The 72089-nt window shown below is 36.2% G+C and overlaps 1 protein-coding gene across 1 annotated transcript; it reads left to right on the top strand.

The window, feature by feature from the left end:
* Positions 1 to 35958: 35958 nt before the first annotated feature.
* On the top strand, positions 35959 to 71475 carry LOC145672839 (uncharacterized). Its single transcript, XM_081741989.1, has 3 exons — positions 35959 to 36500; positions 55194 to 55479; positions 71054 to 71475. The coding sequence occupies exons 1-2, from the start codon at positions 36071 to 36073 to the stop codon at positions 55454 to 55456; spliced, it is 693 nt and encodes a 230-aa protein (XP_081598115.1). The 5' UTR covers positions 35959 to 36070; the 3' UTR covers positions 55457 to 55479; positions 71054 to 71475.
* The last annotated feature ends 614 nt before the right edge of the window (positions 71476 to 72089 follow it).

The following is a 72089-nucleotide window of genomic DNA, read 5'->3' as shown; positions in this document are numbered from 1 at the left end:
GTCATTAATTATTCCCAGAAAATTTCTATGCATCAATTGTTTTCAAGAACGAAAACCACATGCAAATAGTTGAATTTGGCAATGAACGGAAAGTGTAATGACTTTGAAAAATCGTGTTCTCAGAACAAAATGAAAAGCGCTTCGCCCTATTTCTAATGCTGAAAATTCTATATTCCATTGTTTACAATAAGAATTCGCAGCCGAATGCTTTTCCAATATTAGGTCCATGTGCATTCCGTTTTTCGGTTATTTTCCGCAATGATATGTCCGATCGGGACATCCGACCCCTGACGACACTCAGCGTGCGTTCTTCAATCACAATGTCAAATTTGGTTCAGGCATCTCGGAGGAGTATCCTGACAAACGAATGCCTAAATCTAGTAAATAGGAGCTTTCGTCTCTTTGAAAAAATGTGTTTGCAATATAAAACGCAAAGGCTTCGCCCTATTCCTAATGCTGAAAATTCTATTTTCCATGGTTTAGAATGAGAATTCGAACTCCAAATGCTTCCCAATGTTAAGCATATGGGTATTCCGTTTTACGGTTATTATTTCTCAGTGGTATGTTGAATCGAAACATGCGACCCATTATGACATTCAGCGCACACTCTCCAATTACCATGCAATTACCATGTTAAATTTGGTTAACAACGGGTCATGCATCTTGGAGAAGTATCCGGACAAACGAACGCCTAAATCAAGTAAAAAGGAAATTCTTTCCAATAATTGACTCATGTATTCAACCAAATAACCATGTCATCAAAGGTACATTAGGTGAATAACCCACCATGTAATGAATACATGGAAATATGAATATTGATATTTTTTAATTCATAATACTGGATAAGAAGGATCACCCAAATTTACAGCTATGTATTCGAATCCTAGAGAGTATTCACCAAATTTTATTTTCTTTGAATTACGAAATTTAACGGTGGGTCAACGTACCCCTCCCAAAATTTAAGAGGAGTGTGTAAATGTATCTTTATCTTATGAAAGAGAATAAACCACTGTACTTACTCATATAACTATGTAAGGTAAAAAACTTCTTCATAAAGGATAAATAAGATCAAAAACCTGTCATATTTACATATGCTCTTTTTTACCCATAAATGGGAATAACAACCTTACAGAAGCAAATACATCGATCCTGTAACCCCAGAATAAAATTTTAATTTTTGTAATTTTAATTTTAGCGGAAGTGGTCCTATGCACCTCACCCAAGATTTAGGGGGTGGACCAAAGTGCTACTGCCAAAATCAACAGAATATTGACCCCTATGACGTTACGTTACGTAATCAGGTCACTTGTCCCTCATCCAATCAGCACCAAGTTCGATCAAATGGAAGTTTACCATGAAGGATTGACAATTACGAGTTATTTTCGTTATCAATTGAAACTTATACATTCTGCATAGAAAGCTGAATAAACGAGCTGTGCAGTTGGCCACGAATGTCGAAATGAAATGAAATCTTTAGTTTTACGTCCCACGGTTATGCCGGTTAGGCTAAAGGAGACGGTGATGATTAGAAACGAGTGAAATGGTAAAATGCAAAGAGTGGGAGGAAACGGAAGAACTCCGAGAAAACCCACGAGCACGGTGTTTGTCCACCACAAAGTACACACGGCGCGAGCTGGAATCGAAACAGCGACCCCAAGCACCGGAGGTGAACGCTCTACTACTGAGCCACCGCATCTATAATATATTTTAAACAATTGTCTTCATGAAATTATTTAATATTCAAAATATCTTTTTTTTTTCTTTTGAAATAATTCTGTACATTCTTAAGTAGAAACAAGAAGCTACGTGTTTCAGCGTGACCAAAAATTCCGCTTCGAAAGGGAGAAAAGGACAATGTATATTCTTATATGAAAGAACAAAAGTGACTGAATTCATTAACCCTAATGGCGTATTAACATATCTAGAAACAGGCCCGTAACCAGCCACAGAGATTTGACGGGACCATGAATATATTAGGGGGCCCAAGTCATTAAAAATTCTCTTACACATATTTAAATTGTGTTTTTCGTGTTGAGGTCTGGAGGAGGCCACGAAAAGTTTTGGGGGGCCAAGCCCCCCATAACCCCCTTTAGTTGCTGGCCTGTCTAGAAACGTGAGATTTGGACAGAAAACTGGTTTTATCACCTAAGTATGGAAAAAGAAAGGTATTTCTGTTCATTCTGTTACTTTTTTTTGTTTTGTTTTGAATGTAATGTAAATCTGGACAGAGCTGTAGCTAGAAAAATCTCGGCGCCCGGAGCAAAGAAGAATTCGGCGCCCCTACACTAATATACTAATCTTACCAAGCTTTCCCTTCCTTCTTCTTTTTCTTAATTTTGTTTACATATAAGAGCAACAGCTTATTATGCTACCCTGAATCTTTATCAAGCTGCTTAGACAGACCATTGCACCAGCAAAACGCGAATAAGATTTATTTCCAACAGACTTGCTTTGGTCTTTTTGCTAAACTTGAAAAAAACTACCTTTGGTTCTATACAAATCATTTTCGAGAACACTTATGGAAATTTATAACTATTCACAACATTTCATACTATTAAAAGAAATGAAATTTCTATACATTAGAAATTATAGTCCAGGAGCATTTGTAAGTCCGTGGGATTTTGAATGAAGGGATGTTGCGGGTAGGTGGAATATCTTCATTAGGAGGTACCTAATCATGTGGTACCAGGTGGCAAGCCGAAAACCGTGGCAGGGGACCGGGAGGGGGGAATCAAAATGGCCGCCAGTGATAGTTGTCTCTCTGGCTTTAAAAGTGCTATAACTTCTACAACTTTTATATTAAAACCTTGAAAGTAGTGCAAATATGTAAATAACACATCAAACATTCCATTTGAGAAAAATTTGGTGCAATAGCAACGCCATATTTTAAATATGGCGCCCTTAAATCCCAAAATTCGGTATTATTTATTTCTTTTCTTTATATTCAAACAGAAATAATTCGTGAACTGCCACAGATAGGCGAAATCACTTTGAAACAAATGTTGTGAGTCCGTGTAAGGGCTTTCCAACGAGGTATATACCATTTCTGTATCTTTAAAACTAACCTAGCTAGACTAGTTTATGTTACAGTATGTGTATACCTCATAGCTTTTAATATAGGGCTAGTAAAATTAGGCGAAACCTGCATTTGTAAGTTCGTGAGTTTTGTGTGAAGGATCTTTACGGGTTGAGGGGATACCTTCACTAGAAGGTACCTAATCATGTGATACCAGGTGGCAAGCCGAAAACCGTGACAGGGGAACAGGAGGGGGGAAACAATATGGCCGCCGGTGAAATTCGTCTCTCTCTGTGAAGTTTTATAATAGTTTTTATTTTCATTATTTCTTTGGCATTGAAAGATTTTTTCTTTGTTGCAGGCATGAACAGTATAGTAGAATCTAATAGGAAAATGGAAGAGCATGAGAAAAATATCAAATGTCATCTGCAAGTGCAGCTACCTCTTTCGGCGAAGAAAATAAAATTAAGTACAAACTATTCCATGTGTATTTTTTGTCAAGAGGAAACAAAGAAACCACTTGTGAAACCCTCCAATTATAATAAGGCGCTACAATGTATAAAATTGAGAGCAGAATGGATCGACAAAGAATACATTGAACTGAATTGACGTTTGGATGAAGTAACAAGTGAAGATCTAAGAAATGAAAATGCATCACGGCTTGCTGATTGCTATAAGAACTGCACTCACAAGAAGATGATGGAAAGAACTAGAAGATCGTTTGAAAAAGAGCAACAGGAAATCCCCATTACACATTATGAAGACTCGGAGGCTTCAAACTCATATATTACAAGATCACAAACACCAACTTATGAGAAAACAAAATGTTTCTTCTGTGACGAAGAAGGAAAACGAAGAAACCCGCTGTATGTCGTCGCCTACGATCGATGCGGTAGTCGTTAGCAAGAAGCAGTAAGTTTGTCAATGAAGTGTTCAAAATACGATTAAGTAACTGCATTGATCCTGTAGATGCTCATGCACAGGATATATCCTATCACAAGTCTTGCTGGAATACTCATGTTGTTAACGTGTTGCGAAAAAGCGAAGGCAAGAAGGATTTTGGTCTTAGCTGTGTGAGTGAAGAGGCTACCAAAAAACAATTTATTTATTCACTAAGCAAATTCCTTCATGAAAGTCGTGTTACGTCAATGGGTGAGGTAGAGAAACTTTATAATTCCATTGCTAAAAGCAATAATTTGAGTGACGATAAACTTCTGACTAGAAAACAGTTGAAAGTCTTGATAGAGGAAGAATTGGAAAATGTTGGTGTTGTGTTTTCCCATCCGAAGAGGAAGAACGAGCCTCAAAGAATTTCTTTAAAGATTACAAATGATATTGCTCTAGCTAACGCTGAGCAGGACTGTGATAATGTTGGAAGAAATATGAAGATTCTTTTTAAAGCAGCAGACGTTTTGAGAAAATATGCTTTCCAAAGTGAAAAGTGGTCGTTTACTGGGACTGTGGGTGAAAGTGATGTAAAGAAGTCTATTCCAGAGGAGATCTCTCATTTTTTCAAATGATGTTGCAAAGGAGAGAATAAAATCGGATGTGAAAACGCAGATTTTGCAATCAATGAAAGAAGTCAAAGACTATCACAAACGTTCATGTACGAAATATTGTCTCCTCGTCAAGCAGCATACACAAAAGAAAGCTCTAAAGGCACTGTACGCCACATTCATGATCTACCATTACAAGTGGCAGTTGGGCTCACTATGCACTCAGCAACACGAAGTAAATTTATTGTACAGTTTTTACATCACGCAGGTGTGTCTATCGAATATAACAAAATTCTTCGTATCGAGACTCAAATAGCAAATGAAATTATCAAGAGTATGGATTCCTCAGGTGGACATTATATACCATCAGAACTTGTTCCAAGAAGGTTTTTGTATTGCGCGGCAGATAATATTGACTTCCAAGAATACTTGCCATATGGTAAAGGGACTCTACATGGTACTGTTATGGTTATTTATCAAGAGAAACAGGAGGAAGATGTATCTTCTCAAATCAGTTTGTCAGGAAAACCTACGACTAGATCACTCGAGAAGATACCCGAATCAATGTCTGAAATGCTACCTTGCGTCATCTCAGGACCATTAAGACCGTCAAATCCCTCTCTGGTAAATTCAACAAAGTCTCCAGAAGGAAGTTCTGAGTTAATTCAAAGATACGAACGAGATGACATAGTCTGGATGATGGCAAGTTTGCAATTTCTCCGATCGCACGCTGATGATGATTTTGAAGATTCAGAAGAACAGTATAAGAAATCTTCTGGAAGAACTACAACAAACTCTGAATCTACTGTAGTGCCGACATGGTCGGCTTACAATTCGATTCTTAACAAGACCATGCCTAAAACGAGAGTTTGTCGACTACCTTTGATTGATAGCAGTCCGACCAATGCTTCAACTCAGCTTGCGTTTATGAAAAGACTTGAAGATGTTTCAACGTCAGTTATGGGTCCAAATCACAGGCCTACAGAAAAAAAAAATTTCTTGGTGCCTAAAATTTTAGAGCTGATTTTATCTATGTGTGGGGCGCTGAATCCAATAATGTAAGCAGTTTTTTTCTATCAGCTCTACTTTGGTAGATACAGGCTACTGTACCAGTAGTGTTATTTACGTTACAATGTATGTGGAAGAAATATTACAATCCAAAATAAATATGTAAATTATAAATGATGTAACCACTATTTCTGCATGCTTCTTGCAATAGTATACAAAATAAGCAAAAGAAATACAAATTTTCTCGTAATAACCAGTTTGAATATGATCTTATAAACTCTGCAACTCAAATAAATCCTACTGTGCTCTATAGAGATTTCTATTTGGAAGAACGGCGCTCTTTTCTCATTAGTGCTGCTATCTGTCGGTACTAAACGGAAACTAGTCATATAGTAGTTCCAGGAACGTCCACTAGATTGCATTGGTATTCTACTTGGCTAGTGGATCGTAGTTGTTGTCTTGCAGGTGGAGTGACATGTTGGAACATGTGAGTTTTGTTCTGAAATCATAACTTGTATCGCGTATACTAAGGCTTTATATTTAACATCCGTGTTAGTGGCCTGAACATAAAATGAGTTCAAGTCGAAGAAGTTGTGTTAACCATCCTGATGTGTTTTGCTACATATGTGGTGAGTATACATTTAAAGACAATAGAAAACATATCAGTGACTTTGTAAAAAAAGCATATCATGCATATTTTGGTGTACGCCTAGGGGACCAAGATAAAACGTGGGCTCCACATATTGTGTGTAAAATGTGTACTGAACACTTGCGACAGTGGACAACTGGAAAAAGAAAAAGTCTTAAGTTTGGTGTTCCAATGGTTTGGAGGGAACCCACAAACCATGTTGATGACTGTTATTTCTGCCTGGTAAATGTTACGGGTATGAATAGAAATAACCGGAACGAGTGGGCATATCCTGATCTGCCTTCAGCAAGACGTCCAGTTGTTCATTCCGATGAAATACCAATCCCAACGTTTCACCACTTGCCAGAGCTTTGTGAGACTGAAAACGAACGTAGTGAACATTCTTGTGACATGGATGATGGAAGTGACAGTGATTATGAGGGAATGTTAACAATTCCTCAACAGTTTAATCAAGATGAGCTAAATGATCTAGTTAGGGACCTTAATCTTTCAAAAGAATCGTCTGAATTACTTGCTTCCAGATTGAAGGAGAAAAACGTACTAGAACAAGGAACTAAAATCACATTCTACCGAACAAGGGAAAAGGAGTTTTTACCATTTTTCACTGAAGACACAAATCTCGTATTCTGTCACGATGTTAGAGGTCTCCTAGAACACATGGGTCTTCCAGAATACAATCCAGATGATTGGCGCCTGTTTATTGATAGCTCCAAGCGAAGTTTAAAATGCGTCCTTCTACACAATGGCAATAAATATGGCTCAATTCCAATCGCTCATTCAACACGACTGAAAGAAGAATATGAAGCAATTGCTTTGGTTATGGAAAAAATTAAATATCAGGACCATCAGTGGGTGATTTGTGTGGATTTAAAGATGGTGAACTTTCTTCTTGGATAGCAAAGTGGCTACACAAAATATCCTTGTTTTCTATGTCTGTGGGATAGCAGAGACAAAGCAAACCATTGGTCAAAAAAAGAGTGGCCGCAGAGAGACGACATGGTTGTTGGTAAGAAAAATATTATTAACATGCCTATTGTTGAGTGTGACAAAATCATTTTGCCACCTCTACATCTCAAGCTCGGTTTGATGAAGCAGTTTGTAAAGGCGCTAAATAAGGACGGGCCGTGCTTTGCTTACACGGGAAACAAGCTACCTCAGATCAGCACAGAAAAATTAAAAGCTGGAATATTTGATGGTCCCCAAATAAGACAACTCATGAAAGATCCGGCTTTCGTGGAGTCCATGAATGAGACTGAACGTAGAGCTTGGACCTCATTTGTAGAAGTTATCAAGAATTTCCTTGGCAATAATAAAGCTGATAACTATGTTGAGCTAGTGAACCAGATGCTTAATGCATTCCAAAAACTTGGATGTAATATGAGTATCAAAATTCATTACCTGCACAGCCATTTGGACCGTTTCCCAGACAACGTAGGCAGTCTGAGTGAAGAACAAGGTGAAAGATTTCACCAAGATATTAAAACAATGGAGGACCGCTACCAAGGAAGATGGGATGCCCATATGATGGCAGATTACTGCTGGAACCTAAAAAGAGACTGTGCAAAGAAACATTCAAGGATGTCACGAAAACGAAGCTTCCGAAGTGTTGAATAGATCGTTTTGAACAAATTATTTGATTTTTTATTCATAAAAACTATTATAAAATGTAGTTACAGAGTTATTATGTACTTGATGTTTGTGTTTATATGGTTTTCATTATTTTCAAAGTGTTCCAAATAACAGATTTAAATGTCATAGTTTTCTTTTCACTTACAGTAAAACAGCACCTATGCAATTTTCAACGTTGTAGCAGGTCAGTCTTGCAATTCCTATATCTCAAAAACTAAACCTGTTAGGGGAAAACTAACGCCATATTTGGATTCAGCGTCCCAATTCTACTTTAAATCAGCTAAGAAACACCCGGCACCAATTGTTACACCTGATGTTGGTTTGTATAGACCTACTTTGAAACTATCGATGGCGAAGAAAGAAGAATCGAAGAAATGGATCTTACGACCCGGCGAGCTTCATATACTAATGGCTATGCTACGAAGTATCGGTTCTTTTGTGGATGGAACTGGACTTGAGACATTTTTGAATGAACTTTACGATGAGAACGTACTTTCTAAAATTATTGCTGGAAAATATGCGGAGGGCTGTGGATGCTCACATAACATTAAGAACGGTTCTTTTCAAATTTTTCTCTGATATGTTTTTCGAAATGCATGTGGAAAGTAAAGCAGAGATTGAACAGGAAATTAATAACATCATAATAGGTTTGCAGCTTTCGAATAACGAATTAGTGAAGAAAAGTCTCGAAAATACGGCACAAGCATTGGCTTGTCTTCATATTCTTTCCAAGATGAGAGAATTTGCAGCTGCTAAGTGGCATGAAAGTCCGACATTCAAGGTTATGTGGAAGTACATGGAAATGATGAATCTTATGATTCTCTTCATACGATTTGTAAGAACTGGTCATTGGTTGCTTCATCTTAAGATACTAGAAAAAAATGTGAAGTATTTCTTCGCTCTTGACCTGACCAGCCCACTAGATTGTGGATAGGAAGAAGAAACCAGGAAATAATATTGTTCCTGTGATATGCACACCACCTTGCGCTTCAGAGACTGTATTGCAGTTGATTCGCTGCGGTTGCACAATAAGTAAATGTTCTTTGGCATGCAAATGTCGATCTCGGACCATGCGATGTACGGAACTGTGTCTTTGTGGAGGAGATGAAGATCAGTGTGTAAACCATGACTAACGATGGGAAGATTCAGAAGATGATAGTGATGAGACTCTCGATGACTAGTGAGAAATCATACGTGTTACATCGTAAGGGAGAAACCTTAGAAATAGTATATAAGGAATGCTCAGGTCAAAAACTATCGGTGTGACATCATAAGAGAGAAACCTTAAAAGTATAGTGTAAGGAATGCTCAGGTGAGAAACCATATGTGTGACATCGTAGGGGAGAAACCTTACAAATATGATGTAATGAATGCTCAGGTGTAAAAACATCAGTGTTACATCATAGGGTAGAAATCTTTAAAATATTGTGTAAGGAATGCTCAGGTGAGAAATCATAGGTGTGACATCTTAGGAGAGAAACCTTAGAAATACAGTGTAAGGAATGCTAAGGTGAGAAACCAAGTAGTAAAAACCCACTAACGAACTGAGTGTTTTTTATAGTGACCGATTGGATCAGATAGAAAGTGGGTTCTTTAAATAATAGACAAATGAAGTAAATCAAACCCCAAGGTTGATTTAAATGAAGTAAATTAATCTATATTATAACCAATAGTATATACTTATTAGTTACATAAAAATTCTCACAAGAAATTATATTTTCTGTAGGTGTAACTCTTTTACATCCAAAACTGTGTAATTCAAGAATATATTTCTAAACTAATTATATCACAGAGCCTCATATTAAAGATATTAAATATAGGCACGTAAAGCCTATGTTGCATTTCTTTTCAGTTTATGTTTGTGTTGTGCTTTCGCTATTAAAACCCACAAAGTCTGACACCTGCCATTACATTAACTAGTCATTTTGTGTTAGTTTTAAAGATACGACATGAATCTCTCATTTTAAAGCCACCGACCTGGCCTACAAGTTTATTTCATGTCGATTCCTGCTGCATGTGGCGCTTTACAAGTTGTTTACCTTTGAATATAAAGAAATGGATAAATAATAATAATCTAATTTTGATACTGAAGCACGCCATATTTAAAATATGGAGTAGCTATGGCACCAAATTGTTCTAAAATAAAATTTATAATGTATTATTTACATATTTGCACAATCACGAAATTTCAATATATAATTTGTAGAAGTTATAGCACCAGAGAGATGAATTTCACCGGCGGCCATATTGTTTCCTCCCTCCCGGTCCCCTGTCACGATTTTCGGCTTGCCACCTGGTATCACATGATTAGGTACCTTCTAGTGAAGGTATCCCCTCAACCCGTAAAGATCCTTCACACAAAACTCACGAACTTACAAATGCAGGTTTCGCCTAATTTTACTAGCCCTATATTAAAAGCTATGAGGTATACACATACTGTAACATAAACTAGTCTAGCTAGGTTAGTTTTAAAGATACAGAAATGGTATATACCTCGTTGGAAAGCCCTTACACGGACTCACAACATTTGTTTCAGAGTGATTTCGCTTATCTGTGGCAGTTCACGAATTATTTCTGTTTGAATATAAAGAAAAGAAATAAATAATACCGAATTTTGGGATTTAAGGGCGCCATATTTAAAATATGGCGTTGCTATTGCACCAAATTGTTCTCAAATGGAATGTTTGATGTGTTATTTACATATTTGCACAACTTTCAAGTTTTTAATATAAAAGTTGTAGAAGTTATAGCACTTTAAAGCCAGAGAGACAACTGTCACTGGCGGCCATTTTGTTCCCCCCCTCCCGGTCCCCTGCCACGGTTTTCGGCTTGCCACCTGGTACCACATGATTAGGTACCTCCTAATGAAGATATTCCACCTACCCGCAACATCCCTTCATTCAAAATCCCACGGACTAGGAAATATTGACATATGCTCCTGGACTATTATGTGTTTTTACAATGTTCGAAATGTGTGACAACATTACTTTCCAGTAATAATTGTGAACTTTTGTAATTTTATTCTGTATATAACATTTTAATTTCGATTCTTTTACGGTAAAAATTATTTTGTGAAACATAACGGAAATTCAGAAAGAGCCTTCTTTGCGAATTTCTCAATATTGATCGATAGAAGTGAAGAATATGTTCAATGTTTCTATTTAAAATCCAAAAACAAATTAGATTTATTTTTTCCAGATTAGCCAAAATTTCAGTCCATTCTGCTTATTATAATTACGAGCATCACTTTCAATATCAAGATTATTGTACTTCCTCCGATGCTTAGTTGATCAAAGCTCCTTACTAGAGAAGTTTGATCAAAAAAAAAAAAAAAAAAAAACTGGATTAGAATTAAATCTCAACTGTTTCTTAGGCGACAAATCATGGCTACAAGCTTCTTTATCAGTTGGAAATGGAGGTCTTGGCATACCTCGCGCCATAGATATTGCTATTTCGTCTTTTCTAGCTTTAGTCTATGGCTCTCGACAATTAATAGGATCTCTGCTCCAGTAGGAAGTCGATATAAACACGAGTGAAGATGTGCAGGACTGCATGGCAAAATGAACTGATTTAGTAAGATTAGAAAAACAGCACTCGAAAGAAGAAATATCCAGTCAGCATGGGATGAACCTATAATAAAGCATCATGTAGCTTCACTACTAAGCTCAACTGATAACCTAAAAGATAAATCCAGGCTTTCCTGTTGTCACATCCCCTGCAAACGGAGCATGGTTTCAAGCCTTACCTTCACCTTCCTTGGGCTTACATTTATCTAACGAAATTTTTCGAACGGCAACTGTTCTACGCTTAGGAGTAGATATTTTCGAGCCAGACCGTTGTTCCACATGTAACGACCATGTAGATAATAGAGGATTGCATGGCTTATCATGCGAAAACAGTGCTGGCAAGTTTTCACGACATACCAGTTGAGTTGAGTTTGAGTTTAACGGCCCTGTCAGCAGCGATGTTATATGGGACGCAAGTTATTGATTAATGTGCAATCCGAACGACATGAGCTCCCGCCGGGAATCGAACCTGGGTCTCCCATGCCAAAGGCGCGTACGCTAACAGCCTAGTCACGAAGACATACCAGTGTAAATGTCATTATTCTAAGATATCTCATTTCAGCAGGCGTTTCGTCAGTGAGAGAACCAAATGGATGCAACCGCAATGATGGAAAGAAGCCTGACGGAAAAAGCGAAGGCACTTGTTTGGGATTTCACCTGTGCAGATACCTATGCTAACTCAGATGTACCAGACACATCGACTCAAGCAGCTCGAAGAAAGGTCGAAAACAGAAATAAACATATAAATCTATTGAACAAATATTGGTTTGTTAGAATAGCAATTGAATCAAGTGGTTCATGGGGACAAGAAGGGTTAAATTTCATCAAAGAAGTTGGCCAACGTATATCGCTAAAATCGGGAGATACCCGAGCAAGAGCATCCTTCGTACAACGGATTAGAATAGCCATTCGACGAGAAAATGTGTCAGCTGTCTTGGGAACTTTGTCAACCGGAAAACAATTAGAAGATTTCTTCCTTTTGTAGGCGATTTATGTACTGAAATAATGTTATGCGAATTTATAATAAAATACTTTGTTTGTGTGCAGGAAATAATATTTCGCTACTACATAATATATGTTTGAAATTATAGTGATTCTGAGCATAGAGTTTCTTAATGAATGAAATTTCTGAATTTAAGATTACTTATTATTAATTAACATATTAAAAAATACTAACACACACACACAAACATATATATACAAGAAATGAAGCAGAAAGCGAGGACAGTGCGAAATAGCCAAATTCCTGATTTTTTTGCAATGGGTTCGGACAAATTGATGCAACGGTGAGACAAATGCTTGAATTTCAATGGGAATAGGCGGAGAGGCGAGAGGCGAGGAAGAACACACCTACACATGTATGTATAGTTGCAAATGTATTCAAAATAAATAATTTACAGCTTAGCGAAAGTTAAATATTGAATGACTCACGTAATTTTAATGTAAATTAAATCGTATGATATGTATTAAAATGGGACCTTTAATTTTCCGTCTCTTGCAATTGTGCTCTGTAGGCTAAAGAACACAAATAAATTAACAAACTAAGAATTATGAAAGAATTAGTGAAATGAAAATATTAGAAGAAACGAAAAAAAACTTACCGACGCGATGGTCTTCATCATAAATTCAAATAACGTGGGATCAAACCAAGGACCCTTCCATCAAATATGACAAGTCTGTTACTGAGCCACTGTGCTCTTTAGACGAGATCAGTAGGGATGCGCACGAGACAAGATTTGTGGCTGTCTCGTCTCGAAAATGTGCTGTAGAAGTGATGTCTCGACTCGAAAAATGTATATTTCTCTATTGGAAGAGCCGTGTCTCAACTCGAATTTTGTCAGAAAAATCCTGTCTCGACTCGTCTCGTGCGCATCCTTAGAGATCAGTTTCCATTATTGTATTGAACTGGCATTAACAATATGATCAATTAGTCTATATATTATAATGCTACGTTTATATGTATGTGGTCAAGAAAAGTTTATATACGAGGGACGTTTATATGTTTGTGACTAATTCTCTTGACAACCCTATCTCTTAACCTCTAGAAATATGCCGTTTTCACTGATCGATTGCAAATTTTGTGTAGATAGTTCAGTTCTAATTAAATATTTTTTCAAAAATGACCGTTATTTCTTTATTACATTTTTAGGGGTAGACTGGAAGTATAGTAAATCATCATATCCTACGAATTATACATCCCAGCAGCACTCATTTGTATACGGGGTTGGTATATCTCTCCAGCGTTTGTTTCATGGCCAAATGATAATGAAAACCGAAGGATAGCCATTTTCCCAGTGTAAGACGGATCTTTATCGTTTGAAATGTTTTGTCCAATGAACATCACATATCACTGACATTATAATTAATTATGTGTGTAATGTATTTGTTTATTACATATTGTGTGGAAGAAGGAAGAAAACACTGAACATATATAAGTTAGAAACTCCAACCGAAAGTAGGCTCAAATCTTCCAAACGGTGCGAGATACTGAAACAATCTCCCCTTTATGGTACCCCTTGGCAATTTTTATCAAGACGTCTTTTACTTGTGTCTGTAAAGAGACATGTACACTCATGTCCAAAATTATTGTCTCATGTCTATAAATATGTTGTTGTAGGAATATAATTTGATAACGAATTCATCCGGTATTTCTTATAATGTTAATATGTGTATAATCGGCAAAGACATGTATGTGGCAAATTTCATGTCAGAAGAGGAGTAAATAGGAGCGAAAATAAAAGTTTCTTTTCCATTTAGCAACATTTTGTTTTACTCATTCTAATTTTCGCATTCATAATTCTTTTCCTATGAAATTTACCACAAATATACATTTCCCGATTATACACATAGTATCAGTATTAAAAGTACCCTGCAAAATCATTATCAAATTATATTCTTAAAAGAAGACAGTTATGGATATGCGACAATAATTTTGGACATGAGTGTACAGACGTTATGAGAAATAACAAGGAGATTCATTGCTCATATATGAATGATGCGCTGTTTAGAGAGCACAGGTACAGCTAGTTTAAATTAAAGGACACTATTCTAACTTTTATAATTCCTTTCTAACACTTACGAGAATTCAATGATACATATTTACCTCAATTAGAAGTTTGCACACTTTCTCTCCAATTCAATCCTTTCCGATTTCTTTCGCCAGTACAAGCAATAAGAATCTTTGTGAAAATATGTGTGCTGAGATATAGTCTGTGAAGAAGGTCACACTCTACTTGGACAAGATTGCCACTTACATGACACTGACTGCGAGTGCAGCTGGTGGAACAAGAAAGTAACAATAATCACGCAAAAGCTTTAAAAATATAAATAAATAGAATATCTCGACATATCACAATGTTTCCAACGACATTTGAGGTTATTATAGGGCAAGAGCTTTCTAAAAATTGTTCTGTTTTTGTAGCTGCTGTATCAGACTATTTCGTTTTAACTTAAAAGTAAATAACCACTTAGAAGTATATTTTGAAAAGTTTTCTGTTATTATTTATCATTCTTATTAAAACAAAAATGACTTAACTAATTTATTTCTGCAACCCAGCGTTTCTTTTCTATATAGCTGAGAGCGTGTTTTATCAAGATGACATCGGGGAAAACTATAGCTATTACTGTTTAATATTTAATTATAAGTACTCCTTATTCAACACATTAATTTAAATACTGTTCTATTTTTTTAATGGTAAATCGTCAACCACATGAAGAGGAATAATTGGGAGATATTAATGATATGGTCATTAATTAGTTTTATTGCAATGATGACTTCACTGATTCTAATGATATCATCTTCAGTAGAACAGAAATCTAACTGTTAATATATTGTATAACTGTTAACATCAGTACTTTAACGATTATTTATAAAGAGTTCATTGCGATTTGGTGCTTCTAGTGGGAAAGCCATTAAAGTGAACGATAAAGCAGAAGTAACTGAGAAGAAACGTAAAATCTCATTTCATTAACTTATAAACGTTAATTGAAAGTTAATTGGGACTCAACAAGATATTAACAATTCAAATTAAAAGATGTAACATTGATTGACGTGCATACATTAATTTATTGTTCTAATAGCGCCGTAAAAGATGCAATCATCACTGGTGCTTTGTTTCCGTATCTTCCTAGGAGAGCACAACGAATCGAATAAAAAATTATGATTCTTTTACGCAAACGAACAATCATCCTCTTCGCACAACAGCCCTTTACCTCAGGGAAGAGGGTGGGACCGGAAGGAAGCCTTCATACATCATACATTAGATTACTCTCACATGTTTATGTATTTATTTATTTATTTATTTATTTATTTATTTTTTATTAAACACAACAGGTGTATATCCATTGACAGTGTTCAGCAGTATACATAAATGATTACATTACATAATACTTGTTCTACATGCTAAACTATGTACTCAAACTATTTTTATATGTACATCAAATATACAGGGTGTTATTGAACTATACCGACAAACTTTAAGAGGCGATTCCTCATATCAAAATAAGAGAAAAAGTTCATATGGAACTGTGGCGAAAAGTACATAGTTTCAGAGTTATGGCTGTCCAAAATCTCGAAAAAGCCAAATTTCAATAGTCTCTATTTCGAATTCGAGAGATTGTGGATGGTGGTCCTTATCAGGGTAAAGGAAGCCACGCATGCACTTTCCGCCATTTGGACACTATTATGTATTGTGCACGTTCTCCTACTAGGCGATATATTTAATGCATTAGTACGCTTGGGTGGTTCATGAAATATTTGTAGCCGTGAGCGCATTTTCCTGTTCGGAACATGAAGAGACATTTCTGACACTAATATTGGAGAATCAATGTCATTATGTATAAGTTTATGTAAAAAAAAAGGGGGGGGAATTAGTTCTTCTTGTTTCAGAAGAATGCATTGAATAGCTTGATACGAGTTCAAAATATTTTTCAAGTCGAAGATAGATCCCCGTATCTTTATATATTAAATAGCGAACAAATTTTGATTGAATTGTTTCTAATTGGTGTATATTTTTGCGCACTAGGATTTTCTATATGTTATAATTATAATTAGATTTTCTAGATGTTATAACTTTGTTCTATTTAACAAAACTTCATTTTATGCTCAGTTGGCAACACTGTATTACATATGCTGTTATTGAGCATGTCTGTGCGTACTATGTTTGCATACTATACTGTTGTGTAAATGTCATTTTGATTACTTTAATCATTTTGAAGTTCTTTCTGTGTCAGTGTATCTTTTTCATTGCTACGTTCACACTGCTACGTGCTAGATTCTTCTTTTTCCTTTGCATCTCTTGTGTTTCCGTGTCTCGGCCCGTAAAACTTTGGATTTCTCACCTTTCTTCACTTTTCTGTTGCGCATCGATTGCGCATTGTTTGATTGAGCAATGCTACTATCAATATAAAAATGAAATGAAAACGAAATCTTTGAGTTTTACGTCCCACGGTTATGCCGGTGAGGCTAAAGGAGACGGTGATGATGAGTAATGAAAGAAATGGTGGAATGAAGAGTGGGAGGAAACCGAAGAACCCCGAGGAAACCCACGCACACGGTATTTGTCCACCACAAAGTTCACTTGGCGGGGGCTGGGATCGAACCCGGGACCCCAAGCACCAGAGGTGAACGCTCTATCACTGAGCCACCGCGACCCCACTACCAATATAAGATGTTCTCTTGTCAGCATCATAACCTGGAGCTGAACTCCTTAATAAACGGCCTTGCTTTTGTACAACATGAATTTTTAGGCTTAGCAAAAAATTCGTTTTTCTTCAAAACTATGCATGAGGACTTACACTCAGCCGTCAGTATACGTCTAATCTTTGGATATTTTTTTCCTGTTAAGCACAAAGAACTTTCCATAACATTTTGTTCAAGATGGCATTAAACCCCGGACCCCTCGAATTCGAAGTACTTTAGTGGGATGAAGTGAACAATTAGCAAAGTTTAGTGTAATTTTAACAGTAGCGTTTGAAACTGAAAAATCATTACAATATGAATAGCCTACTGATTCTATCAAGGGTACATATAAAGTATGCATGCATGCAGAAAAGAACAACCATCTGGAATTTATGTCAAAAGAAAATGGAAGTACCGGATTAGCACAAATAATCTATAATGCAGCTCCCAGCAAAACTGTGGAATTTATAAAATCAAGTAAGTGGTAACGAAAAAAAATCCTTCTCTTCAGCAAATAAGGACAGAGAAAAAACTGGATTCATTTTCCTCCCCATAATTAAATCGATTTATTTCCTCGTAACCACGGCGCAAATCTGTCTCTAACATTGGGGGACGGGGTTAAGACCGTTCCCATAATGTATTTTTTAAGCGATGTTCAAAATATTTCTAAAGCAGAAAAGCGATGCTGCGGAGGATTAGGGGAGCAGAGTTGTCTTCAACATTGGGAGGCGGACAGATGTGGTACTTATTCTGGGGACTCAAATTACGGTAGATGATTCTGATTTCTGAGGTGAACCTGTTGTATATTATATACTGTATCAGGCGATTTAGATGAAGTAGTGGTCACTCTGACAAATCAGTACCATGAACACACTAAATCTCAATACATGCATATTTATAATTGATATGTTTCTACTAGATTCCAAGATTGGGGAGACATGTCCCTTTCATCAACGAGAGATTTGTGCCAGTGCTCGTATCGGAATAAGACATAAGAAATTCTTGAGTGTTGATGAAACAAATCAATTCACAAAATTAGATTGAGTTATCCAATCAGTTTTGGATATTAATACTCTCTTCTGAAGGAATGAATTATATTGTACTAGATGCTTGTTCTTCACAGATCGTCGAGCTCCTGCGTGGCTAAACGGTTAGCGTACGTGCCTTTGGAGTGGAAGACCCGGATTCGATTCCCGGCGGGAGCTCATGTGGTTTGGATTCCACGTTAATCAGTAGGTCCCGTCACATATGGCCTCGCTGCTGAAAGGGACGTTAAGCTCAAAATCAACTCAACTCTTTCGGAGATGGAATATACTGCATTTATTCAACAAACATTTTGACGTAGACTAACTGTATTACTTGCTATTTCCTTTGTCTCTGAATCACCTATTACATTTATTAGTTTGGTATACTTATTGTTGTTTGAAACTGTCATGAACATCTTCAGGTACCGCTAGTTTCTGAAGAAAGTATTTCTTGAATTCATTTACGATAGCATTTTACTTGTTGTTGGAAATCACCTCCTAAAATTTTGTGTGATTAACATTGTTTTTCAGAGTATGTGCTGCGTAATTCCAGATCATAAACACGAACAGTGTTCTGCCAGGCATATTTCCAGGAGGATTATGCTCGCAGGAGTTAAGAATGAATTGCCATTACACAGGCACGTAGCCAAGGGGGTGGGACTCCTAAATTAAAAAAATTAAGGAAGAATGAAACAAAAAGAAACGAGAAAAAGAAGAATCCGCGTTAAAAATATAAAACTACAGCAAACGTTTGGTTATTCTTTCTTATGAGGAACTTTGTGTGGAGGAAACGGAAGGGGTTGAATCTAAAAATAGATATTATTGGAACGGACCGTTCCGAATTCCATTTAGCTCCATGCAAATCCTATGGACTACAAATGACAATCGATAAACCTGTTCTATCAAATAGATTGTCAGGTAGAACTTCATTAATGCCCACAATCACCAATAATATGAGCCTGGCAAAATAAATTCCAGTTACACTTGTTAAAGTAATTTTCAATTTCGGGGCAACACTAATCAATTTTGTAGGATGTGTTTATCGCCGAAAGAAATCTCGTTGCTATCTGTGACGGCATTAATCGAAGATAAGAAAAAGAAGAAGGAAGAATACTACAAGAACCGAGTTCGAATAACCTCGGAATACTATATCTTTTTCACTATTTTTAAAATATTCTTTTACTCGAGATTTCTTTTTAATTTGTTATTAAAATATTAACATTTTCATTTTATTGTCCTAACAAACTAATATGGGTATGTTGCCAGTAAAATAGTTTAGATTGATCGAGCCCCTGGTGTAATAACCACAGTATTTCATGTCACGGACCCCCCTATTACGAAATCCTGGCTACGTGCCTGCATTACATATCGTTCTTCTGCAGGGTAGGCCTACGTCCTTTAGCAAATAGTGTCCCAACGCAACGGGTGAGGTTAGATTTACATTGAAGTTGCATCATCCAACCACGACGTAATGTCACGTGGTATTAGCATGGCGCCGTATAGGCTGTGAACGGAAAGGTGTTTTTTTTCTGTGAATTGTGATAAAGGTGGAATAAAACGAACCATGCAGCTCTTCTAACCCCTTTCGCTCGCTAACGCTCGCTCAGCTATGTATTGTACCGTAAGTAAATCACTTTCTTTTTGTCAATAAACTTGCGTGTGCAAAGTTACTAATACCACGTGACATTACCCCTCGACCGGGTGCTGCTACTTCAATGTAAATTTAACCTCACCCCAATGCAACCCTTTAATCTTTCGATTTCCCATTTCCCTCACCGTAAAATTTTCTGAATAAAAAAGTCACGAACATATTTGTTTAATGTTTTGTCTCTAAAATTAAACAAACATAAACCGAAAACTTAAAAGTTTTTCAACTCGAAATAATTTCTTGGATTTTCTCTTGCTAATGATGCTGAATTAAAAAAAAAAAAAAAAAAAAAAAAAAAAAAAACTAATTGAGCAAGTTAAGTATGGAAATTTTTCACTATTGTTGGAAAACATTGTTTTTCGTTCAAAAAGTTTAAACACTGATATGCAGGATTCGGAAAGAAAAAAGGCTGTTAAATGCATATTTTCTTTAAATTATTGGAGTAAAATTCTGTTCCTGCCAGAGAAAGGTCTTTAGATCTTTCTAATGCCAAAATATCTCAACCAGTACCACCGAATTGAGGAAGCACAGTGGCACAGCGGTTAAACGTTAACTTTTGGTGCGATGGAGATTATGGTTTGATCGATTGAACCCCATGTGAGCTTCTGGTAGACATCATGTCCGTGTTTAACCGTTTTCTCCCACATTATCATTCCAACAATATTTTAATGATCCGTTTCCTTTAGTTGGAAAGGTATAGTTGTGGGAATTTGAATTTAAAATTATATTTAATTTCTTAGCACAGAATTTCAGCACGAAAAATCAATTTTACTTCCATTGAAATGACTTCGTATAAGTTTACATTGGGTATAGTGTGTACTCAAAGGGCAAGTCTCCAGGTTTTAACTTCCCAGCCCTTCAACAAAATATTATGTAAAAGCAAAAATTTACCTCATTAAGGTATGTATACAAAAATCTTGAAACGATATGGACTTCGAAGCTTGAACTCTCCCCGTTGTTGAAATTCTGCACCAAATTCTGAACAGGTAAAATGACAATATTCGTGGTGTTACAAAGAATAGCTTGGTAATGTTAATTAACAGCTGATGGAGCAAATATAAAGTGAGGAATTTCGATAGGATGAAGGGGCCGTGGTGGCTCAGTGGTAGAGCGTACAACTCTGGTACATGGGGTTCCGAGTTCAAACCCTGCTCCCGCCAAGTAAACTTTGTGGTGGACAAACACCATGTGCGTGGGTTTCCTCGGGGTTCTCCCGTTTTCTCCTACTTTCTTCATTCCACCATTTCATTCATTTCTCATCTTCACCCTCTCCTTTAGCCTAACTGGCATAACCGTGGGACGTAAAACTCAAATATTTCATTTCGATAGGATGAAGGTAAATGATGAGGACTGAGAGTGTCCATTTAAAAGAAGAAAATGTCGCACATTATTATTATTATTATTATTATTATTATTATTATTATTATTTTCTGATTAAAATACTCATTCTTCGCACGATGTTTAATAGATGTCTGGGAAATATTTGAATCCTATTCTCCTTACGATACACATTTCTACGAAAGTATAATCGCAAAAAAAAAAAAAAAAACTACTTTTCGCATTAATTTTGAGACATTCTACTCCAATAGAATACAAACTGGAGTAGTGAAGTGATTAGGAAGCATGAAAAAAATATGCTTATATTGCATCAAAATAAAATCGTTTGTCATTTTTCATAATTGGAAAAAAAATGGTCATTGTCAAAAAAATGTCTTATAATATATTTTAAATTAAAAAAACTTTAGAAGTTTGAGATATGTTACCCACTTTTATTCACTTGTCTTTACAATGGCCGATTTCAACTACAACCGATAGGAATGATCGGCACAACCTAGAGAAACTATATACAATGATTTATCAAAACCGAATAATTTTTACATATTTTATACTGGAAAATAATTTTGTATGTGAGCAACCTTGCAAAATGGAGTGGATTTTATCAGTTTTTTTTTTATCCTTATTACTGAGGAATGTATGCCCAAAAATGGGGATATGACACCAAATTTCACTACAATAGGTTGTTGTAAGGACAAGAGGTTGTTCATTACAACGTTTTACGGGGTTGGTTGTAAGGACACACGCAAATGTTGATTGAGAGAAATATAGAAATTTGTTCAATAAAAAAAAAAAAAAAAAACTTCCAGTTGTGCGGAACTTGCCACTTAGTTACTTTCCCACCCTCTTTGTCAAAATTTCTGAAGATAAGAAAATTAGGAAATTGTTAGGAAACATTTTTATTAGGTAATGTCTTTCAAAGGTAAATTCATTGCCCGGGCGATCACATTGCAATATTGTATGCAGCTCTATGATCAGAATAGAACGGTATGTCTCTCTTCTATAGGGTTACTTAAAATCATTTCTCATATCCGTATATTATCCTTTATGACTCATTCGCATATTACGTTATCCATCATCCGCATATATCCATTATCCGGATATCAACCTTTCCGTCATCCGTTTTGTTATCCGATATCCGAACAAAAATTATCTGGATATGGTCATCCCTAGATTATTATTATTATTATTATTATTATTATTATTATTATTATTATTATTATTATTATTATTATTATTATCTGATAATCAATCAATTTAATCATTAAGATTAGAACTATTTTAATGGTTTTACTCTGTTGTATTTTACTTTATATGATTCAGTTTTAAACTATGAAATATTTTTGCATTATGCACAAAATATTTAATTAGTTATACACTGTTATACTTAGCTAACGCTATTCTTAGCACTTTAAATATGTTATTAAACTAAATTAATTTATTATTATTATTATTCACTTATTACAAAAATTCGATTACTTATTTAAGCCCTTTTTTCGAAAAGAATCAAAGAATATGTTTTCAATATATAAATTGTTAATAATAATTGTGTATATATTACTATGTTTATGCGGTCAACAAAAGTATTGTCCAGTACGAGAAGTATTCTAAATCGTTATAACTTCGAAATAATTCATCTTGATTATACTTATTAACTACGGCTACTAAAATATGTCAGACATAAACAACGTTAAAGGGTCAAATTTAATAAGCATGCCTAATAAATACGAGGCCTAATAAATAAGCATGCCTAATAATTGCTGATAAGTTCTTAGCTTTACTAAGAAAAATGACAAAATTAAATTTTTTGACGGATTTATTCAACATACTCTCCCTTCAATTCGATGCATTTTTTGCTTCGGGCCTGCAAATTATTTAGGCCCTCTAAATAAAACTCTTTTGGTTGGGTGTCAAACCATGAGTTTACTGCTGTAATTGCTTCAGAAATGGTGGTGAAGTTTTGCCCCTTCAAGTGTTTCTTTAAATTTGGAAATATGTGGTAGTCTGATGGGACCAGGTCAGGTGAATATGGTGGGTGGTGTAAGTTTTCAAACCCTAAGCTAGCCAGTTTTAGCATCGCAACATTGCTCTTGTGAGGAGATGCGTTGTCTTGAAGGTAGACAACTTTTGGGACAACATTCTACGGCGTTTTTGCTTCAGCTCTGAGTGAAGCCTTTCCAGTAATGATGCATAGTAAGCTCCGGTTATGGTGTCACCTTGTTCTAGATAATCAACAAAGATTACCCCATCCTTATCCCAAAAAACATTGGCAAGAACCTTTGAACTTCATTTTTGCACACAAAACTTTTTTGGCCTCGGTGAACCATTGTGACGACACTCTTTTGATTTTTCCTTTGTCTCTGGATCATATAAATAGATCAATGTTTCATCCTTCGTGACCAAACATTCCACAAAATTAGTCTCTTCCTGCCCAAAACGGCTCAAGACCTCTTTGGAAGCAAGCACTCTTGCACGCTTTTGATCGGCTTGCAAACATTTCGGCACCCATTTGGCAGACAGTTTGTTCATGTGCAAATGATCGCGAATAATTACTCCAACGCGTTCACGGGATATACCTAGGTCCTCTGCTATAATATACTTTTAGCAGAAATTCGTCTGTCTGTGAGAATCATTTCATGAACCTGTTCAATGATTTCTGGTACAATCACTATGGATGGTCTCTCAGGGCGGGGTTCATCTTCAGTGCCAAAATGGCCTGTCTTAAATTTCACAACACAGTGGCATAACAAGGTGCATGGACCCCCAATGTTTGTTGCATCTCACCATGGAACGTCTTTGCAGATTTTTCCTGGAGGAAGAGGAACTTCATCACCGCTCGACAATCAACATCGTTGAACTTGTTGGGCTGCCCTGCCATCTCAAGCACTCACCTAAAAAAAAAACTTTCCTTTGTACCAATGTTTTAATATTTCGTCACAAACATATAGACACATGTAGCTTTCAAATAAAAACAAACATTATAAATATCGGAAGGGGGCAAAGCGAAGGACTTCCCAGCACGCCCTTGTATAGGTTATACGCGAATTGTATAGTACTTAAATCCTCAGCACGCAATTCTTAATCATACTTAGCGAAAACTGTAAGAAAGAACGATATTCCAATAATCAATAACATGCACTGTTAAAACCCTTATCCGGGCAAGACTTCTTGTAACGTAGACGGGTAACCGGGGAGTGTCAGGCTCAGTATATATTTTAAGTGCAGAACACGAAACATTCAATGCTTATTGTCACATGCTGTCCCGACTAGAAATTCAATAGCCACGTTTCCGTATATAATTATGTGACCATTTGATCTTATATTTTACAGGAATTGCATTAAAGTTATACGGGACCGCCTAGGCCTCGGTTGCCTGGTTACGTCAGGGAAACAAAATCATTTTAAAAAATGTATAAGCTTTACCAAGTCGATTATATTCATGATTTTAACTTCAACTAAGGATAGAAGAATTCAGAATTGTATGTCATCGATATATGTATGGTTAAAAGAAATTCGGAAAAAAAGAAGCTACTAGGCCTGGTAGAACCCTGTTGCCTGGATAAGGGTTAAACTGAGCTACTGGTACTAGATGCTTATTTTTTTAATGCTAGCTTGAAAGCTAGCTACCTCTAAGAGGGGTACGCCCTCTTTCAGGGATGGGAAGTTATAGGAAAATTTTGTTACATGGATAATTTGTGGATGGTCTAAGGGAGGCTAGAGTGCTAGGTTATAGTTTTCGTTATATACAGCTATTTATTTATTTATGAAATGAAAGTAACATGGACATTATGATCTTTGCGATGATAATCATTATGACATCGGTAGTGGAAGGAATTTGGGAACACAGACATATTACAAATACAATACAAATATTATAGTACGGTACAATGATTATAACACACAATGTAAGCAGGGTATAAGAAGATATTTACGGACAAAGTGAAAAGATACATGGTGATGGAAAGGACAAAACAATGAATGAAGCAAAGTGAAGAGAAAAAAAGTTGTTAAGATTCTATTTATTCGGCGAGGAAAATATGTTATGAGCATGATAGATGACATGAGGTGCAGACACGTCACAACACTAGGAAGATGTTAAGTAAACGAATGCAGTTAACTTCTGCCTAGGGGCGACTCTAGGCTGATGAAGACATGGGGAAGCCCTGTTAGTAACAGAGGAAATCACTGTGCGATATAAGATGGAAATATATGAGGTAGATGAGCATGAATGCAAAAGACCTCTATGAGCGCATGAGCTTGATGATTAGGAGGTAATGTGTAATAATATAGCCTGAAGAGTAAATGTAGAGGTGTATAAGGATAGCGTGCTCGGTAAGGATAGAGTGTAAGATAATGAAGGTATCAAAAAGAAGTGGCTGGTGATGAGTGAAGCGGTCGGTAATGAACTTGCAGCGTAAAGTTTCTAGGTGATACTTGAGAATAGGAAAAGAAATACGAGAATATATGTCTTTTGTAGGACTAGGCAATGAGATGCGAAAGGCAATTCTAAATGCATGACGTTAGAGAATGGCTAGTTTTTCGTAATATGAGGTTGGTGCAGAGATCCAGGCGGGAAAACTATATGTCAGTGCTGGCCTAAGAAAGACTTTGTATGTGTTAAGAACAAGATTCGAAGAGAGACCCCATGTGGTACCTGTTAAACGTTTCAGAAGATTAAGTCTGTTATATGCTTTTGCCTTCACTGACTTGAGATGTGGTGTCCAGGTGAGGTAGTGGTCAAATGTGATGTCTAGATAGGTAACTGTTTTGGTAGGATGTAACGGTACGTCATTGACTTGTAAGGATAGCTTGGAAGGATTCCGATGGACCTTCGTACGTTTTCGGGGTGGAATGAAAACGATGGCTTGTGTCTTGGCGGCATTGATGGTCAGTTGCCAAGGGTGACACCAGTTCGTGAAACGATAAATTGCTTCCTGAAGAGCAAGATTGATTTGTGCTTTTGTGCGACAGAGGGAAAGAAATGCTGTATCATCGGCGTATTGGAATAAAGAGACGTTCGGAGGTAGTTCAGGAAAGTCGGCGACAAAAAGCAGATAGAGGAGTGGTGATAATGCCGAACCCTGTGGAACGCCTGATAACAAGAAAATCGGGTGTGACAGCTGATCGTTGATGGCAACATAGGCAAGACGGCAGGCAAGGAAATGAAAGATAAGCCGGATATATGCAACAGGAAGTCGTAATTTGATAAGTTTATAGATGAGTCCTAGGTGCCAAACTTTATCAAACGCCTTTTCAAGGTCGAAGAGAACAAGACAAGATGGCTGAATAGAGTTATAATGATTGGTGAGAAGTGACGTTAGACGAAGGAGCTAGTCGTTAATTGAATATGAGGGCCGAAAGCCAGCTTGATGTGTTGGAATGATATGATGATCCTTTAAGTATGGGTGTAATCTTTTAACCAGGATTCGTTCGAAAATTTTACTGAAAGTGGAGGTGAGTTGTATTGGTCTATAGGATGAAACATCGGATGGTGGTTTTTTAGGTTTGAGAAACATGAGTGTTTTCGAAACCTTCCAGTCAGTGGGAAAGAGACCTGTGCGGAGAATAAAGGTGTATATAAGAGCAAGTAGTGAGAGAAGAGCAAAGGGACATTCTTTAATATGTCTATAAGTGATGCCATCGAATCCGGTTGCGGTGTTTCTCGTGCGGCGTAGTACAGCGGTGATTTCATTAGGTGTAATGGGAACAGTAAGAACATGCTGCGGAAGAGTATGAGTGATGTTGGGCTGTAATTGAGGTGAATTAGTGTTGACTTGAGCAGTGGGATGAGTGCGGTAGGTATGATCGGAAACTGATGGTGTAAAAAGGCTTTGAAGATGATCAGCGAAGGCATTTGATAAGTCTAGATCTGATTGGAGCGGCTTGTCATGGACAAGGAGAGGATATGTCTTAGTCGTTTTGCCACATAAAGCGTTGAAACGTTTCCAATAGATTGTTGGATGTGAAGTGTCTCCTAGATTATTGCATGTTTTAATCAACTGACGTTGTTTATAGGCGGAGAGATAATTCCGGACAGTACGCTGCAATTGGTGATGAAGTGCAAGTGCATCAGGATCATGTGTGCGAAGGTAGTCGCGATAGCATTGGCGAGAGCGTCGAACCAAAGCAAGATAATGGGGTGGAAGTTTGGGGCGATATGGAACCGATGAAGATTGCGGGATATAGAGAGTAGATGCGCGCTGGATTGCTATAGTGAGAGTGCCAATTTATTCAGTAAGATCATCAGAAGTGACTGGGTCTTGGTAGGGTTCTATGGTAGAAGATATATAAGTACGATAGCTAAGCCAGTCGGCCTTGTCATATCGAGGTGTGACTCGAGAAGTAGGCAAACGTGATGACATGCAAGACCCGTATGGTAGTTTAGTTTGATAGGAGCATGATCGCTACCGAGCAAATCTAAGACTGTGACAGTGCAATGAGTAGCTAATGTATTGGAAGTAAGTGTGATGTCTGGCGTAGTGTTTGAGATTGCACGGGTAGGAGAAGGAAGTGCAAGTAGTATGCCAATAGTATGAGTGGTGATGAAGTCACAAAACTGAGTGCATTCCTGGGTTGATCGACTGTGAAGGTTTATATCTACAAGGATAATGAAATGTTTGTATGTATCGGATATATATGAAAAGAAGCCGGTTGGAATAGGATTGCCAGGTCGAACATAGGTTGTAGCGAACGTAATTGCTATGCACTTGAAATAAATGGTGGTGATGACATACTCAGGTAATTGCAGGTGAGGACAAGAGTGCTGTCTGTATGGCAGGTTATTGCGAAGCCCAATAGCAGCTCCACCGTTAGCGCGAAGGGTTGGTAATGTTTTGTCATGTCGGATCATGTCATAGCGAGGGATTCTACACGAGATGGACTTTTTAAGAAAGGTTTCGTTTAAAAGAAATACAGTGATATGCTCCTCTAGTAGTACTGCCTGGAAAAGGTCTTTGTTTTTAGGGAGTGAACGATGTTGAGAAATAAAAAGTTTAAATCCATGATGCGTATGAAGTTAGACTGTAGTTTCGTATCGAATGGTATGAAAATGAACGTAATTATTTGAATAAGTAGCATAGAGAGAAACGTTAAAGGTTTGTTTTGTTGCTAAGATGAGTTTGTTGGAGAACGTGCTGTCTATGAAAGGGGTGAATGTTCTGAAGAGCAAGTGTAAGGAATTCCAACAATTTGCCTACTGTCACGGGATCATCAACATGCTGATCTGTGTTTGTTGAGGTTGAGTGTGTGCGTAAGGGAGCCACTAATTCAGGATGTGCCTGGTCAGGAAGAAGTTTACTTTTACATTTGTAGCTATAAGGATGCTGATCTTTGCAGGTAGAACACTGAGGAGGGAGCTGCATATTCGGATAGAGGCGTGTTTGATGTGGACCGGAGCAATAGCCACAAACAGCAGGGTTTGTACATTGGGCCGTTGAATGGCTGTTGTACGCCTGACATTTCTCACACCTTAGTGGCATAGGTGCAGGTGACCGAGAAGGTTCCACGCGGAGTCTGCGTTTACAGATGTACGCACCTTGGGTAAGAAGGCGGTCAATAGTTTCCTGTGATGGTGTAAGGACACGAACCATGTAGGTGGCACCGCTGTTGTTACGAATGCGGATGATTTTGTGAATCTTGTGAACTTCGGATTGTAATTCATCCGTAATTTCCTCACTAGATTCTTGTTCCATTAAGAAATAAATATATAAACGAGTTCCAAGAAGATCTACGCGAATTAATTCTATTTTTTCTCGAACAAATAATCTGATACTCTAAAGAAGAAAATATCCAAACAGTAATTCCAGATTTAATGAAAAATCCTTTTCAGTTAAATATTTTAGTAATTAAGGCGTTTCTGCATTCCATAGTGAGAACTATACAAAGTCAGAAATACCAAGGCGCATCCAGAAAGTAACTTTCCCACTCGTCCCATACCTACTAAACCGTATATTATGTGAAGCGACTGCGTTCACGTGACAGAGTAAGGTCTTAGCATGGTGCATGCAAGAGTGCAACTTCACTAGTGCTCTCAGTACCGTCATGACAGTGGTTTGTGTATGGACGTTCCTATTCCAGCTCCAGCCGCGTGTGAAGTGCAGACAGTGATAAAGTTTTTGAATGCACAGGGCATAGCGCCGATTGTAATCAATCGTCAGCTGTAATAGGTTTATGGGCCTAAAGTCATGAGCAAGTAGACGGTACGTTGCTGGTGTAGATAATTTTCAGCAGGACGCCAAAATGTACACGGTGAGTCCTGTAAGCAATCTACGTTCCATCCCCTGTGAATATAAATTAAACACGTACAATTTAATAGTAATAAACGCATGCATATAGAATAAAATAAATCAGCAAGGCAACGAAGTACACCTTGCACGTGAGAACAGTATCGTGGTAGTTCAAAGCGATAGATATCGAAAACCAATAAACTTAGAGATTGCGGTCTAGAAAGCCTAAAGCTAGCACTGGTGTTCAATAGTTTCTTAGTTCACACTCACTGGTGGCGCTTGTATTCAAGACGAAGATGCAGGATTGCGATCATTGTGCTGCGAGTGTTGAATAGGACAAGTGGCAGTGATCGACTAAAGCATGGAACGTTATTCAAACCACGAACAGGCTGACATATTGTTCGTATATGATCGTACAGATGGCAATGGGCGTCATGCAACAGACTCTAAAAGGAGCGTTTTGCTAATACATGCCAATAATCATACAGAATGTTTGCAGCAATTTATCGACGCGTGTGTGAAACAGGGACGGCACTACCTGCCCATGTGGTGCTGGTCGACTCCATCGTGTTCTAACACCTGCAATGCAAAAACGTGTATTAAAAGCTGTGCACAATAATCTAGGTACGAGTACGAGGGAACTTAGCAGTGAAATCAATGTTAGTCACATCATTGTGTGGTGTGCGCTACATGAAATTTTGTACCCATACCACCTGTACAAGGACTGACCTAACCGCTTTTCTAACGACGGGAAGTATTCTGCCAACGGTTCATACAACAGAACACTACCATCATGTTTTTCAGGTGTCAATACTGTTCACTGACGAAGCTATGTTTGAAAGGGATGTTATGGTCAACATGTATAACAAATACGTGGACACGTGTCCATCCCCATGGTACGATTGTCACTTATCACGAACACCAATTTGGGTGGTGTGGTTTTGTCCATGATCAACTAATCGGTCCATACATGCTACTCCGAAGACTGAATGGAACACAGTGTATTTGACGTTCCTGCACTATATATACACTGCCCGATTTACTAGAGAATTTTCTCCTAGCGATCCGCTCCAACATGTAATAAATGCACGGTGGGACTCTCTGGCACTTCAGTGTGAATATTCGCCGGTGGTAAAACAACAATTTCTCAAAACGTTGGATCAGGCGCGGCGGTTCAGTGCATTGGCTTTTCCAGAATACTGATCTGAATCCTCTAGATTTTCATCTGTGGGGACACATGAAAAATGTGGTGTATATTATTCAATGATGTCAACGACTTGGAACAGAGTATTCAAACGCCTTTCAAACTCCTCGCCGTGACCTAGGTATCTTGGAACGCGTTCGCCAATTCATAAATAGACGTTGTCATGCGTGCATTGTTGTCCATAGGTAACATCTCCTGAACACATTGAACATCTCCTGTGATATGCCCGTCGAGCGTACATTTATGTTCACTGCACGTCGATATCTACCTTTTCGAACTTACTGTTCCTATGCTTTCGGCTCTCGTTAACTCTGCTAAAATACCCAATATGCTATATGTTCATCGGAGCTTTTTGGGGGGTTTATCTCGGTGTCAGGAGTTACATCTCGATGTTTGTTACATTAATTAAGCCACATTATGTGGTTGCGTACATATAACCTGTCAGTTGTTACAGGTTCTGGAGATATTATGGATATTAATAATAATATATGTTTATTAAACATGCTTAACCATTATTTCGATTCGTAAAAGAGAAATATAATTCTTTATATTTTATAAATTAGCAAACATTTTACATAGTGCAATGTGCAACATTTTATATTGTGTATATGTAGCACTCATTTTTCATTTAAATATGCTGATAATGCTACAATTAAAATTTGCATGTTCACGATTGAGCTATGGATACAAAACAACGAACTCCGCACGTGATAATTTGCCAGGCTCTTCTTATTTCGCTACATTTTTTTTCTTTTTTGAAACGTGTAAATGAAACTACTGAACACAGAAGAAGTATCCGATAGTCACCTAAGCACGGACGAAGGTTACAGTAATAAGGATCTTAATAATATTTAGTTATTCTTTGTACATCCTGATCCGACATTCATCTTAGAATTCAAAACTTCTCCTGCGATTTAATACCAAAATCATGTTTCATTTTTCGGTGCAGTATGCATCCGGATCCCAGAAACGAGTATCCGAAATCAGAACCTAGAATCGAGTACCCGGTTGGAGAATCAAAAATTAGATATCCAGTTCCAAAACCGAGAGTCACGTACCCGAATTCGTTACTACCCGGGATTCGGGTATTTCAGTCAAGGGCGCTGATCCTGGGGTGCCGGGGGCCCGGGTCTCAAAGCTCATGTGGGCCCCCCTAGTGTATTTATGAATATACAATATTTGGCATAATTTGAATGTAATTTGTCTTAACATCCTCATATATATACCTTCTTCGTCTCAGTAGCCCTCTCTTCAAATTTACAGAGAAATCAGCACCCTTGATTTCAGTATGTGATTCTGGTCATCCCTACTTTAGTTATACATGCCTTTTTTATCATAGTTTATAGGTGAGACTAAAACGATTTCAGTTGATAGAGAAAACATGGACTCCTCATGGTTAGAAGAATGTAGCGATGAATGTAAGAATGATACGATTAGCCATCTTTGTCCTTTCCAACAATTAAATCGGTTTATGTGTGGTGTATGATTAGTTAGGCAGATGCTTGTATCGTTAATCATGACAGCGGCACCAACCTGTAATAAGCGCGTTATAAATTTATATTCACTTTAAGAATCATATTTTTATTGTACGAAAATCAATATTCAGCTGTTTATCACGTTTCTTTCTTTCTTAGTATTTTTGGATCAAAACATCCAATATATTTCAATCAAAACTTTTCTTGTATGTCTTATATCTGGAGAACTATTTATTTCTATACTATACGAGCCAAACCGAAACTAATATCACTTAACTCAACATGATATGCTTATTCCGTAGAAAATGCAAAAACTCGATTTTTTAGGGATCATTCAAAAATTTTGTGACCCCCTGATCCAAAAACTAGTTATTAACTAAGATTGTAATCTTTTGATCTATTTTTGATTTTCTTAATTTTCCTGTTATTTTGTATATTCTTGTATTTCTTCACTTTTTGCTAACTGCTTAGTGTAAGGAGTTGATTTGAGTTGATTTTGAGTTTAACGTCCCATTCAGCAGCGAGGCTATATGAGATGTGGACCTACTGATTAACCGAATCACATGAGCTCAGGCTCCACGTAACGTGGAATCGAACCCAGGTCTCCCACGCTAAAGGCGCGTACGCTAACCGCTTAGCCACAAAGCCTCTGCTTAGTATAAGGATTATAACAATGTCAGAAACATATTTATAACATAAGTTTTCTTTTTAGTTTTTCTCATAGTGTATCAAGGTCAGCATAAGCGAAATACTTCCATTGTTGCCAAGTCCTTTTATTCTGGAAGTACATATTAAGACCTTAGATACTGATGCAAACTGTCAATAGTTTAGTTTGGTAATACGTAAATTATATAGGTATTTATGTAGAAGTAATAAAGTATCCACTGGAAGGAAAAGTAATAACGTAATCACAATTTGTATGTACTATCGCCTATTAACTAGCGTTGGTCACGAGACGAGATGAGAAATAAGGTTTTCTTCGTCTCGTCTCAATTCTCGACGAATTCTTTCTAGTTTTGTTTTGTAAATGTATGTATAAAATGCATGCTCTGGTTTCCTGTTTAATTTCATCTGCCTACGTGGACATTATCAGAATCATTTTGCAACATGGGTGGTCCATGAAGAGTGTGATATAACACCATTATTTTAATTATTCGAGTATATTTAACCAGCGACGCAACTAGGCTAGCTGTCGGCCGAGGCAAGAACTCATCTTGGAGCCCCTCTCTGACCAATCAAACCAAAACGCTTCCGGACTACACCTGATATTGGCATCACACAGTAATTCTGCTATGCCATTTTTTTCCCCAAGTGATAAAGTTTGATTTCAAAATTGAAGTACATAATTTAATTTTTAGTACAAGATAAAACACCAAACTAATCAGTATTTGGTTGCTAAATAATCTGAGAATAGCATGCTTGACATATTCTTATAGTCTTATCATAAATAACTGCAAATCACAAGATTTTTAAAATTATATGGAGATGTGCATAAGTGGAGAATAAATCAACAGTCTGTTGCAGTTTCCTATTTAGATTTTGATTCGGGGGACTTTGCTAACTTTATTCTTGGAAAAGCGAAAAATCTGCAAGATATTTCATTTACTTAAAAAAAAACGCGGAATCCCCCCTTAAATACGCCACTGGTCTGTTCTTTTGGAATAGAATATTTAATTATGACATACACTCAAACTGTTGTCTCGAGTATTATAGCCCTACGCGGAAATTTTGTAAATCTCTTAAGTTTTTGTAAGTTAGATGAAAACACAAACAGCTGGAACAAAAAATTTAACTTTGCGGGCTCTCTTGCTTGCAAAGGTTTTACGATGTCCTCAAAAGATAGTTACAAGCTAACTTATGCTATATAGATATATATGATCCTAACGTTGGCGAGTCGTTGACGCCTTGTTACATTTCTGACTTTTTAAAAAACTTTAGTTCTCTGAAACGCCCTTCCTTGCCTTATAGCAACAATAAATATCTGTCCAATTCCCCAACCCCAAATGTTGTGCTCGGGGCACAAGCCTCGCTTGCCCTCTTACTTACATCACTGTATTTAACTACACTTTATTGGAGTATATGGTGCAATATCCTCCGTATCTTTAAATGCTGATAGATGATCTTTATTGTGTTCGTGTAATTACTTTATCTATTGATAGTGTTTTTTTTAAACTATGAATTATAACATGGAAAGAATGTTTAGATCTAAGGCTTTGTTGTAGTAGTGTTGCTCAGGAGACTCAAGATATTTCTCTTCTCCTCTCGATTCTCACTTCGAAAAGGATACGAGAATTGACATATTTCTCTTCTCCTCTCGAATTTAAACATGCACTTCTTGTCTGGACTCTAGTCTAGTTTTCGAGACGAGAATCGAGATGAGACGAGATATGTTTCGACCCGTGGGCAGAACTCTCTCAATATTGCTCCGTTCCTAGAGATTAGTATTGATTTCAATTTGATCGTAAAATATATAAAATATATTGTAATTAATTTACATTTTAAGTTCTCTTTTTTAATATGAGACTAGCTGAACCTGCATTCTCTACATAGCTCACCGTTTGCAAAATTTGAACCTACTTCCGGATAGAATTTCTAATTCATGTGTGATCAGTATTTTCTTTCTTCTGGCATGCAGTATGTAATAAGCAAATACATTACGCACACAATTAATTATAATGCCAGTGATATATGATGTTCATTGGGCAAAACACTCAAAATAATAAAGATTCATCTTAGACTGGAGAGGAGAAGGTTATCCTTCGTTTTTCATTATCATTTGGGCATGAAACAAACACTCGAAAGATATACAAACCCAGTATAGAAATGTGTATTGGAATGTATAACTCGTAGGATATGATAATTTGAAATGAAATTAAATGAAATGTTTGAGTTTTACGTCCCACGGTTATGCCGGTTAGGCTAAAGGTGACGGTGATTATGAGAAATGAATGAAATGGTGGAATAAAGAAAGTGGGAGGAAACGGGAGAGAGAAGCCGAGAAAAGCCACGCACAAGATATGGTGCTTTTTTTAAAAAAAATTCAATACTTCTAGTGTACACCTAAAACATGTATAAAGAAATAATAGTTATTGTTTTAGAAAAAAATATTTAATTAGACTGAACAATCTACAGAAATTTTGCAACCGATCAGTGAAAACGGCCATCTTTCTAGATTTGTGGTTTCAGAGATATCATTGTCAAAATAATGGCCACAAACATATAAATGTCCATAAACATATAAACTTTTCTTAACCCGTAAGTACTCGCGACGGTTTTTTTTTTTGTGACAGCTACTTTCGTGAGGGTCCAATAGACCCCTAAATTTATATTATTTTCTTACAATAAAAAATCATTTTTTATATAATTAAGATAATGTAGCATAATTTTAAACATTTTTTAAAAGTATTTACTGCAATTAGATATTTTGTACTCGTTTGAAGACATTTTGTTATATTTTTTTCATCAGAACTTCTGGCTAGCAACACAAAATTTACCTATTTGGGAGTTTGTGTACACTCCGCGTGAGTACTTAAGGATTAACTACGGACATATAAACCTAGCGTTTTAATATATGGATAAGCGATTTTAAGATAAACTACTTCTTTTCCAATTTTACTAACACCTCACTGATAAACAATCGAAATAAAAATGTGTTCTTGAAATTACTGTTAAGAAGAAATGGCTGCTAATAAAGATATTTCATATAATTTACCATGATTTATAAGTAGCCAAAGTACAGTTACAAATAAGTGTTAATTATCAAAAGCATCTCTAATCTGGACTAGGTCAGTCAATACAATAGAGTCCAGTTAATTAAGAACCAGGAAGAAAAGTTAGCTTGCGTGATTGCTTCATTCCATTAAAATGGTCTATATTCTGTGCCCTGTCATCAAGTTCAGCTGAAGTCAAGGTGAAACTGAACGCTTGGGCAACCAACAAAAAGATTGACCTCCCAATGGCTATTTGCTACTGTAATATCACACAAGAACTGCTATAATAATACTTAATATTGTTTGTAGGTGTTCTCATACACGATAACTTCTCAGTTTAACGATAATCTTCTTTCGGTCAAGAAACTTGTTTTGTGTAGTCAGAACAAATTGAGCAATTGGTAATGAATTCGGTTGATATAATTTCTTGTCATATGTTAGTTGTGTTTGTGATTGTAACAGCTTTAATATGCACTAATGTTGGAACAAACAAAACTGCACCTATAGAAGAAGAAAATTCTGAAAACATCACGCTGAAATGCTTACCAGACACAGACAATTGTTCAGACACTGGTAATGTCTCTTTGCACCAGGTTTCACCTTTAACAAACAAGACTCTTCTCATGAAATTGATAAATGAATCTGATACATCTAAAGATGAAAATACAACACACGTCGACGATTCCAGTGAAAACTTCGAAACGTTGTCTTATAGAAGCAATCCATTTTTCAAAATACAACCTATTCCAGGCATAAGTATCGAAGTAGCTTACAGGAACAAGGAACACACATTGTGGGACATAAGTGTTCTATCGCGACCAATAACTGAAGGACGTGAGTATTTTCAATGTTTTATTTTTAATTTTAAATTTTACTTGATTAGTTCAAGAATCATATTGGGAACATTGAAAGCCGAAAAGATTAAGCATAGGTTTCACGCTGTTTCAGTTCTTTCTGGAATTTTATTAGTAAACAAATAATGATAAAAATGACAAATCACAGGCAGTCTATATCAAAGTTCTTAGGTCTTAATTCAATCTTTGAAGCCCGTAAATCGATTCATTTATTACGAAGCTTGGATTAAGCAATTAAGAAGTATACAATTGTTGGGTTTGTTAATCTTCGGCCTACCAACGCAGGGTTACTTTGCGCCCAGTACAGTATATATTTTGTAATTACTTTTCTAACCGTTTCTTTAAAATTGTAAGAAAATAAGTTATTGCTCAACATGTGTAGCTAAAGCGAATATCTTACGGTGGTTCGAATTGAACATTACTGTGTCATAAAATTTGCTATTTTAAGTTGGTGAGCACAAAGTACCTTCCCCCTGCCACAGTTTGTAGGAGATGTGACTGAAATTTAGTAGTGTCACTCCTAGGTGACAGTGTAATAAACAGCTAGCTGTATCCCGCCTTTTCTGAATTTAGCAGCTACTCTAATCCCGTGTACTATTCATTTTGAGTTTCGCGTTAGTGCCTCTCATAAATTTGCTATTTTAAGTTGGCGGGCACAAAGCACTCTCTTCCCTCCGTTGGTGGGAGATATGACTGGAATTTAGAATTGCCACTCGTAGATGGCAGCATAATACATATCTGTCATTGTTATCGTGTGTACTGTTTACTGAAGTCTCTGTAGATTTTTGAGAGAGTTTCTAATTTGTTTCTTTTAAGAGATATATTTAATCTTAACAGGTGGGCCCAAAATGCCCCTCTCCTCCTTGGTAGTCTACGTTACAAAAAGTACCTAAGTAGTGTGAGGGTTGAGAACTTAGCGTTCCTTGCAGGACCGAAGCTATGTGGAACGTGGTCCTAAGACTAACGTAGGAACGGAACCCCCGTCAGGAATCGAATTCGTGGCCCCCATGACAAAGGCGCACATTCTAATCACCTAGCCACGAGGGAGACAATATTTCATTACATAAATAAATTTTCAAAAATGAATGCACTTTGTACTTAAATATGTCGAAAATAATGCGACAAACATTGTAAATAATTGTCATAAATTAAGCAATAGTTTTTACTAAAATAAACTGCAATGGAGTGCAAGGCAATGAAAGTTAGCAAAAATATTCTTCCTTGTATGCTGAAAAATAAGTTTCCTGAATAGATGAAGTGATATTGTAACTTGAAATATGCATTGAATTCGATTCTCGACAGAATCTGAAATATGTTAAGAACTTGAAGCTTTGAGAAACTTACTTAAGCTCAACGTCCCGTTGCTATAATTTTGTCTTTAGAAACTGATTATAAAGTGACGAGAAATCCAGAAAGTTGCACACTAAACATCACCTATTTTCCGATTTATTTATGAATTAACATAAATAATTACATTTTTGCTGCATGTCGATGTGGAGTCAAAACTTATTTTTGCTTTGCATATGTTTCAGAAAGAACAAGTAACGTTAATGTTTCGTTAGATAATAGAGTAACTGATCAACTGAATGATACCTAAAATAGATTTGATTGTTAAAACCTACTTTTGGTAGAGCCCCCTGCACCGAACTTTTTAAAAAAAGATTTGTGAATATTTTGGAAGCTTTTACTGAATCTTTGTTCATAGGTATTTGTTCTGTTTGGTACGAACGAAACTTCATTATGAAGAAAATGGTCTGCAGAGCATTTTCTAAAACATCCCCTTGCAGTGTTGCCACACCTGGTACAATTGTACCAAATTCAGCCCTTTTTGTCCTTCATCGGCCCGTTGGTACCACGCTGGCATTTTCAGCCCCTTTTGTGAAAAAGTTGGTACAATTCTACCCAATTCAGCACTATTTAGCAAATACTTGTCATATTTTCAAAAGTGTCAGTATTATTATCCTTCTTCGGTCGTGAAATAAGCAAGAATAAGGTGCAATCATTTATATTTTAACACACGAACTCGAAGATGATTGACTTGTTCCTCGTTTTATATATTTTTTCATATATGACCATAATACCGTTTTGGTTTACTGGTCACTTTGAAATAGAGGCGCATTTGGTTTCCTTATAATACATACCAAAGATGGAAACTGTTTTCCCTTTTAATTCGCGGCCTCTGTTGTACTCCCTACATACGAGAAAAGTTTCATCTACTTCCACGGTTGTTAGGGGTCCTCTTATTCGGGTGTTTCTAAAAAGTAATTTTTAAAAAGAGTACTTTCTTGATTTTGACTCTTGGAGGGGGGGGGGGTGTTTTAGAACTTTATCTCTTTTAGTTTCGTGATATGAAGCCATGTATTACATTGGTATAAAATAATGAATTCAGCCCTTTTTATTTCAATTTGGTCCTATTTTTCAGCCCACTCCAGAGCTAAGACTGTGGCAACACTGTCCCCTTGTAGTTGATTTAAGTTTAGCGTCCTGTTCAGCAGCGAAGCTATATGAGATGTGGAACTATAGCTTAATGTGGGATCCGAACCACATGAGCTCCCGTTGATAATTCAAGCCTGTTTTTAGAAAAGAAAGTATCAAACTCCAAACAGTTGTTATTCGTTGGTCAGTTGTTGTATTTTCCTTGGTATTATAATGAAGTATCAAAACTGGTTATGAATTTCATGACCCGTTCTAACTTAAGAAAACCTAGGAAAACAAAAACATCGTCATATACATGGAGAAATTGTTTGACACTGCTAACCTCTAACTCTTCCCGGTAGTGTAGTGGCTAGGACGTGCATCTTTGGTGCATGTAGTTCTGGGTGCGATTCTCGATGGAAAATCATTATAGTTTTGCTGTCACTACCGCTTACTTTCAGAATCATTCCTTTCCTTTAGGCTAAAATGAATAATGGTGGACGTTAACCTATTTTACCATTTCATTTCATTTTTAAGTGTTATCCTAAAAACATGATTCTACTCTCTCCACTTTCTTTCAATTAAACCTACAATTTTATTTCTCTCTTGATGCCTACGTTTATATCTCTCAAGACATTGCACTGAAAGATAGCTACAAGATCTATAAGCTTATAAATGAGCGAGAAGGACGTAAAATATAAACTATAAGTTTTTCTTATAAGCGATCATCAAAATTTAATCAAACAAGCCCTTACATGTCATCATCTAGGATATAAGAGAAACTGCTGAGACAAAACCGTGATATGTTAAACCTTTTTTGCGTAGCTTGTATTCAAAGCTACTGTATTATTTTTCAGTAGAATGGGAAGACGAATAAACATGAAATTATGTTTGAAATTGTCAAGACATAATACCTTGATTAAGAAATATTACACCAGGAATGTGGCACGTAATATATTCGAGCTTCTTTAGTGGAAATTATTAATTCTATAAAATGTTGTAGAACGGATATTTTGGGTTACTTGTGGGCCATAGGGTCTTTCCGAGTCGCTAGGTTTCTCAGGGTCAGAAGGTTTGTTCAAGTGAGACTGGGCTTGAAAAACAAAATACAGACTCGTGACGCGGAAAAGTCGTGATCAAAGCGACCCAAGTTGCAGTACTAAGGTATAATATACTAAAAGATAAGAGTGCACGACATTAGTAGCGAAGAAACTTTTGCAATATGGGTAGTCTAAACATTATATTGTGTGTGTTCAATTTAATTTTCCTTATTATCAGACCTTTTAAGTTAGGTGCTAATAGCAAATTATTAGATGAACAATTTTCAGTGCTGAAAAGGTGTTAAGGAAAATATTCAACTAAATCTGGGGCAGCTCTATAGTCAAGTCCTCAAAACTGGATCATTTTCAAGAGAAAAAGCTGCGACTTGGGAGGAAACAATACAAATAAGGAAATTTCACATTCATATAGTAGAAAGAAATATCATTTATTGAAGAAAGAAGTTTTCTTTGTTTCTAATTAAACATAAAATAAAATAAACAAAACATGGAACATGTACGAAAACTAGATATTAAGCAATGTATCTTCTAAAGTGGATCATATGTCCTGCTAACAAAGTGGATCATAGCCCATTTCTAACAGCACAAATAAACGGAAAAATCTAAATGAATAACAAATGTAAGCGTAATAAGTAACTCAATCTATAATGAAATCATTTCCCAATATTTACAATCATTTTTTCTTAAGTGTTTCTGAAACAGAGCACTGTCCACAAAGGAATGTCTTTTTTCTCTAACACCAACATGCTCACCATGGAATAACGTGTTACACGAGCTACATTGGATCATTTTTAAGTTTTTTTTTTTTCTGAAGCAAAGCATTTTCCTCTTGGGCACCAACACATTCTTCCTCGGCCACTGTGAACTTCTGACCAGTTATCTTCCTAGCCCGTACCAAGAACTATCAATAGGAGGAAGGAGGGAATATGAAATTAAATACGTTACTCATTTGTTATTGAGCATGTAGTGCGAAAATGTTTTTATGTGTAGTAAAATTGATCCACGTTTTATTAGGAAGACAAAGATGTTTTTCTACTACAAGATAACACCAAGTCCTGACGTATTTAATTACAAACCCATACAACTGATAAAAATTGTAACAAATAAATTATTTTTTTTTAAAAAAAATGAAAATATTTGTGTTTCACAAGAGAAACAAATGGTATCTAATACTCCATTTTATGGGACCTTTCTATCAATGATCCTGTTTACAAGACAATTCAAGATCCAGTTTACAAGACATAACTTTTCGCATAACGTTCAGCTCTGAGCAGCTATCGAGAAAGACGAGGCATAATTAAATTTCATCAATTGTTGCACAATGGATATCTTAATGAACAACAAAAAATATGATTCAATTTGAGCTAAAAATACTTACCGCAACACCTTACGTTTTTTTCTACCGTTCTTTCGGAAGCAACTTTTGTTCTAACAATAAACGTCGAAACTTTTTTTCCGATTCTCTATGCGACAGGCGACATGGCACACATACTTCCAACGGAGGTATTCACTCAAATGACCTTGAACACCTGGTTACGGCTAGACACGGGAACACAGAAGTGCCAACTATTGGTCACACGTCTCGCTTTTCTTACCTTGATCCTCTTTACAAGCCGATCCGGTTTAGAGGGCTTGACTCTAAGAAACGTATGGAAGAAAGTTTTAAAGACTATGCATGTACCCCACCTATGGGCAACTAGCGACATCTCGCCAAAAATTGGTGACCCCGAAGCGACAATCCGCGGTGGCCCCACTTCCGTTTTGAAAATTATACCACCAGCGGCCCACCTGTAGGAGAGAGGCGACGAAACCTCAATGAACAACAAAATTACTCCCCTAACATATGTTAAATCGCCTATATGTATATTTTTTTTACATTAAGGTGAGTGTACAAGCATTAAAAAAAGTTAAATAAAAGTACTTCGGGGTGGGAATGACCCACCAACCTTTTGATTACTAAGCACGTGCTCTTCCGACTTGGCCACAGAGGCGGTAAAAAAAATGTTGTTTGTAGAGGGATAAATCGTTGAGGATATTTTTAATTTGGTTAATCAAAGTGCTTCTGTAACCGTGTATATTCTACAATAACCGTTTGGGATCAGATAAAATCTGTACGCCATGTAATTTTATAAGAAAATGATGCACGTCTATTTACTTTATTTCATAGTTCCTCCATATTCACTTTCAAATGATCGGCGACAGTTGTCATCTAAATTCATACAATTATACACACTCATCTCAAGATTTTCCACTTCATGATGTAGAGGCAGCGGTTACTCTTGAAACCTGGAGCTCACTTTAGGAACAATTCGTCAGAAAAAAAAAAATATATAATAATAACGACATGTACATGACTGACGATAGTTCGTGTTGGTCATTTCGCGATTCTCCGCGACGAATCGAAGGAGTGCAGACCAAAATGAAATATTCGCTGCTACGTAGTTTTAACTTCAACACACGACTCTAGATATATCTTTCGACTCGACGAAATCCTGCCGCCAGTGGCACGCCAGCTGCAATCCTTCAATGTGTCGCTATAGCAACGATAGACATTTACCAGCAAGTGGACCATTAGATGCTGGCGACATTTACGGCATGGAGTAATTAGTCTGATGCCAATTTTTTGTAAACTATTGACAAAATAGCTTGTAGAGGTAAAGAAAATGTATTGAGAAGTGAAACTGAAAAATGTTGTCGCATTCAAGCTTAAATTGATACGCCAGATATTACATTCAGTAACATCCAGCAGTTTTATGGATTACATTCAACATATACAAAATTCACAGCTTGACTGTTGATAGCATGGAAAATGTTATATAATCTACATTAAAAATAAGCTATGTTTATATCAAGAAATAACTTATGCATATAGAACAACATCAATACTATTCACATGAATCTACAAATGAAAGATTTGTCTATCATAACGAGAAATGGCTCAATCCTTTGAAAGCACCTTTCAAACATAGTTAATATATACCTCGTACTGGGTAATTGTCCGACCATTTTCATCAAAATGCATCTCACTTTAGAACGGTAAAACTTTGGATATAAATTTCTAATTAAAAACAAGTCAGCATGTGTCCAAGTGTTTCTAGAAATTCTGCTTCTAAAGGGAGAAAAGAAGAATCCATGTAACTGTTTATCAATATTTAAGAATGACATCGAGGTCTAGTCATCACAGCATAACGAATGAACTGTTTGAAATAATGTATTTTAACATAGCATATCTAGTAGTTGGCTAATTTAACCCTAGGCGAGTGTTTAATTATCATGTTACATTCATTAACATGTGTGACGCGAAATACCAAGAATGAGGTAAAGCAGCAGACACCAGTAGAGCTGAACATTTCACGTTAATTAATCTAAGAGAATGGGAGCGTCTACAACAAGCTGTAAAGCTAGACATAATAAATCGTAACAAACCAAAATTTAGGGAATTAAATACTCAGAGTTCGTCTTATAGCCGACAAATAAATGTCAACGTATTTCCATTTACAAAGTTGGCAGTAACTTTGCAGGTATATGAGGTTTAGCAAAATTGCAACTAGTACCTCTAATTGTCTTTCTCTTATCCACTTAACATATGAATATAAATCTGAATCCCAATTCCACACATGATCTAGTATTATGAGTAAAAAAGAACTCGTATCGTCTTCCCGAAACGAAGTCTCTCAAAATCCAAGTTAAACCACTCTGTCGAAGAGAATTCAGTTTTATACTGCTTGAGTTGTAACGTATGGAAATGGAGGAGAAAGGAGTGACATGGGGATAATGCTGACATACCATAAAACATTCCAAAATTAGACGTCAGCTTTATCAGAAGTGCTCTCTGTCTAAACTAAAAGTAACGTGAAGTTGCAATTCTTGGCGTATTGCAGAATACGACCACATACCAGGCCTGAATATGGAATTCGGGAGTCAACACTATTAACGGGACAGTGGAAACATATATCATCTCAAAATCGATGTTTCGGTTTCTTGATGGTGAAATACAAAAAAGGCACTCTGGTAAATATACTTGTCATACGTGGGATCGTCACAACTCAAGGAGAAAAAAATCAATACGGGATGAAACAAGCAAGCGTAAATAAAGACAAAGGAAAGTATACCACGACACTGGCAGGATGAAGAAAGTCTATAGTGGCAATCCAGAAAAAGGAAGTTTCGAGAGATATGATGATGGCTGCTAGCTTAACGTTTATTTCAGGTGCATTCCAAGCGAAATCAGCACATGGCATAGTTGCGCCGCCTGCTCGTGTTTTGGTACGTTACGAGGTATCAAGAGAGGTAGGTGTTCAAATGCAAAGTGGCAGCTGCTGGTGGTCATCATTTCGAAAATAGAGGGCACTGAACTAGTGAAAAATGCTGCAAAGATGCATATATTAAAATATTTGTAATTACAATTTGGTGAATGTGAGGAACATGAAACTTTGTCACAGTACACATAGTAATACAGACGAACATTCAAAAAAGCAAGAAACTAATATCACCGATGTTGCCATCACAATGGCGGGTCAAAGGTAAAAGTCATTCACTCAAAAGTGACCCAAATTTGGTCATCTTTGTGGAGTAGAAATGGAAAGAACCACTAACCTTTATTGCGTGACTGACAACCTTGGACCTTCCTTGAAACATTGATGTATATTTGTGCTGGTGGTATGTTGCCCCATTCTGCGTATGGATGTTATTGAAACTCAATGTTGTAAATATCGGCCAGCATGTGGGAAAATAACGTACCGTGATGTGTCTCCTTGCACAACAAATATGACTTGGTAGTTCACAGTATTGTCCGAGTTATCAGAAAACAACACAAATGATAATTTCGCGACTAAATGCAACACACGTGAATGTCGTACAAATAATCTTTGCAGAAGTCGTGCAACTATTGTGTGAGTGCAGTACAGAGGTCAGATATTGCGAATCTTGTCTGTAGCAATTGTGACAAAATTGTGAGGATTTGGGATTCAGAAACCGAAACACAGTCATGTTGGATAGAGGGAATGTGGTTGCTGTACCGAAGGGATGAAAGAACTTGATATATTGTAATCTGAGTGTTCCTCTAAATGCTTCTGAATGACACGCAGCCACCATTTGAAGTTCTAAATACAGGCCACATAACCACCAACCTTCAAATGTTTTGTGACCGTTACGCCAATCTAGGAACGTTTGGATACCTGGACAACTGTGAACTCCCTTCTGTTGGAAACACGTTGGATCCGTAACTGGTTACCGGCTGTCGGAATGAAATAGTGGTGTTGTCTAGCGTTCTTCACTGCCACAACGGAAGCATAACTGTTCTGAAGATGTAACTCTTCTTCCTTTATCTCCATATTGACACATAAATGAACTGTATGCTACGGATGTTCTTCACACAAATTAGAATATCTCCTGAGTTGTCTGAATGGGATCATCCCTTGTTGTAATGATGCCTTAGCCATATGCTTCTTCTCAGTTCCACCGACACCATCACATGGCCCCTTCCCATGTGCAGTAGCGAAGAAGTGCCATTCTGCCTCCAGGTTGAAGTTTCCACTATGGTGCAGTAGGTTGATGAATTTCTTGTTCTTATATTAGCCAGCGGCGCCATCTGTGAAGTACTCAATTTTCTCTATGTGTGATAGACGCTGTTTTAAAAGTTGTAGGACTTTCTTCTTAACGTGGGTTCCTGTCACCACGGCATGGCGCGTCCTCAGGTTGCGGATCGAGGAGAAGGCCTCTAGATATAGAGGTTAGCTGCGAATATACTGAATAAGCAGTCGCGGACAGACGACTAGGAGTGGTCCTCCAGCTTGGGGGTTTGGGTAAGGCTAACACCCTCATCCTGTAAAAAAAGGTACTTGTTCAGAAACATTCACAAAAGCCTCGGACAAGGACTGATAACTTGGCACGACATCAGCAAAAGAAAATGGACATGAGATTTGGAACATGGAATATTAGAAGTCTTTATAGGGCAGGCGCGTTAAAATCTGTAACGAGTGAGTTAGAGAAATACAGGATGGACGTAGTAGGAGTTCAGGAAGTTAGGTGGGAAGGAAATGGATCTGAGAATTCCGGAAATTTTACGTTTTTTTACGGGGAAGGAAATAAAAATCACCAGTTAGGAACAGGGTTTTTCGTTCACAAACGAATATTACCAGCAATTAAACGGGTTGAATTTGTTACTGACAGACTTTCTTTCATTACTCTTAAGGGACGGTGGTGTGATATTATTGTTTTAAATGTACATGCTCCAACTGAAGATAAGGGTGACGATATAAAAGATAGTTTTTACGAAGAAGTGGAACGGATATTTGACCAACTCCCGCGATACCATATGAAGATTCTATTAGGGGATTTCAATGCGAAGGTAGGACGAGAGGATATTTTCAAACCGATTATAGGGAACGAAAGTTTGCATAAGGAAAGTAATGACAACGGTGTTAGACTCGTGAACTTTGCAACATCCAAAAACCTAATCGTGAAGAGTACAAAATTCCCACATCGCGACGTTCATAAATACACTTGGACATCACCAGACGGAAAAACACATAATCAAATTGATCACGTTTTAGTAGATAGAAGAAGACAATCTAGCATAATTGACGTCCGGTCGTTTAGAGGGGCTGATTGTGACACTGATCACTACCTGGTAGTAGCGATAATACGGGAGAGATTATCGTTGAATAAAGGTAATATTCAATGTCCGAAAACGGAGAGATTTAATTTAAAGAAATTAGAAGAGAGCCAGGTAAGAGAGGAATACCAGATTGAAGTTTCGAATAGATTCGCGGTTTTAGAAGACTCGGAGTGCACTAGTGTTGAGGATACTTGGATTGAAATTAGAGATAGCATTAAAAGTTCAGCAATAGAAAAATTGGGACACGCGGAAATACGTAGGAACAAACCATGGTTCGACCAAGAATGCATTAAACTAGCAGAGAAGAGAAAACAGGCAAAATTACGGTGGCTACAAAATCCGAATGAAACAACTACACAAAATTTCGCAGATACCAGGCGGGAAACTTCCAAAACTTTTAGAACAAAGAAACGGGATTTTTTGAAAGCTAAAATTAAGGAACTTGAAGATAATAGTAAAAATAAAAATATTCGGGACATGTATAAGGGGATCAGCGAATTTAAGAAAGGCTATCAACCTCGTGCTTATATATTAAAGAAATCTGACGGAACAGTTCTCACCGATACGGATAGCCTCTTAAATAGATGGAAAGATTTCTTTGACGATTTGCTGAACACGCAGCCAAAAACTAATGTGCGTGGAGAAAAGGAGATACACACCGCAGAACCGTATATTCCAGAACCCAATCGAATAGAAGTGGAAGCCGCTATAAAGAAATTGAAGAAACACAAATCTCCGGGTGTAGATGAAATTCCGGCTGAGTTAATTTTAGCTGGAGGCGAAAAATTGTGGAACAAGATACACAAACTCATTCTCCTTATCTGGAACAAGGAAGAATTGCCACAAGAGTGGAAAGAATCAATCATTGTTCCAATTCACAAGAAAGGCGACAAAACTGACTGTAATAATTATCGAGGCATTTCTCTTCTGTCAACATCCTATAAAATCCTTTCAAATATTCTGTTAGCAAGATTGACTCCATACGCAGATGAAATTATTGGAGATTATCAGTGCGGATTTAGACGAAATCGATCAACTATCGACCAAATATTTACCATTCGCCAAATACTCGAAAAGAAGTGGGAATACAATACCCCGGTACATCAACTATTTATTGATTTTAGAAAGGCTTACGACTCCGTTAGGAGAGAAACATTATACAACGTTCTTACAGAACTTGGAATACCGAGAAAGCTAATTAGATTAATTAAGATATGTTTAAGTGAATCCCAAAGTAAAGTCCGGGTAGGAAAATTTTTGTCCACGAGCTTCCACGTCGAAAATGGCCTGAAACAAGGAGATGCGTTGTCGCCATTATTATTTAACTTTGTGCTGGAATACGCCATAAGGAAAATCAAAGATAGCAACCAGGGCCTAGAGTTGAACGGCATTCACCAGGTTATGGCATATGCTGATGATGTAAATTTAATAGGGGATGATAGGAGAACAGTAGAAATAAATGCAGAGATCTTATTAAACGCTTGCAGGGACATGGGTTTAGAAGTAAATGCAGAGAAAACTAAATACATGGAAGTGCGTCGGGACCGTAATACGGCAAATTGTGGAGGCGTTAAAATATTAAATAATACTTTTGATAAAGTGGATACTTTCAAATATTTAGGATCAATATTAACAGACGAAAATCATATTCACGAAGAAATTAAATGTCGACTAAAAGCAGGGAATTCGTGTTACTATTCGGTTCAAAATCTCTTGTCGTCGCGAATTCTGTCGAGGAATTTGAAGCTTAAAATATATAAAACGATAATCATGCCTGTTGTTCTGTATGGTTGTGAAACATGGTCGCTTACTCTGAGGGAAGAACATGGACTGAAAGTATTTGAGAACAGGATCCTGAGAAGAATATTCGGACCCAAGAGGAACGAGAATGGGGAATGGCGGAAGCTTCATAACGAGGAACTACATAGTTTATACGGTTTACCCAACATTGTTAGGGTCGTCAAGTCTAGGAGGCTTAGGTGGGCAGGTCATGTAGCTAGAATGGAAGAAAGTAGAAACGCTTTTAAAGTCTTGAATGGTAGACCCATAGGAAAACGACCATTAGGAAGACCTAGGCGCAGATGGGAGGACAATATTAAGATGGATCTCGCAGAGATAGGAATACAAAGTAGAAACTGGATGCAATTAGCTAAGGATAGAAGTCAGTGGAGAGCTTTTGTGAACGCGGCACTGAACCTCCGGGTTCCATAGGCCATAGAGTTAGTTAGTTAGTTAGTTAGTTAGGACTTTCTTCTGGAATGTGTACACAGCAGTGGTAGTGTGTACCAAGTCATTGCTGATGACACACATACTTTTATGTTCCTGGTTATGCAAGCATTAATTTTGCATGTCAGCCACCTATTCCTGAATATATGGGTTGTAATCATAGACATCTGTTACCATGTACTATTCGACCATGTTTTTCATTACCTGAATGCAGCCATACTGTATCTTTGAAACTCGGACAATACTGTTAACCACCAAATCATATTTATTGTGCTAGGAACCATATCACGGCAGGTTATTTTATCAAATGATGAACAATTTTTCTCCAGGCTCTTTTGCAATATGGCCGATATTGACAACATTGAGCAGGGAGAGAAGAATAACTATGTAAACCAAATAATAAAGTATCTCGCGAATCTTTCATCATAGGAAGATGAAACTCGGGATATAAACTCATTATTAGAATGTATGGTACGTACTACATTGATTTCGAAAATTCCACCTCTTAGGGCGGAAAGGGGCAATTATACCTGAATTTCCTATTTGGTAGTCACGAAATGGCCAAAGCGAGGAAACATTTAACGGTTTAAAATCAATCTCGAACATAACGCTTGGGTTGACTTAAGCTTTTATTATTTCGGTTTGATAGAAATGCGCATCCTATTGGAGGAAATGCATTTTTTTCTACAAATAATATTTCCAAAACTTGCTTCTTCTCTTAGGAAGAACGAGAATTTCAACTAGTTTCTGTCTGGCTTCTAAAGATGTAAACAGTCAATATGTTAAAAGGAATTATTTATTATATTTCATGACTGAGAATACTGTATATAAAAGGATGTTTCAATCTATATTAGAAACCTAGATGTACGATCTTTTGATACTAGCATTTCGTTCGTGGATTAATTGGTATCAACAAAGACACCTTGACATAGAGAGTCTTTAAGGTGTCCGGAATTTTAAACCTACAAAAACAGGGCGCATGTGAATAGGGGCGATCTGCAACCTGTGATTCTAATATTGCATTGGATACCAACAATATTTTCAAATTATAAAATACACAAGAAACACACTCGTAAGTTAAAAGCAGTCGAGAGCATCGAGAAGTTTCAGTCATGGCCTAAAAGACTAAAATTAAACTATTTAAATTAATTTTCCATGATTATGCTTTTTAGGCAAAAAGGACTGGCGATTAAGGAAAGTGAACGACTGTGCTTTCCCGAGGGATCGAACCCGGAACAATGTGCACCAAAATCAGATCAATGGGATCAGTTTCATGTCCTGAAAATTCCCAATGAGTGTTGGTACGAGAAGTAACACTATATATAATAATTTTAACGAAAGAACGCAGAATTATCCTTATCATATATATTTTAAAAAACACTTATGTGACACTTTCTTGATTTTTGCTTAGAAACGGGACATTTAGATGTGCTATCTCAGAATTAGAAGAAACGGGACGTCTCAATACCTTTGGCTCATAGATTTGACGGTCTGCTCAAAATGTCGTGATTGTTGATCATGCTGTTAATGGCAAATAGTTATTCCATATTGCTCCAGATTTTTTATATGATCCTAGAACTTTGTGGAAGTGGCTGAACCGTAGTGCAGAGTAGGGAGACCAGAGAATGGACTAGGTCAAAATCCAGGAGTGGAAGACAGCAGGACTCGATCTCTCATATCAAATCATTAGACGTCCATCTCCAGTAGAATTCACGTCTAGTTCAGATGTATTATGAAAATTTGATTATTTTTACGAAAACTATCATAAGATAATTATATTTTTAAAATCGTAGTGAGGAAGTTAAATTCATTCCCTCATCCTGAACTGATTCTATATCCAAACGTTGGAGGTAATTGGAAATCATCAGATACATATATCATATATTCCATAAAAAAAAATAAAACTCGTTTACGAACGTTATCGTAGGACATATTTTTTTAATGAGTCCATTATTCTTTACGAATTTGATTGCATCCAGGAAGAATCATTGACAACCCCAAAGAAGGTAGGTGTTCTGTTGTTAAGAAGGAAAAAAATTTGACAACATGTATTGTGAACCATATTTATTTATGCATTGGGATTTAGCCTTAAATTCTCGATAGACTTTAACTCCATTACGGGGGTGATTTTTGAAATCCTTGAAGAAAGGATAGGACATGTAGTATTAAAATAAAATCATTTTTGTGAAAGTTATCAAACAAATTGTTTTGTTATTTCATTAATGAAACTTCAAAATTTGGGGTAATTTACTCCTTTTTACCAACTTATCCTTGACTGGTTTGAACCACAACCATTTTAGATGATTGAGATACCGAAACAAAGTATGAACTACATTTTATTGAATAGCAAATAAATGTTTCATATTTCTTACCAGAAAATGGTTATCCATATGTAAAAATTTGCAATATTGGGGAGATTTCATGCTCGTTTACTCCCTTATTCATTTTATATCCTTGCAATATCAAACAATAAGGTTGTTTTGAAAGATTGGAGAAGGACAGTTTGGAAGGACTGGTTTGAAAGATTGGAGAGATAGCAAGTTTCAGTAAAATCAAATAAGATTCTTTTTTACAAGAATTATAGTGAAACAAACAGGCAGACGGACAGAGACAAAAATGCTGATTGAGTCAAATGGCAAAGACTCGTTATGTTTGTTTAAATAATGTGTGTATTTAGTTTCGGATTGCAGCTTATTTCTATACTTTATTAATGGAAGAAAATGTTTTTTAAAAAAACTTACTTTCGAACTAGAATTATGTGTGTTGCATTATATTATTATATTAGCAGCAAAGTAAGAAACAATTTAATAGGATGAAACTAGATCTAAAACTGTAATATATTTTATGGCCATTCCTTCCACGAAAAGGGACAAGTGTACTTCGTTAACATTCGAGCATGAACCAGCAAATTTGTAGGTAAGAATTATACTCACTGTTCCAATATAGTTAAGTGCTGCACTCGTGCGATAAAATTTAAAGATTGAAGTGATTTTTATATTTCTATCGTTGTGAAACTTAACATATAATATTTTTTTCTGGTATCCTTAATTTTTACAATATTGTGTTATGTGTTGCGTAAACTGTATTTGCAAATGTAATATATTTTGTTTTATTTATTAAGATTCAAAACTTTAAAAGTTTTAATAAGGTCGATCAAATGCTTACTAAAACTGAGTTTCCCATACCTTCCATTACTACAAGGGGCAAAATATACTATCCTGGAAACAAGAAAAAAAAACATTTTTTTTTTTGTGACAGATAATATGTATCTTGGACTAAAGTTCGTATCATTTCACTTTTATTAAAATGTGTGTCGTTAGGAGGAAAGGGGGTTTAATGTGTATCAAAAGTAGAGCATCTCACAATATCCTCATGATGTTAAGGTTAACCTTGATGTATAAACTCCTTATTAAGAAGAACGGACAGGTATCGCAACGTTTTCGTAAGTTCCGTTTTTAAGTAGAAGAGTAATGTTCATTTTTTATCAATACATCAAAGATTCCATCAAGGTCGTCTATTTTATATAGCGTTGTAAAATTTCCGGAAATGTTGAGCCTGTTTGTAAAATAAAAAAAAAAACTGTTTTTCTAATTTCTTTCCGGAAAAAATGGTAAAAAGAACAAAATCAGAATTGGTATTACGTTAATTTTGGTGGTAATGGAACCGTTTTTATTTTTGAATGCATGAAAAATGTAAGATGAGACATTTCAATATTGCAAATATTTAAGAAAAAACACTCGAAAATAAAACTGTTGTAATTATTCTTGAAAATTAATAGTCTGCACTCATTTTCGTTACTTGCTTATTAGTCGTTTTTTATTTGTTGATGTCCATTAATTACAGAACTGTTACCGCTACATACACGCCTACTATCATGAACCTTTTCTGTTGCAACAAATAGGGCTCTTGAATGAAACTGAGTTCTTAATGTGTTCTTTGATCTGGTGAAGTTCTCTTAATTTTCTGGTGGTTACAAACTTACTCCTAAACTACACTATATCATAACACTATAGTCGTAAAACAATAGTTCTTCACTCGAATCTTTCTGACCATGACAGACATTTAATTACTATTTAATGAGTATTTATTATATCTTTATTATGAATAATGTATTGATTTAGAGCTTTGTGCATAGGTCAGGGGTAAACCGTCTGCATAAAATATTTTATACTCTTGTCTAGCAGGTCAAAAGCTACCACCATGGCATATTTTATTTTTAGCGGATGAATTCGGTTGATTTTCTTTCTAAATGTGACTCAAACTTTGTCTGCCTCTAACTCGGAAACAAACCTTCACAAAACAGTGTTTCAGACGCTTGTATAGTATATTAAAGTCTACCACCATACCAAGTTTAACTCCAATCGATGAGTTTAATGCATAACATTTTGCTTTCGAAAATATTATACAACGCAAAATTTGACCACCAATATCTGGGATCAGAAAACCCAGACAACATGGTATTTCTCACATTCATATACCAGATCAACATCTAACACCATGCTAAGTTCGATCCCGATTGGATGAGTTCGGCTCGGAACTATGTTTTCGAAAATATCACGCAAAATGCGACCGCGGGGAATCCGTTGAACAGTTTGAAATACATCAAAGTAACATGATAGTGCGTACTTTGACCTAGGTTTCCATCGTGTTACTTTGATTAAATGGCGTATTCGTGGTAGTAGATGGGTTAAAAAGATTATGCCTAGAGTAAAATTTCTCACAAGAGTGACTTGTCCCGGCGTATTTAAAATTTCCGTTCTAAGGAGGCAAAGGGGTATTTTCTATAATTTCTTTCTTCATTTTGAAATCGAATTTTCGTGTTGTTTGTGATCACATCGAAGGAAACGGTTAAACAATTTGAAATGAATTTTGCAATATAGTGCCTATCTCGACCGTAGCTCTATCATGTTACTTTGATGAACAGGCGTACTCTAATGGTTCAAACTTTATGCCAAAATACGTACTATATAACCCCGTCAAGAAAAATAAAACTCGGTATATAGGCTAAACTCCTCATTAAGAGAAAGGGCTTGCCTGTCTCAGCGGTTTTGAAAATTTGTGTCTTAAAGGGGAAGGGGGCCAATCTATACTTTCTCACCCGATTTAAATCGACATCTAAAACATGTATCATTTAACATATAAAGGGATGAGAATTAAACTGTGCTCCAACTCTGGGATAAATTGGAAATTGTTGTTAACGTTATTTTTTATTGAGATATTTTCCTCTAGGAATATTCTTTTTAATTATATGTACTAAAATACTAAGTACGACAGCTTCAAGAGCACTATATATAATTCTAGACTATTTGTTATATCAGTGGAGTTTTGGCTCTGAATTTATTTATCTCTTTCCAGAAATGTTAAGATTCCTCGTTCTGGCTCAGTTCATAAAAATTTTATATTTTTCATTCATTACAATCTAAAGTAATGTTATAAGCTATAAAATGTAAATCTTGTTTATAATATCTTAAATTGTAATTAGTATATACAGGTTATTCCACATAAAACCAGTACTCCTCAAGCATGAGATTCAAGCAACACTTTAACAGCAAGAATGAATGATGAATAGATAATAATAACGTTAAACGTTTATCTACTTATAAGAGATGCTGGAAGTGGTGGCCATAGGCGTCCATGCGTCGCTGACCTCGTTTGATGACATAACTAGCAAAAAACTGTGTTTTTGCAGGCGTGATATTGTTAATATCTCTAGTAATGTAAACATTTCTTTACATTCCTTGATAGAGCCTGTCTTTATGTAAAATTCCATGATGTCAATTCGCTGTTCTAATGCAAACTGACCCATTTCTGTTACAAATGTTCCTTGTTACCACAAGCACTGATTGAACACATAACAAAATTGCAACAACTCAACAATAGGAGCTTCTCACAACTGACGCACGAACACACTGTTGCTCTCAATTTTCCGATAAAATGCAGTGTAGCCAACTTTCGAGACAGTGTTGTCACTCCACAAACAATTTAACTAGAGATTATTAACCAGTACGTGAGGCGTACCAGTTTTATGTGGAAAACACTGTACTTTTTTTTCACTTACTAGGCTTGTTAATTATTGTATATGTGTTTTTCATAATTCTCTTTCTATCATTTTGGCTATATTGTTAGCATACGAGCCTTTGGTACGGAAGACTTGGGTTAGACCATTTGTTTGGATCCCACGTTAAGTTGTAGGTCTATGTCTCAAATAAGCTCGCTGCTGAAAAGTACACCACACTCCACTTCAACTAATGAACCATTTAATAGATTCAACAGAACCTTTAAAATAATTAAATTTATCTATTTATAGAAACATAGAAGTGTCTGAATATAATGAGTTGATATTATCCTATTTCAGGAGGAAAGAAGAAAGGCAACTCGCATTTTATGTTATCATTGATTGTGAAGGCTGGAATCATCCAATACATTTTGAAAGGACTCGCATTTGTGGTATTCAAAGCTCTTATTCTCGCCAAGATAGCCCTCGTCGTGTCATCTATATTGGTTCTGAAGAAGTATGGACCACCGAGTGAGGGAGTATCTAATCGTCGCCAAGACCCTTTCGACTTGCCATTACCTCCTATTCTTAGCTTCAGCCACAAGCGATCGGAAATGGAGTGAGCGTAAAGGAGGAAACGTTAGAGGTAAGTGGGTATGCAGAATCTGTGAGTAATGTAACATTAGAAAGAAGTAATGTAATCCATTAGGATAATATCACTCTTATTCTACAGATAAAACACATTGTTAAGAAACTACACTGAGAGGAAATACGTATGTGGCGTATGTAAAAACGTAGGTTACATTTGAAAGAAAACGAGGCAAGTCAGTTTTATATATATATATATATATATATATATATATATATATATATATATATATATATATATATATATATAATTTTACGCAATTGCCCTGTTTTCCACTGACTTATCTTCTTTCCCTGTAGGCGAAATCTTTAGCATTAAATTTCTTAGTGACTAATTCTCTTCTTACTTTGGGATTTAGTCCATGCAAACTACACCTTTCAGGCTACAATATTCTACTGCCAAGTCATTTTCGATCATTTCTTGACTTACCTCTTTCTTCTCTTGTGGTCTTTATTTGTAAATCCTCTAGCTTTCGGAATTATCGTACAGCAAATATATAACTGAAAAAGTATATTTTATACGTAGTTTGTGTATGAGTGTTCCGAATAAATGTACTTTCCGTACGAACGAAAGAACTGCATATAGGCGGTCAGAATCTCAAATACAGATAGACGTATGTAACATAGAGCTGACGTATGTAACATACGTATATATATGTAATGTAGGGAAGACTATCAGACATCATACCATCAGACATCAGACTACCAGCATCCCTTTCGGGAATGGAGCATATTTTGGAGGAACAATGATATAAAATTCTACACAGCACGATTCTGGCACTGTATACGTCCATTCCACGTCGGACCAAAGCTGTTTTGGACGCAAAAGGAGACCCCACACCATACTAGGTATGATTTTTACACTTTTGCAAACGTTTTAGACTTTTTATCGAACCCCTATATAGCTGCTATAAGCTGCAAATGGGGTTAAGAGCTTGCCCTTTTCTGCAAACAACAAACATGTAGTTCCAGACAGATTAAAAATATTAGAAAACCAAGATTTGGTACATTGTTTGTAGAAACGATCACTGAAGAATAAAGTGAAAAGCTACTTAGATTAAACTATGTCTCGTGTTTCTAACATTGATCTCAAGATAATGCCACCGTATGGTCATTGACAATATATTTCTGGCAACAATTTAAGTTACGATATTCGGCGTTGACTGAATGACCCTATCGTCTCTCAGAGGAAACCAAAATATGTACCAGCTTCCAAGACCCCATCGATTCAGTAAAATAGGATATGGTGCAAAAGAAAATTGTTTGGCGATTTGAAGACTCTAATTAGCTCACGGGGGAGAGTTCATATTTTATGTTAATCTTGCTAACTTTAGCGCTTCTACGTGGAATTTTTAGTTCTGTAGCAATTCTGAAGAACTATTTTCATTTACATGAAAATAAATTTTCAACAGTCATCGGTTTTATCACGTAACTCGATTCACAGGTGTCATAAGCTCCTTGATGCTCACACTGCTGGGGACGGATCTTCATTGTACTCAGCGACTTTTATTCTCGATGTATTAATAGAAAATCTCATTTGCAAGCACTTGTAATGCGAGCTTTGTTTCCTCGACCGATCACTATACATTCCTCATACTCAGGCTTTCCAGCAGCAAATCTGATACAGCTTTAGAATCAACTAAAACCACAAGTTGATTGTTGGAGATTCGAATCCATACCACATCTTATGAAGATCCATCCAAACTGATTGTGACAGCCAGATAACGGAATTCCTTCATGAGAGCAAGATGCTTACTCTTAATAACGGCAGCCGCTTTCATTTTTCTGTTGGATGCGGTACCTACTCGTGCATTGACCTCTTTTTCTGTAGTGTTTCCCTTGTGGGTTTCTTCATATGGAAAGAACATCCAGATCTATATGGCAGTGATCATTTTCCAGTGACTACAGAGGGTTTATCTATCCTCATATTCATATCATATTTGACGTATCAACTCAAAATGATCACTGCCAGTTTTGATGATGATTTTTCAGTCTTTAGAAAGCTCGGTGAGTTTCATCATACTGATAGCTTGCCCATATGTGCTGCTATATATTTATTTGAGCAGACTGTCATCGACGTTGCCCATAATCGCATACCACAGTGCGGAGACAATGGTCCACTATGGCAAGTTCTATGGTGGTCTGCGTAAATCTATGAACCTATTCTGGCTTGTCGGTGTACTCTTGTCACTTCTAATCAAGATCTAAGTGTTAATAATCTTAAACAAGTTTGAATTCATCGTGCCTATTCTAGATATCTCATTAAATCTGGAAAGTGTGAAAGTTAGAAAGATTGCGTAACGTCATTCAGTAGTCGAATTTGTGCAACCACTATTTACCGTTGAGTTCGCTCCATAAATATGAACTGTTCTACTACTAGTGTGTCTGCTCTACCTATAAATGTGGCACTGAAGACTAACCCTTCACAAATAGACCACATATTGGGTGAAACTTTTCTTCTATCTCTGACTCTGCACACTATTCGGTCGAATTCAATTGTTTTCGCGTTTGTACAAATAAGAAAGAAACCCTCAGATTATCACATCCCTAATATAGGACATTGTAATGTATACTTCAATGCTCTTCAATGAATTGTCCAACACGTCTCCAGGGATTGATCACTTATTTTGTTATAAGTTGCCCAACATGTCTAATGATTTACACCTTGCATTATTCCAACGTCTGGTCTAAGGAGACGTTCTCAACATGATGACATGAACCAACATGATGGCTTCCAATCTTAACCCTCGAGAAGTCGCACTGAAAAAGTAACGCGAGTAGTCGCGCGCGGTCAAAAGGACCGCACGAACATAATGTGTTGCAAATATCGTTTTAAACATTTTTCTTGTATTAGAAACGTACTTTTGTATATTTTCTGACTAAGAGGGAATAACATTTTTATTATTATAATAAGTTTTACAGGAATAACTATTAGCGGAACGTTAAATTAGACATGTATCGTTTTTTTATTTCTTAATTGGAATAAAACGTTTTTTCGTTACATATTTCTGTAGATAGATAGCTACGCACTGGTTTTATTGAAAATTCTATATCTGATGACGATCTTTTGTTTTTGTCAACTATGGTTCGTCTAAAATTAGAAATGCAATAGTAAATTAGTAAAAAAAATATACTATATAAACATAACACTAAAACAAAGCTTCACAGCGCATTTTACATTCAATTAGAGCTCACTCATAGCTAAGCGGTTAGCATACACGCCTTTGGCGTGGGACTTCCGGGTTCGATTCCCGGTGGGAGCTCATGAGGTTCGGATCCCACGTTAAGCAGTAGGTCCACGTCTTACATAGTCTTGATGCTGAAAAGGGCGCTAAATTAAAATCAAATCAAATTTACATTGAATTTTTTACGGTCCTGTTATTTTGAAACTTCACCTATACAGCACTAACATTGAATTATTTTAGGTTATCTTCAAATTTACACTGTTCTACACTTCGTCTTCGCTTATTTCGTCCTCTCCTGCTCTGACTAAATTCGGGGAATCGCTGGTGATTTCTGGGTTTAAGATCTTCAGATTCGCTCGCAGACGCCTCACTTCACCTTTCGTGTTCACTCACTTATATATATTTGTTATGATATATATTTGTTATGATCTTACTCAGAAAAAGCTTCCACAAGATCATCAAGGCTGATTTATACAAATAGTCCATTCCTAACATTTTTCTTCCTTGTTTTAAGGTGTTCATTTCTAATTTTCTCTTTTTTCACACTTGCTGTCAGTTTGTTAACTCTGTCGACCTCTCTTCCGTCCATTAAAATAATATTTATGTTTATAAAGCTTAAAACATCTCCAAAGCAAAGGTCACGTGCAGAGCGAAACACTGAGAAAAAACATTACACGGTTAGTCGCGCGCGGTGGAAAGCACCGCAGAATCACTAAACAATCACTAGTAGTTATACTAAACAACGGATAACGCAGTGATTGAGCAGTAATGTTCGGGAAGGTGAGGGGAAAGATTAGCTAGACGCAGAAGTCTGTCGGACAAACAGAATGGACACACGATCAAAAATAATTTCCCTGCGGTGCTTTTGACCGCTGCGCGACTACTCGAGGGTTAAAACCAGAGAGCTATAGATTTATTGCTCTTGCAAGCTGCGTCTCAAAGGTTTTTGAGTGCATGCTAAATAATTGTCTCAATTTGATACTTAGAATCAAACACTCTATTAAGAAACTTTCAATGTGGCTTTCGAGCCTTCCAGTCTGCTATGAACAACTTTTCTAACGTTCAGAGCCAAATTCTGGCACTATCTTTCTCGGCATTTTGATGCTACCATTTTTGATTTGGAAAAGATTGACGACACAACTTCTCGTTACGAAATTTAAGAAAAGCTATATGACTACGATCATAGTTTCTAAAGGCGAAATTTATGTAGAATTTCTTGAATGAACGTGTAGGCTTTCAAGGCGCGTGTAGGCATTAGTCAATCAAACTTATTTCGAAGGAAGGCTTTGTCCCTTAAGACAATGTTCTCAGTATTACATTGTTTGCTGTAGCCATTAACAGTGTTCTGTCACAGATCCAGGCTACTGTAACTTCTCTGCTGTAAGTTGAAGGATAATATTATTTGTTACCACTCATATACCTTTAAGGAATTACTCAACAGCTTCGACTGAATTCGTATCGTCTTCTTCGCTGATCGAACGAGACAGGATTTTGGTTTCCTGGCCAAAATACTCATTCTGTTCACTTCTGTCGCTAACGAACTTGCTTTGTTGACCCTAGTTTGTACCGAAGGACCACTCAGTTCTCATTTGTTAACACAGTACGATTCTTTTGACTTTTGATCCTCACTTAACGTGGACATCACATATTCGTAATTTTAAGTATTGTTGTCTCCGAGCTCTGAATTTACTTGGTGTACGTTTCTACCCCACCCCGTTACTGTTCGTCTCTGCAACATTTATAAATATAATTCTGCCCAGTTTGTAGTGTGGTTGTAGTTTATACAGCTGCTCGTTCGTCCTTACTGAAACAACTTGATAGTGTTCATCACTTCGGCATTCGACTAGGTATTGGTACTTTCTATAATACACCTGTTGTTAGGCTTTATGCAGAAGCAAATGAACAATCGTTAGTCTGTCATTATAAGAGCAATTAAACATCCCATGTGCGTTGTAGCTCTCACCACCTCTGTAGCTTTTCGTTGCGTGGTGACCAGATTTACTACAGGTATGTAGCACATCCTCTGGCTACATGCCCATCGTACATTCGTCTCACCGCAGACGAATTTATATGGACATCATTTGTTATATGTTTTTAGTATTCCATCTTGGCTGTTGCCAGAACTAAGACTTCACTTTCGATTTTCATCACACGTCGAACATCACACAACTAACTGAGAATTCAAGCAAGGTGCCCGAGCACTGCCAGAACTATTTAATATGTGTTTTCTGAACTATTTAATATAAGTTTGAAAAGTAAGAGTTTTGTTGCCTGTGTTTTCACCTCAGTCGAGGAGAGTTCGGAAATTATCTCAATGTCCTTTGTTCAATATTCACTGCTGGATTAGTAACAGCTAAACTTGCTCTCGATCACTTGCTTCACTCTTGCTTGAATTGTACTTAATTGCACTGATTGTACTTAATTGTACTTAATTGCATTGCTTCACTCTTGCATCTTGTACTTAATTGCACTGATTCATGGAGGATTATTATAATCTTCTAGAATGTCTTTACTAAACAATCTTAGTGCAAGACAGTCTTGAGAGATGCCATCAGCTGCAGCAAAGATTGATTAATTGATTTTGAGTTTTACGTCCCTGCAGCAAAGAAATATGTCATCGTAGTCTGCTGGGTACTGAGAACATCGGCATTTCGGGAAACAGCAAAGAACGCCTCTTGGCAGATGTTGGTCTGGAGCACTCTCGCCCGTCCTCAGATCTCCATAACAATTTCTTACAACTAATGTGCTGTGAATGGCTGGTTGGAACTAGGCTAACGAAAATGGGCTCAATTGGCAAACATCGTCATGTATTGGTCGCTAAGATGAAGTAATCAGTGCTCGATTGCATTTAAGACATTTAGTGCGTGCCGTCGTAAAATAAAACCTGTATTGGGAGGCTGAGAATTTGGTGCATTGTAGTTGAATGCCTAGAATACTCATAGAATACTCGTCCTATAATGTTCAGAACTGGCTTTAAAAAATCTTGATCAGGTTTTGGGGAATAATGTAGTTTTTAGTGACAGTATTTTCACCTTTCTTCGTAACATTCAAAGAATTAACGTTCTCTAAGGTTTGTTTTTCAAACTTTTTAGCTATTTCGTGTGTTTTTGTTCTTGCTGTTTTAGAGTTATTTTCCTCTTTTATATTTTTTATTTTGTTTTTCAATCTTTAAGCCTTTTCGCAATCTTTGTTTTATATGTTATTTCTTTTATTTTGTACTCACTTAATTTATAGAAGTTATATGAACTTTTAAATCGCTATTAACCAATTAATCAGTCCGTCCTTTACGGTATGTATGTAATGTTCCCACACTGGAATACGTAAGCAATGTTTGTATATATATATAAGATAAAATTCGGTATATATATTAGAGAAAATTCAATATACACACAAAATCAATTACTTAAAACATTCAAGATTTATTTATATGCGATTGTTTTTCTTTCTCCTTGAAAACATAATAAAGTTCAGACAGTGTCAAAAACTACACGAGTCATATCAGTGATAGATCTTGATATTGTCCAAGAGGAAACATGCTTGTAGTTTTTGGGCCCCTGTAAACCTGTCTAGAAGAATCCCGCCCAGTGAGCCGAATGGTCAGGATTTATTGCGACTTAAAATTTCAAAACCATTACGTGATAAAGTCAATTACGATACTCAGTGCAACGAGTCAACTAAAGCTGATACATGTAATAAACTCAGTCGCAAATCATTTCTTTCTCAGTGCTAAGCAGTGACTTTCACCAATGTTTCCGGTTTTGTACTTCCATAAATAAGACATATTACCTAATATTTGTAGAGTATTCGGTTTTAAGAAACTGAGATCTACCTTTAAAGTATAAGTTCGTTGAGAAAGGAAACGTCCATTTTCTTATAATAAATTTGATCTATGTAATAAGTAATTTGCGTATACTGCTACTTCACACTTTTAGCACTACATGTATTATGGTTTTACTAGTAATTATTGCTGTTTCACTGATACTTAAAGTTGCAATGTTACTTTATGCATAATGATTATATTATTGAATAAATAATTATGTTACTGAATAATTATTTATTTTTCGTTGCAATTAGATAAATCATTTTCAGTGTTGTATTAGTAGAAGCCAAAGTTTTTAAAAGGAGATTCCGTTTTTTCAACTCTACGGAAAAAAAGTGTCAATTAGCTTAGTTTCTAATTAATTTGTGATTCTAGAATAAATTCTTCTTATTTTCTAATAATTTTATCTAAGACATCAATGTATTTTCAGTATTATTTACATGTTTTTTTTTTCAGTCCAATATTATGGTTTACATACGAGTATAAACGATCATTGAATGCTTGACAAATCATAGTATCTTCGGAATCTATCGAGAGACTGATTTAATTGGGTTTAAAACTTAACTTTTAAGTCATCATGGGGAAATATTTTATTTTATAGACTTTTTCCAAATTCAGTCTCTGAGTGGGACATGAGGGATGACATATTCTGTTATATATTTCTATTGAACACTGGACGCAACACCACGGGAGATATACTATATAAATATTTTAGCCTTTCTACACACGATAGAAGATTGTTACCCACATGCGCTAGTTCGACATGATCAACAGAGGGGGATAGAAGTGCATAAGCATTCTAAAAATAGTACGTTGGCTGTGGTGATCTTCGGTACCCTGATGGCAGCACATCACGGCAGACAAGTTTCTACCATGCCAAATTTTGGAACTTTCTACCTTTAAAGAAGAGGAATGAAAAAGGGTACCATTATTGTTTGACTCTTTCGAACCATTGATGTATAGACAGAACATTTACTTCTTATTTATTTATTTTATTGGATTTAAACACAACAGGTTAGAACTCATTTACAGTGTTCGTACATTATTTACATTATTTTTACAGATGCTATACATTATTACAAATTCCGTTTATATATTTTTCTTAAAAGTTTCTATCTTACAACTTAAATAAATTTTTGTAACTATTTTACTTATACTATTATAAGTTGCACTCATTCTCCATGTTGGCAATTTCTGGAGTATCTTAGTGCTTGGTTTTCCTATATAAAATATATCAAACTTATCTGGTATTGTGTTTCGAGGTGGAACATGAATGTGCTATGTAGAACATAATCCTGTCTTTCATTTGCACGAATTCAAATAGCTGACGCAGAGGGCAAAGTATTGACCGCAATGACACACACGAATGCATTATCGAGTTAGTGATGAAGTACGAGCAATGATCCCAAAAAAGAGGTAGACTAACAAAACATACAACTTTTATGTTATTCATTGTAACTTAATAGTTTTTTTTTGTCGACTAATAACATGTCTGAATTACCTTTCTATGTTTAAATTAATTTTCACTGATTGCTTAAGTCCATTCGCTTATATTTCGCAGCAGTTTCAAGAAGTTTCTCAGAAAACACTGCTCAGAATGCGTTAAGAGTTGCTTCAGGCGATACAAATCGCTCAGCATTGATCTTAGTTTTAATGTATGGTAACAAAAAGAAGTCATTAGATGTTAAATCAGGCGAGTTCGGACAAAAACATTAATAAGAATTTTTGGAAGCGCAACACTTGCGGTATCAACATTTGCGGTACTTCGAGTATCGACATTTGTGGTACTGGGACATTTGCGTTACTATTCAAAATAAAGTATTCTTCAAGCTGAGAGGTGATATTCTCAGTGTTTAGTTGGAGGACAGATACACAGTATCAATTGCTACGAAAATACCAACTTTTATCACATTAGTGTAGCTAGCAAGTTATTCTAAGGGGGAATGACATAACGTTTAGGGGACATGGGCCTTTTGCATGCTAAAAGCATATTTAAAATCTTTTTTCAGAATATTTGTCACAACAGTTGTCCTTTGTTAGAGCATATTTAGGGACTTCTAGTCAGATCTACCTCGGAATAACTATATGAAACAAAGTCAAAATCTACTTTCAACCAATTAGTAATTTATTTTTCTGATTTATAATAAGTTCAGTTAGTACATTAATGTATGGTAACAAAACGAAGTCATTAGATGTTAAATCAGGCGAGTTCGGACAAAAACATTAATAAGAATATAATCATATCATAATCGATATCATGCCTATTGTTTTGTATGGCTGCGAAACATGGTCACTTACTCTGAGAGAAGAACATAGACTGAAAGTATTTGAGAACAAGATCCTCAGACGAATATTCGGACCCAAGAGGAACGGGAATGGGGAATGGCGGAAACTTCATAACGAGGAACTACATAATTTATGCGGTTTACCCAACATTCTTAGGGTCGTCAAGTCTAGGAGGCTTAGGTGGGTCATGTAGCTAGAATGGAAGAAAGTAGAAACGCTTGCAAAGTCTTGACTGGAAGACCAATCGGAAAACGACCATTAGGAGGACCTAGGCGCAGATTGGAGGACAATATTAAGATGGATCTTGCAGAGATTGGAATACAAAGTAGAAACTGGATGCAGTTAGCTAACAAGGGACATCACCCAATTGTCCGGCTCCGATTACAATGAAAGTTTTATTGCTGATAGAGGACATGCACTCATTACTTATGATGACAGAAATTTTTGCCATGGTGCATGTTTTCTATTTTTTAATAATTTTTAAAGGTTGTGATGTGGTTACTAGAGATTAGTGCAGAAGTCCCTTACTACCTTTTGTAAACGGAGTGTTAATGAAAGAACAACCATGTAGATACGTATAGGGCCTACGGGGAAGTCGTATGGTACGTATGACCTTAACGACAGCCATCTTGAAATCCGCCATTTTGAATTAAGGTCAAGTTTTTTAAAATATGAATAGGGTAATATGATAATTTCGGGATAGAGTTTAATCAGGTAGACAATGGTGAAGTTAGTTTTAAGATGCTCCCATTTGGTGAAAAGTTACAGGCATATTAATTGTTTATACTTACTGTGTGTAAGTCCCTTACCTCCGCTTCTAACCCGCGCATTAATGATAATAAGTGGATAAAGGTTTCGGTAATACATATTATGCCCAGAGGAAAGTGATACGATAAGGGAATCATTGACGGCAGCCATCTTGAAATCCGCCATTTTGAATTAAAGTGAAGTTTTGAAAACTGAAAACCATAGCATGTCGTACCAAATTTTAATAGTAAATTTTCCAAAAAAGCCAATGGTATGCTTATTTTTGTTCTATAGTTAACCAGTATGAATTTATGACTCTTCTAATGTGCACGAAACGTCCATTATTCGATCTTTCAAACTGGGAACACTCCTAATTTTAATCGCATGTTTTCCATAATCTTCCATAATGGAAAGCTACCAAACATCGTCATCATCGACAAGGAGAAATATTAGAGCAGAACACATTCTGAGGAGAGCCTCACCTCTGGAACTGATTTACAGTCATTTGAGAGTCCTAATTTCTGAACCTTACTCTACAAGCACTAACTAAAATGAAATTACACCCACTAATGTGAGTTTCCGGGAATAGTGTTCTTAGAGATGTTGTCGCGGCTTGATCGAAATCCAATTTGATTAATTTCAGATTCCGATCACTAATATCAGCCTTCACCAAACTGAAAAATCTCGGATACGTCTTACTATCTATTGCTGGTAAGAGACCGAAGATAAAAGGCACAATGTTTGCTTCCTCCAAGTTACTTCCGGTGTCTGCTTGTGTTGTCTATAATTGGGCAAACTGCCGACGACAACACTTGAATGTTTCGTCCATAAAAGACGCACCATGCTCAGTTGTACACTGTCTTTTCTTCGCAGCGCAAAATTTAACCATTTTTCCTTCCTCTGTGATGTCATCTGAAAGCATTTCAAGGAAGTTTGTGTCATCATCTATCGTGAGCAAATACACACATTCCACAGTGTGTACCGCAAATGTCCTGATACCGAGTTTTACTCGTCAAAAAATCAGGTTTGATGTGCTGAATAGGAAATGTTGTGGTTGTGAAGGTTTGTTTTGTTTTATGCAATTCGTTGATGACATCTGGCAAACAAGTTATTCTATACCACTAAGATTTTACTGTCCTTTGATTTTCTAAAGATATATATATATATATATATATATATATATATATATATATATATATATATATATATATATATATATATATATATATATATATATATATATATGCTATATAACCGAAGAAACAGGCTTTCATTTCGTGCACTTACACCTTAGTACCACTACTCGAAAGAACAACTTTCGTTAGTTTCGGCTAGGATTGAAATACTCAATTAGTGGATTCCTGTTTAGTATCGTATTTCTTATGAATAGATCCAAGTTTTGTTCTCTGTAAAGATGTAGTACATCAAATATTGGTGTCGAATGTTTCGAATGTTTTGAGCATCTCTTTACATTGATTGACAGAGCCTGGTTTTGAGCTTCGATTAAGTTGTGTAGGATCCAACAGCTTAAAAGTTTCCGTACGTTCAGGTGACCACACAAAATTTTATGTAGTGTTTTCATGTCAGTGTTCAAGGATATCTGTATCTCACAGCATATCACATGCCGATATCTCTCAATCATTTTACGTACATTACTGGGAATAACGGAAGGGAATGAATTACTTTCAAAAATTAATTACTGAGAAGTGTGCAACCTTCTTGTAATTTTGAAAATCAACAGTCGTATTGGATTGCACTTTATCATCAAGAGTCAAATGAAGTCTATGGAAATATTGTTTCTGTGTTAAACTATATTGGAATCATAGAAAGTCATGGCCCGAAACAGTTCACGAGAAATTTCTATTTTTCACACAAAACTTCTTCTCCAATGCTCTCTATCCCTGTCGTGTACTCCGGAGAAAAGACAGAGATGCTGAAGACCTCATTAAAGAAAGGAGATGTGTGAACACATGCAGAAAAGGAGGACGTGAACACATACAGAAAACAAGGACATAGAATTCTGGAAGTGGTTAAGAAAATTAGAAATAGGAAGGAAGATTTAAAGGAAGAAGATAAAGCAGTAGGGTATGAAGTGAAGTGTAAACATTGTACTGTAATATGATATAAATTGGAGAAACAGGATAAAAGTTTAAAGAAAGAGTAAAACAACATATGTATGGATGATATGAGAGTTAAACGAGAGAACGCTATATACAAACATGTAAAAGAAAAAGGACATGATATAGATTGGCAAGGGATCCAAAGGTCTAGAAAAATATAATAAAATAATAAGAAGGAAATGGAAAGAAGAGAGGGTTTTAAGGGAGAAAGATGTGAGAGATTAATAAAATGGACAAATGGACTTGAAATACATGAATTATGGGATACATTGTTAGAAAGAATGGAAGGATAAAAATCATGGATATGAAAAATTACGGATATGAAGTCAAGCAATAAAAATAAAATTATATGATAGAACATTAAATTGAGAGGAAACTTAAAAATTAATGATATGAAAATTGAAAGTGAAACAGTAAATTATAGCGATATTTGGTTGTTACATATTAAACATTTAAAATTATAAAATGAACCAATTAAAATTATACAACAGCATTAATTAAACGTCATGAAAATATTTCTGTCAGTTAACGTCTAATGAAGCTAACGTTAAGTTATTGAAACTGTTACGACTATTTTAATGAATAAGTATATATTCTGGTCAGGAAAGTATTGATTATTTATATAAGTATAGATTGCTTTATCCAGATTTCAGTAAGCTTTTCACTAACCATCTAATACCAAATATTACTTTCGACAAAGTGGGTACTTTTAAATATCGAGGATCAACATTAAGAGACCTAGACCATATCCACGACGAAATTAAGTGTTAACTGAAAGCAGGGAATTCGTGTTATTATTCACTCCAAACTCTAGTTTTCGCGAATTCTGTCGAAGAATTTGAACCTTAAAATATATAAAACGAAAATCATGTCTGTTGTGCTGTATGGTTTCGATACATGGTGCCTGACTCTGAGGGAAGAACTCAGGATTGAAGTATTCGAATATAAAATCCTGGGTAAAATATTCGAAAAAGAGGAATAGAAATGGGAAATGGCAGAAACTTCATAACGAGGAATTGCATAATTTATAGATTTACCTAACAGTATGAGGATCATTATGTCTAGGAGGCTCAGACGAGCCAAAGGCTACTAGGAAGACCTAGATGCCGATTGGAGAACAATATTAAGATGGATCTCATGAAATAGGAAAGCAAAGTAGAGAACGGATCCATTTGCCTAAGGACAGAAGATAATGGAAAGCTTTTATGAATTCCAAACTCCAGGTTTCATAGGCCATAGAGTGAACTAATGAGGCTATTATAGCCTTTCATTTTCAGCTTTCCAACAATATGCTACTTGACCCCTTTACCATTTGCAATTTTTGAGTTGGACTCTGCTTGGGACCCTGCACGTGGCCCTAGGACAACACTTTTTTGTTTTGATACGTTGTACTTTTAAAATGATCAAACACGTGTTTTCCTGTTTTAGTATCTGTCTCACCGTTTGCAATTTCTAGCGGTGGCAACGGACTTTCTGGACACCCTGTATATTCATATAACTCGCACAGTATATGCATTCAGAAAAAAAATATTACAGTTGCGTAATAGGCGTCATTAGTGCATTCGATTGGTGTATGAAACATCTTCCACTTTGGTATATAATGTCCCTCTCTTCCTTTGTGAGTGGCACTACTCAGTCTCGCAACTGCTTGTGAAGCTTTAAATTGGAGCTTTCGTACGGAACTACTGCAGTTGCGTCCACTAAAACAGTTGCTGCCACCGTCTGCTTTAACGCAAATGTCCCGAGCAATTCTCATTGTCCGCAACTCATGAAGAAGCATTGTCTCAAACGGAAGCTTTCGTACGGGGCAACTGTAGTTGCCGCTACCACACAAAGTTGTCAGTGTATCTTTTGAAAAGATGTTGTACGATAACAACGCCAATGTAAGATGAAACCGCTAATAAAGTATACACCTGTTAAGAGTTCTCACTGTGACACTAGCAGTAGCAACATAACAATACATAGTGGAGTTAATCAGATATCTCCAAAATTATGACAAATTTTAACGTTTCTTTAACTACAGTGTTGTCCAAAGATGAGACATATAACAACTAATAGACTACATATGCTTGAGCATAAAATCTTATGCTTTGCTTTCGAGGAAAACGAATTTTTATATCTAAAAACTGTAACATTCGATAAAAACTATAATATGTAATTATTAATAGTTTTTATTCTGATGCTTCAGATCGTTTATACATGTTTTTAAATACAAAGGAATACATTATGTTGTAGCAGTTTGTATCTACTGTCCATGATACATACTTCTAACAGTAGCACATACAGTTTTAACAGTGACAAATATACTAGTGCTAGAAACGTGCCGTTTTCGCTGGTCGATTCCAAGTTTTGTGTAGGTATACCAGTCTCATTCAAATAAAAAACTTGTCTTTTTTCTCTATTCCACATTTTAGGCATCGTTTTGACTTATTAGTTTAATATTGCCACTAAGACGTTAAGGTTGCTATCCTTGTGAAAGGCAACCAGTAGAGGAGCTACGTATAGCGGGTTGATGGACATTCCAGGCGCTTTCCTTTAATCTGAATGACAAACCTTATTTCAAGCTGGCAACTTCGAAGACTGGTGGACCTACAATGAGGTGTACTCGATATACACGTGTAGAATTGTAAGGAAAAATATTTGCATTTGGTATCATCTATCCAAGTTTGACACAAACTCCCCCCAACATTCTACTGTATATATTAAAATAGTACATTTATATGTTTGTCTATACCAATTCACTCCCTTTGAGAGTCTTCCTGTCCTTTACTTGTGTTCGTAAAAGGACTTGCACAGATATAGTGAGAAGTGGGAATTGGATTCACGCTCATGTTAGAACTGTGCGCTGTGTAAATAGCGCAGGAACAGTAAAATATTAAATATTCTGACAATAGAGCCAAAAGTTTTCTTCTTTATTTCATCCCATTGTAATTGACTAGGAGCATTATATCTCATTATGATTACTTTGAACTAAAAACACAAAACTTTATATGCATCTCTTTTCACATCAATGTGTTTTGGATTTTACCTTCTGTTGGTTTTCCCATTACACTACTTGTCCGTCACTTACTTCGTGAACACTTGGAAATTTTAATTCACTTTCTTCAATATTTAATCCATAATTTTTGGATCAAAACAAAATATATTTCAATCACAAATTTTCTTATCGGCCTTATAACTGGAGAACTACATACAGTGTATCCAAACCCAAACTTTCATTTAATTGAGTATATACTTATTCCGTAGAAAATACAAAAACACGATTTAGGGGCCGTTCAAAAATTTTTTGGCCCCTGATTCAATCTCTAATTACTGACCAAGATCGCAATTTTTTTGATCCATTTTTTTTTTAATTTTTCTTTTTTATCTTAGGACATGTGTGAGATAAGTACTGTAACTGTTCCTTTCTTTCAGGTGGAGAACCCGCAATGGGGTGAAATACTAGTCATTACTGAACTCTTGCTCAAGTGCTTGCAGCTGAAGATCAAATTGCGTAATGTAGAGTTGTCTTGTGCATAAGAAATGGAGGAGTTTCGCTTTTAAATCTACAAACTATTAGGTGCTACTAAATAAATCAGGATTTATAAATCCAGAAAGAGCATCTGTGGGATAGATGGTGTTGTAGAATAGAGTATTGGCTTTATTTAAAATTGTTGAAGTGTGGATAGATTAATGTTGTATCGAATAGAGTCGTAAATATAATTCTTATGGTTTTAAATAAATAAATATAATCAATCTTATGGTAGTAATGTTTTATTGATTACTACCATTACCTGACTCTGAAATTATTTTTTTCTGCTCTCCCACCGAGAATCGAACTCAAGATCATGTGCACATTCCAGACAAGAATAGAAATCTTTGTGATTTGGTTTAATATGTATGATTTAATTTCCTGTATTGTGTAGCCATGCAGTATTTATAATTGTCTTGCCTCTATACATGATACATGAGATATGAATGTTCGATGCAATAAAATGCAGATTCTTTACTCTTAAAAAATAATTTCTAGTAAATAAGATTTGAACTCATGCTAAAATAAGCAGCTGACAGAGTCCTATGATGCTAACCATCAAACCACAAAATAATAACTTTGGAAGTTATGTCTCTCTTGGTGATCCTGTTTCGTACAGAGTCGAATCATCCTGTATCACCCAGTATGCTACAGTGTTGTAGATTTGACTTTTTATCTATCTTTTTGTGAACTGTTATGATTGTATTCTTTATGTCAATTATATATTTACTTGGAAGGTAACCTAGGTTTGTGACCAGAAAGTACCAAAACTAAACAATATCGGCGCAGCTAGAAGATTGCGGACAAACACTGTTACATTAGTTTTATATACGTAGAAGATGCTCATTCTTGCCAAACAAAAATTTAAAAGAATGCTAGGATGTGGATCCTATTATTTTAAATGAAGAATTTATGTACCAATTTTCATTTTTTTAGCTA

This window comes from Thermobia domestica, chromosome 16, assembly GCF_964235325.1.
Source record: "Thermobia domestica chromosome 16, izTheDome1.hap1.1, whole genome shotgun sequence".
NCBI classification, from domain to species: domain Eukaryota; kingdom Metazoa; phylum Arthropoda; class Insecta; order Zygentoma; family Lepismatidae; genus Thermobia; species Thermobia domestica.
The sequence above is the reverse complement of the archived record's forward strand: the minus strand, read 5'-3'. Positions and strand labels throughout refer to the sequence as shown.

What these genes read in the sequence shown, in the direction of transcription:
- LOC145672839 (XM_081741989.1), top strand. Translation starts at nt 36,071, where the DNA reads ATGAATTCGGTTGATATAATTTCTTGTCATATGTTAGTTGTGTTTGTG. An exon ending in GCGACCAATAACTGAAGGAC is followed by an intron (nt 36,501 to 55,193) that starts GTGAGTATTTTC and finishes ATCCTATTTCAG; the next exon opens with GAGGAAAGAAGAAAGGCAAC.